The 72,089-nt window shown below is 39.2% G+C and overlaps 1 protein-coding gene, 1 long non-coding RNA gene and 1 pseudogene across 2 annotated transcripts; 2 read left to right on the forward strand and 1 right to left on the reverse strand.

Moving 5' to 3' along the window:
- Nucleotides 1-16,074: 16,074 nt before the first annotated feature.
- On the forward strand, nucleotides 16,075-17,696 carry LOC121768505. The gene is made up of 3 exons (XR_006043380.1): nucleotides 16,075-16,231; nucleotides 17,100-17,164; nucleotides 17,664-17,696. It is a non-coding gene; the product is annotated as an uncharacterized LOC121768505 (long non-coding RNA).
- Nucleotides 17,697-45,337: 27,641 nt separating this feature from the next.
- LOC121768489 lies at nucleotides 45,338-51,970 on the forward strand (annotated as a pseudogene).
- Nucleotides 51,971-54,187: 2,217 nt separating this feature from the next.
- LOC121768484 ((+)-pulegone reductase-like) lies at nucleotides 54,188-56,589 on the reverse strand. The gene is made up of 5 exons (XM_042165029.1): nucleotides 56,284-56,589; nucleotides 55,706-55,883; nucleotides 55,252-55,418; nucleotides 55,035-55,117; nucleotides 54,188-54,720 (listed from the first exon to the last, which is right to left on the reverse strand). Exons 1-5 carry the CDS (start codon nucleotides 56,506-56,508, stop codon nucleotides 54,339-54,341), a joined length of 1,035 nt encoding a protein of 344 aa, XP_042020963.1. The 5' UTR covers nucleotides 56,509-56,589; the 3' UTR covers nucleotides 54,188-54,338.
- Nucleotides 56,590-72,089: the final 15,500 nt, after the last annotated feature.

A 72,089-nucleotide genomic window follows, 5' to 3' on the forward strand; every position in this document is an offset into this window, starting at 1 on the left:
GCCAGAATGGAGAAGGAAATGGATGAAGTTAGAGAGGAGAATAAGATATTGAAAGCAGAGATGGTCAAGCTAGCGGCAGTGATGGAAAGGATGTTGGAGAGATCTGCAGAGCAGAAGACATTGGCTCAAAAGCAAGATGCTATGGAGACGTTAGTGACTACTTTGGGAGAGGAAAACCATCGATTGATCACAGAGATGGGCCGGATGGCATCCGTGATAGATGTGTTGTTGGAAGAAGTGACCAGCCGGAAGAAAGAACAAGCTACAGGAACAAGCGGCCATGGAGGCCAGGACGATGAAACCCACCCACTAGAGACAATGATAGACGAGCCCGAGGAAGAGAACGCTGAGGTGCCGGCAGCAGCCGAGGAACCAGCGAAGGAGAGTGAGGATCACACTGGAACGGAAGAGGAACCCCTGGAAAAGCAGCCTACACCACCTTCCCCACGGAGGAGCAGGAGACTTCGCTAAGACCACCCCCATCTGACCAGTTAGTTTTTCTTTTTATTTTCTCGTTTTTAGCTTTTCGTTTTTAATTGTGTTTTGTGTGTCTAGGTAGTATAATTTCTGTTTGTGCGCAAACCCCGTTCGTAACACTTAGCCTATTCTATAGTCTAAGTGTGAGAAGTTAAGGGTTTGTCTTTTGGCGCATGTGTTTGTGTTTTCTGTTTTTCGTAAGCATGTTAACTCACACTTAGTCCGTTGCACGGCCTAAGTGTGAGGAGTTTTGTGTATATATGTGTTTTGTTAGTTGCTGTTTAGGTTTTCAAAATCTCACACTTAGCCTATTCCATAGTCTAAGTGTGAGAAGTTTTAGTTTTAATTTGTTGTTTTTGTCTGTTTGTCTATGTGTCCATCATACTGGCCATTACCTTTTCCACTTCACAGCCCTATCTAAGGGCAGACACTTGTGAAGTGGGAGGGGGGACGCAATGACCAGTATGATGAGTATGTGTATATGTGTAGTTTTTGTGTTCGTGCTTGTGTTAGTGTCCTGTTAGGTTTAGTTTTTTTATTTTGTGTGTGTTGATTGGGCTTAAAACTCAACCGTCTTGAGCTGACGGTGAAGGGAACTGAAGGAGATGAGACGTGCTGGAAAACCGAAACCACCCTCCCTAGTACCTCCTGGTCAGGATAGATGATGTGAGTATGAGAGAAAAGCCCATACTTAGAGCCAAACGCGAAAGCCCTCTTAAAATGTGAGTTATAAGCTTTAAGTGGAACCACTTTCCACATATATGGAAAAGGAAGAGAGGCTGCCACAAATTGCCTAGGATGAAGTGACCACGGGTAGCAAAGACTGAAGGCAGTAGGAAACCCCCCATCAAAAAAAAAAAAAACCACTTTTAGAACCTTTTTTCCTAACTCTTTTACCCAGATAAATACCCCTAGCCACTGGGACTGTGTGTGTGCAAAGCGTGAGGCGAATGAAGCCTACTGGCCAGAAAGATGTACAAGAAAGCAGACTCCAGCTGGGCAGGAAGGTTCGGAAGAAAATCGACCAGAGAGTTATCCCGGGTCCCCAAAAAAAAAAAAAAAAAAGAGGGAAAAGAGAAGGAATAAGGGTGGCGAAGCCACGAAAAAAAGAGAGAGAGAAGAATGTGGAGAAAAATGGTCAGAAACTTGACCACAAAAAAGAGAAGGAATAAGGGTGGCAAAGCCACAAGATGATACTGAACAGTTGGAGACCCAAGCCAGAAGCGCCAACTAAGAAGCAACTGATCAGAAGCCTAATGCACACAGTTCCCTCGCACCAATAAAATAGAAATTTTGAAAACTTAGAGCCTTAGGAACATCTACCCCAAAACACTGCAACCCAGTAGCTGCACGTGAGATCCAAGTCCGAAGCAAGCGTGGTTGAGCATATTGAGAGAATGCGGTCCCAACATTCCTGGTGAGGTATGAGAGACCGAGTGAATCTAGTGTTTGGCCGAGAGTTTGGGCGATCTTGAAAAACGGATGTACTGACCAGGAAGGAATGGGGGGGTGGCAGGAGTTCAAGGCTGTCTAAGGCCGGATTGCACCAGATCCCGAGGTAAGGGATGGTTGAAAATATAGCCCAAATCTTTGTGTTTCGGTTTTAATTGTGTTTGTGTGTTTGTGTGTCTTTTTCTGTGTTTGACCAAGTGTTTTTTCTTTGCGTCGTTGTAGTATAGAGTCTAGTTTAGCTAGAGTCGGTCAGGGGAGTAACCAGGCTAGAATTCGACTTATTCGTTTTTGTTTGTTCTTCACGCTTGAGGACAAGCATGTGGTAAGTGTGAGCAGTTTGATAAGTCGTATTCTAGGCCTAGGTTACTGGTCAGTATGATGTGCGTAATTGAATTATATCTGCAAAAACTAGTTGCTTAAGCGTGCAGGGTAAGCATTCTAGCCAGTAGGCAGAGTTTCAGACACTTCAAGTGAAAAGGGCGTCAGGACGATTACGTACTGACCAGTATACATGCAAATATGGCTCGAGATGGAGAAGGAGGATAGCTGGGACTGCTCAATCACAATTAAGGGCAAAGAAGTCATCTCACCGCAAGGTCTTACCCTAAAAATCAAGGGTAAGCCTCCCTATAAAAGGAAGCCACTTGGAGAGAAGAAAATATTTATCAACGAGAATCACCAATCGGAATTCATCATCATCACTCTTAGGTAGAATTCTCTCGGAGTTCAGTCCTTCAGCCCAGTCCAGAATCTCGTTCCTCGCCACTGCCATGGTCACTTGAAGATTTAGAAGTTCCCGGAGTTCCAGATCGTCCGTTCCAGCCAGCAGAACCGTAGTTAGAGATATCATCACCCGGAGTGGCAAATCACTTTTATTCGCTTTCGTAGTTTAATTTACTTGCTTTCCTTACGTTGGATCTTTGTTTGCTTTCGGATATTTTCTATTTTGAAGTACTTGTGGAAGATCCGAACGTGTTTAAGATATGAAGTTGATTTCCGTTTCCGTTATGGTGTTGATTTCTTTTCCTTTCTTTTCCGCCTAGTTAGCTTAGATCTAAGGTTCTTTGGTGTTTTAAGTGATGAATCTTTTCTTTCTTTGTTTCCGTCAAAATTCCTTTAGTTAAACGTGGAACTGTTTGATCGTGAGTGAATCGCTGCATGTGAAGTCTAGTTTGAGTTCGTTTCGTTTTCCTGTTGACCAGTATGCGGAGTTGAATTTTCTATGTTTTGATTTCAGATTTGGTGTTCTTATTTGTGGATCTGTGTTCGCGAATTGATAAACTGTGTTTCCGTGTTGAATCTGGAATTATTTTCTGATTTTAGTTTGTGTTGTTGAAGAAGATGATGTCCCTGTCTAATGTTGGGGACCACTTTGCTTTTTAGATGCTTTTTGCTTTTGTCCTTTACTTTTAGTTAAAACCTGCAGATCTGTCAGCCTAGTCACCATGTCTACCACTACCCTCTGAATATTCTGTCTAGCCCAAAATAGAATCCCGTACCTTCCAAATATTATCTGTTACAAAAATGTCCCCCTATTTCCACGTACACAGCTGCATCCCTACACTTCTTTCCCCATTCTAGTCAGTAGGAAATTACCTTTAAATTCTTGCCTAGGTAGAAACTCAACCCGAGCGTGGTAGCTAACCAAACCATCCAGAATATCACCACAATAGTTTTAACGCACCATCTCTGTGGGATTCGACCCTTACCACCACTATACTGATCAGTAGAAGTGGGTTGAGGAATTTTTGAAACCAGGGTCTAGGCTTAGTTAGGATCGCTATCCTGACCAGTAGGATATATCCTTGCTTGAACGACACCTAAGCACCCTGACATAACAAACACCGTTTCAAATATCCAATAACGGAACAAATTCAAGTTCAAGCCCAATTGCTAATAAGTAAAAGACATATCGCAGCGGAAAACGACCAAGAGAAAGAGTGAAGTCATGTGTGAAGACACGACGACACTCGGAGTTTCAAGACAATATTATCATTTCGTTTAATTTGCTCAACACCGCCAACCGCTCGTCGCCGCTCAACCTGCACATAAGGAAAACATATGCAGGGTTGAGTACTTATAAAATACTCAGTGGACTTATGCCGAAAACATTTTTAATAAAGATATAGTTTATCATGCCATACGTAAGTAACCATCGGGGTTTAGCTTTAGAAAGGCCCGAGGCACTCAAATCACTTCCCATTGTAAAATTCGACTGATCAGTCATTTTCCCATAGACAATAGCCATATCTGCCAATACATGACAAGGAATGCGGCCGCAAACCAGGTCACTAGACCGGTCAGCCCGTACGCTAGCACACGATCTACCATAGGTGTACACTAATCCAAGTAGAGTTTGCGGCTCTACGAGGACCCGAATTCGATTTATATAACAGTGGCAACAGCCACATCAGATAGGCACGTTAAAACAAATCACGGCATGATAAATACTTTACACCACCCTTATAGCTCCACAATCATACGTAAAAGAGTTTAGTAAAAGAAAGCCCACACATAGTGTAGGGTAGAAAAGAAGCCCACCTCGACCGTTTAGATTTCAAGTATCGCTTTTCCTTTGATATCAAGTTTAGCGCATGAATTATCACCTTTAGATAAGGTATTCTCAATTAGTCACCAACATGGACTTAATATTACGCATGTCCTTAATTTTTCCCTTTTCCCAACAACAAATGGAAATCACATCATAGCATAACATCTTTGCATATCACATCCTCTCGTCACATATATAATTCATGTATGCCATTCAAAACATAAAGATATAGTTATTTTGCAAAGGTAGAAATCTGGCAGCACTGCGCAACCATTTTATAAAAATCATTTAAAATTCATCCGACTTCCGTTGGGGCTAAAACATTACAAAAAAGAAGTAGACTCATAAAATAACTTCCAGTTTTAAATTCATGTCAAAATACCCCTTTTTAGTCGGGTCAAATCAAAGACGTAACCCACTGGTCGAGAAAACATGGTTCTGGCAGAATTGCGCAGTCAACTTTAAAATTCACCATAAATTCATATTTCGTCCAAATGAGTTGAAATTCGCACACAAAACAGAAGACATCATGAGGTTTACTCAGGAAAAGAATCGATCAAAGCGGAGTTCATTTGGTCGGTCAAATACATGGTCGGAACATACTGTCCGAACTTACAGCTTTTCATGCCTTTAAAAATTCGAATTAGGGTTTATCCTATTTATTCAAAATCAACCTTTTCATGGTTTTTAACACACACACATGCTCGAGAGAGTCCTTATACTCATGTTTTCGTAACATCATATATCATTCATCATAGATTCATTAAATCATCAAACAATTCATTCAAAACGCAAATCACACATCCAAACACAAATTCCCACCGATTAAATCCCTTAGATTTGAAATCCCTACACTCACTATATGCATGAGGGTTCAAGAATACCGATTAATCGGTTAGATGAGAAAAGATAGATCAAAATACCTCTTCTTGATAGAAACGATTGGTAGAAACAAAACATGATCTTGATTCTTCAACAACTCTAGAGGCTTCAACTTAATTCTTTTCAAAGGAAGAAGAATTCATGGAGAAAAATTGGAGAAGATTGGGAGAGAGTGGGAGAGAAAAGTGGCGTGAGTTTCAAGGGGGGGGGGTGGAGCGTGATTTTTGATCTCTAGGTGTAGGGTTTCTCATATTTTATAGAGTTAGGAAAGAATCTCCAATTAATTTCATGAGATATGGAGGATTAATTAAAAGATATTTGAAGAAGATTTGGGGGATGATTGGCGTGGAAGATGAGGGAGAATAAGGGAGAATATTTCGAAAATCATGGCTATTTATTTAGCCATTGATTTAATTTAGTATTTTCACGGAGCATAATAAAATAATACGGAGCAAGAAAATCAATAAAAATCCTCCCACAATAAATGGAAATAGGCGTGTGAAATATTCCTTCCACAAGGAATAATTTCCAAATCTTGAATAAATTAAGGTAAGGTAAGATTTGTTAGGATATTCCAATTAAATCATAGAAAGAAATAACAAGGGATCAATTATATAATGAATAATTCCACCTCTCCATAATTAGGAGATTTTCAAAATCTCCATGAATAAACCATAGGGGTCGAAATTTCCATGGAGGTAATAATTGGCTTTGGATTTAATTGGATAATTATCCCAAGCAAATAATTAAATCCAAGAAAATAGAATTCCTCTCCATAAATTCATAGTGGTCGAAAATTCCAATAAAATGGGTAAGGTAGTTATTGATGATCCTATTAAAATCTCACTCCCCAAATAAAAATATAAATTGCGGCTATATTTCATTCCGCATCGATTAATTAAGGCCACGTCATCAATTCGACAAGATTGACTATTCCACCTCTCACTCCAAAACAAAATTAGGTCGCATAGAAATCAAGCAATTAATTCACTCGTCAATTAATCCACATACTTCACGGCATTAAAACATTTAATGCAAAATTTTAGGGTTCGAAAATTAGGGTTCGAAAAGTGGGGCGTTACATCCTACCACTCTTAAAAGAAATTTCGTCCTGAAATTTGGTACTCTCAAGGGAAGAGTTCTGGGTACAGTTCCATCACCTTGTCCTCAAGCTCCCACGTGGCTTCCTCGTGTCCGTGGTTTCTCCCAAGTACTTTCACGTAAGCAACCGGTTTATTTTGTCACATTCTGGACCTTTCGGTCTAAAGTCATTTGGGGTCTCTCCTCGTAGCTCAAGTCCGGGTTCAACGCGACTTCTTCGTAGTGAATCACATGCTTTAGGCCAAAAACGTGTTTTCGCAATTGTGATACGTGAAAGACGTTGTGCACGTTTCCAAGGCTTGGGGGTAGCGCCAAACGGTACACAACGGGTCCTACTCCTTCTAGAATTTCATAAGACCCGATAAATCGTGGCTTCAACTTTCCCTGGACACCAAAACGCGTTATCCCTCTTGACGAGGATACTTTGAGGAAAGCTTTGTTGCCGGTTTGAAAATGCAAGTCGGTTCGTTGGACATCCGCGTACGACTTTTGTCTGTCCTGAGCTTCTTTGATCTTTTCACGAACTTGTCGAACAATTTTAATCATTTCTTTAACTGCATCAGGTCCAAGTACTCCTCGTTCGCCAACTTCGTCCAAGAGAGCGGCGATCTACACTTTCTTCTATACAAGGCTTCGTACGGCGCCATGTTTACTGTTGTTTGGAAACTGTTGTTGTAAGCTAATTCGATCAGCGGTAGCATTGATTCCCAACTTCCTCCGTGGTCGAGCACCACGGTTCTCAACATGACCTCGAGAGTTTGGATTGCCCTCTCGGATTGTCCATCGGTCGGCGGGTGAAAAGTCGTGCTAAAATTCAATCAAGTTCCAGCTCGCGTTGCAGACTCATCCAAAATCTTGATGTGAGTTTCGAGTCACGGTCAGACGTGATCGTCACTGGGACTCCATGCAGTCGCACTATTTCCTATATGTAGATCTGAGCTAGCTTGCTCACACCATCTCAGAACATTGGGGTAGAATGGTAGTGCGTCGCTAGTGAAAAATCCTTCCATAACGGACCCATTTTACCTATTGCTTAATCATTGTGGGGCGACCTTCGGCTGCTCAAAGGGCTGTGTATTGCAGATCATCCCACAAGCGCAACACGACCGTTGAGTCTCATGTGTTTAGCACCTTCGAGCATCTTCCCTCCCACGTTGTCAATAGTAGATGTCCGATTGCCATCGGGAATTACCTATTAACAACAACACAAATTGATGAGAATTATCAATAACGAAATTGCCGAAAAAACTATAAAATTTGGTCAAATTCTTTCAAAAAACTAACCAAAAAAATTATAGATGTGGATTTGTTATCCACAGTCGTGGGATGATTGTGAACTGATCCATACTTGGTGGTTTTCTCAGCTGATTTACCAAACTTCGCAGTTTTTTGCTAGTTTTTATGAAATTTGTGTTGAGTACAAACGGATTCTTTTGTTATATAAGAACATAAATATGTGTATTGTGTGTTAAATTACTAACTATTCTTCAATGTTAAATAAGTATAGTCCATGTTGGTGACTAATTGAGAATACCTTATCTAAAGGTGATAATTCATGCGCTAAACGTGATATCAAAGGAAAAGCGATACTTGAAATCTAAACGGTCGAGGTGGGCTTCTTTTCTACCCTACACTATGTGTGGGCTTTCTTTTACTAAACTCTTTTACGTATGATTGTGGAGCTATAAGGGTGGTTTAAAGTATTTATCATGCCGTGATTTGTTTTAATGTGCCTATCTGATGTGGCTGTTGCCACTATTATATAAATCGAATTCGGGTCCTCGTAGAGCCGCAAACTCTACTTGGATTAGTGTACACCTATGGTAGATCGTGTGCTAGCGTACGGGCCGGCCGGTCTAGTGACCTGGTTTGCGGCCGCATTCCTTGTCATGTATTGGCAGATATGGCTATTGTCTATGGGAAAATGACTGATCAGTCGAATTTTACAATGGGAAATGATTTGAGTGCCTCGGGCCTTTCTAAAGCTAAACCCCGATGGTTACTTACGTATGGCATGATAAACTATATCTTTATTAAAAATGTTTTCGGCATAAGTCCACTGAGTATTTTATAAGTACTCAGCCCTGCATATGTTTTCCTTATGTGCAGGTTGAGCGGCGACGAGCGGTTGGCGGTGTTGAGCAAATTAAACGAAATGATAATATTGTCTTGAAACTCCGAGTGTCGTCGTGTCTTCACACATGACTTCACTCTTTCTCTTGGTCGTTTTCCGCTGCGATATTTCTTTTACTTATTAGCAATTGGGCTTGAACTTGAATTTGTTCCGTTATTGGATATTTTAAAGTCTTGCTGGATAATGTCAAACTCTTAATCTTTTTCATTAATATTAATGTCTGGCCCAACTCATTATTTAAACCCGAGCCCTCATCTTGTTTTATACTTAATTGCTCGTTTAATATGTTGGTCAAGCCTTATTGATGAAACCCTAGCCTTTTTTCCTTGTTATATTTAAGTCTGTTTAAGTCGCGATCGCCCGCATTTATTATACCCTAGAAGGGCGGTCGTGACAGTTTGGTATCAGAGCCTCAGTTCTTTCCGCTCTGGACCCAAGAGTCTTGTTGAGTCAAAGTCTATTAATGTGTAATTTGACTAAATGATAATCGTCGAAGGCTCAACACCACGACTCGTCTCCGCCCAACCACGAAGAATGAGGTAACAATTATCTCAATTTATATTGATCCGAACCTGTGAAATGTTGGAAATTTCAATGGGAATCGAAGATAATATGACGTCTTGGAAAATGTTGTTTGAAGTGTGGGATGATGAAAATACATGGATATGAAATTGCTTGATACGACTATGCCAAAAAAAATTGTTTGAATATTTTTGTGCACACCCCGATAAGGGAAATTGGCGAATATGTGATTGGACTTCTATGAGTTTGGATAGATGAAATTCTAAATGATTGAAAATTTCATGAATTGTGAAACGTGAAGTATGCGTGTGATTACTTGATTATACTATGAAACAACACCTATGGAAAATAAGTAAATACTATGGCTTTTGGAAAATGTTGTGAAGATATGAACCGTGAGACACTATGAGATTATACAATTGCTTTTGTTTAACAGTGAGGCATGATGGCTTTGAATGTGTTGGATATTGAAGTGTGATTGTGAACTTGTATTAATTGACGATGAGATTTGCTATTACGTCCACGAAACTGCAAATTTTTTACTTGAAGAAAATGCATGTTACTTCCATGAACGACAAAACTTTTATGCCTAGGCGGTTAAAATTTCATGACTATGAAACTGTGGAATGCAAAGCATGATACGCGCGTAGTTGCGAATTGTGATTGTGATACAGATGAGCATGAACTGCATGATTTATGAAATGCGATTCCATGGATGATTGATTGACTAAGTGTTGCTATTCACACATATTAATGTACGATGTTTGTTATGCTATGGAATACCAAATGATTTATACGAATAAATGTGTTGATTGTGCAATATATGCATGACGTTTATGTGGTGAAAATTCATGACCGGTGAAGTACGAGGTATCGTATAGAACCACTATTAAAGTGGAATGTGGAACTTTTGAACTTAGCTGCAAACGTAGGAGCCAGATGAAGCTTAAGTTAGGTAATGATCAGATAGACGTTGAAGTACGAGGCTTCAAGCTATGCTTGAAATTATAACTGTAAGTTGACAACTGCAATATCACTTTCCTGAGTGATAAAACCAACGAAAATATATATTTCAAACTTTGGTGTATCCTCATAATGGCGAGATCATACCTAAGATATAATAAAACTATGCAGTCTTGCATACCATGCCAAAATGGCGATGCGACACAAATACGATGACGTTTACCACACCTTAAGACCACGTGTGCAATGGCAATGCATTTCAAAAACTACGTGGCATGGCAAGAAGACTTTGGAGATGCGACCATCAAAAAAAATGTGTTATTAATTTCGACGATACGATGAATCTCAACTTGGAATCCACGGTTTCATAGAACGATGTTACCACGTTCAGGCTCGCGAAAAATGTGCGAGGGAGTGCAACCCTCTTAGCTAGAATGAACGATATTTAAATCAACAGTACTTACTTGGATTCTAAATTCCTTTCGGGACGTTTTGAATAAACGTGAGCCCTTGTCTATTTAAACTCCTTGGTTGACTCCCAATTTGCAAGTAATGCCCATTATACTTTCTTCATCGAGTTATGACTCGCTTTCAGTTCTTGAAAATTTGTACTTGCCTTCGTAACCTTGGACATCTTGATTAATCGTCTTCTTTGATTCATCTTTCGTAAGGACAATATTTTGACCTTGTGAACTTCCGTCATTGAACTTCATTCCTAAGGTCGTTTGCAGTTATGACCTTCAGTATGATCACACCTCCAGACCTGTTTTCTTCAAATAATGGAATATTCTTATTGGAACTATTGGTTCACCTCTTTATTTTGTAACCATGTATGTGGCAAGTTCTTTCTTGCAGAAGTGAAATTCTTTTTAGCTCGGTTTCACTACATATATTGCTTCATACTCAATGATTTTTCTTTCTGCAATAGCAAGTTAAGACTATCTTGTTCTCTCCTTCCTTAATGGTTGATCTTGTTAAATTTCTGAAAAATTCCATTCACTTTGAGTTGTCTTTAACAAACCCGCGAACCCATTGATGTGAGTTCATCTTTTTCCAATACCATGATGTTGTTGAACCATTATTTGTACTACTTCATGACATTTGTCTATGTTTCTAAATCCTGCCGCGACTTTGAACGATATCATTCATTGCTGTCCGAAATTTTTGCAAATTGTGATCTAGCAGTCGGCTATGGAATTTGAGAATTTTTGCAGTTTCATCATGTTTCCATGACCTATCTCATGTTCTTTTGAGCTCTCATCAGAAGTAAATTCTCAAATCTCTATGGGTTTTATTTGATACCTCTAAACCATTTGATTCTCAGAATGGACGGGTTGAGTCCAATGGAACTCAATCATTACATTGTTGTTCTTGTTTCCTTGATTAATTTTGGAGCCTTCCCGACTAAAAACATCTACAGCAATGTTGCAACAATTTGAAATCTGTTCATATCCAAGTAAGACTGTTGGGTCAAATTTCGAATCCTTGTTACTAGACAGTAGGGAAATGCAGTAGTCGACTCGGATATATGCAAGGAATAAGTTTCTATAGTCAGACAGGCTAAAAAATGACACACCCACCAGAAGCATCGACATAACCAACGAGATACATATATGAGTGAACGATCGATCGAACGATAAGCGAATAAAGAATATGAGAAGATGTGTTTACGGTCACCATCGTGCGAGGAATTTGTAGAGGAAGTACAAGCCCCTTCATAGAGTTTATCACACAAAATAAATATCGTTAACAAGAAAGAACCTATGAAAGGTGACGAGAAAGAGCCACGGGACGGCGACACGATCGAGAAAAGAGATGTGTGATAATACCATGAATGTTAGAAAAATCGTGTGGAAGTTGGAAGACAAATGAGAAGAGTTAATAGAAAATTTTCATGGGAGAACTTAAGTTAGTCACTCACGATTTGCAAGTTATGGCGATGAGAGATATCGACGTAATTCTAGGAATGGTTTGATTAACCATGAATTTTTGCGACGATTCGTTGTAAGGAGAGACAGATATCTCTACAAGCCCCGGGCAAGGAACCCATCGTATACTATGGAATCTCGATGAACCGGCGAACCTCTATCATCTCCGCGCTCCAAGCTAGTACGATGGTAAGAAAGGGGCGTCCTGCCTATCTTTCCTAACTACAAGGAGAAGAGGTAGGAGAAAGTAAAGTGGAAGATGTTGTCGTTGTATGAGAATTTCCCGACGTTTTCCCCAAAACTTTACCTGGACCACCGCCAGACCTACTACTGGAGTTCACAATCGACCTAGAGCCAGGGTCGGCACCTGTGTCCAAGGCACCATACAGAATGGCGCTTAAGGAGTTAGAGGAACTCAAGATACAGCTCCAAGAGCTTATGGACCTGGGTCTTATTAGACCCAGTGTTTCACCGTGGGGCGCACCGGTGCTTTTTGTGAAAAAGAAGGATGGACCGATGAGAATGTGTATCGATTATAGGGAACAAGATGACCCTCAAGAACAAATATCCACTGTCGAGGATAGATGACCTATTCAATCAACTTCGAGGAGCCGGTGTATTCTCTAAGATGGACTTGAGGTCCGGGTACCATCAGTTGAGAGTCCGAAGAGAGGATATACCAAAGACGGCTTTTCGTACGAGATATGGTCACTATGAGTTTGTCGTAATGCCGTTTGGATTGACAAATGCACCCGCAGTATTCCACCCGCAGTATACTTAGATAATTTCGTCTTGATCTTCATAGATGACGTGCTTGTCTACTCGAAGAATGAGGAGGAGCACGATGGGCATCTACGAATCACCTTGGAGATGTTGAGGACCGAGAAGCTATACGCTAAATTCGGCAAGTACGAGTTTTGGCTTAAGGAAGTAAATTTCCTTGGTCACATCGTGTCGGCAGAAGGAATCCGAGTGGATCCCGCCAAAGTTGAGGCTGTACAATAATGGAAGTCACCATCGACACCAAACGAGATTCGGAATTTCCTAGGATTGGCAGGATACTACCGAAGGTTCATAGAAGGATTCTCCAAGATAGCGAGACCAATGACCCAACAACTCAAGAAGGGAGTGAAAGTCAATTGGACTCCCGAGTGCGAGGCTAGTTTCCAACTCTTGAAGGAAAAGCTAACTAGTGCACCAATCTTAGTTGTACCAGAACCTGGAGTGAACTACGTGGTATACACGGACGCTTCAAAGGTGGGACTTGGATGTGTATTGATGCAAAGCAACAAGGTGATTGCTTACGCATCCCGGCAATTGAGACCGCACAAGTTGAGCTACCCAACCCAAGACTTGGGTCTAGGTGCAGTAGTACATGCCCTAAAGATTTGGAGGCATCATTTCTACAGAGTTCGATGTGAAATCTTTACGGACCACAAGAGCCTGATATATTTCTTCGAGCAAAAGAGATTTAAACATGCGACAATGAAGATGGCTTGAATTGGTGAAGGACTACGATTATGGCATCAACTACCACCCTGGCAAGGCAAATGTAGTGGCAGATGCCTTGAGACGGAAGGGTCATTCCCAACTAGCCACCTTTCTCACCATAGAAGAAATCCTGGTTGGCGAGTTTAGTAAGATGCGCTTGGAAGTGGTGAGAGCACCGGAAACAGTCGAAGCACGAATCGCCACTTTAATGGTTGAACCTAATCTAAGAACAAGAATCGTTGCAGCACAACGAATGGATACGAAAGTTGGAAAATTTCGAACTAAAGTGAGAACTGGAAAATCTGGAAGTTTTAGTGAGGAATCCGACAACGCCCTCATTTTTGAAGAGAGACTGTGCGTACCAAACAACGTGGAACTCAAGAACGAGATCATGAGTGAAGCTCATGAGACTCCATACACCGCTCACCTGGGAAGCACGAAGATGTATCAAGACTTGAAAGAGTCCTTTTGGTGGAATTGTATGGAGAGTGACATAGCGACATTTATGGAATGCTGCTTAGCCTGCCAGCAAGTGAAGGCTCTACATCAACGACCGTACGAAAAGTTGCAACCACTAGAAATTCTCGAGTGGAAATGGGAGCACATTGTCATGGACTTTATGACATCTTTGCCAAAGACGCAAAAAGGGAATACTGCCATATGGGTAAGTATAGACCGACTCACCTACCGATTCCCGTAACGCCTGGATCAAGCAAGCTAGCTCAGATCTACATATAGGAAATAGTGCGACGGCATGGAGTCCCAGTGACGATCACGTCTGACCGTGACTCGAAACTCACATCAAGATTTTGGATGAGTCTGCAACGCGAGCTTGGAACTTGATTGAATTTTAGCACGACTTTTCACCCGCCGACCGATGGACAATCCGAGAGGGCAATCCAAACTCTCGAGGTCATGTTGACAACCGTGGTGCTCGACCGCGGAGGAAGTTGGGAATCAATGCTACCGCTGATCGAATTAGCTTACAACAACAGTTTCCAAACAACAGTAAACATGGCGCCGTACGAAGCCTTGTATAGAAGAAAGTGTAGATCGCCGCTCTCTTGGGACGAAGTTGGCGAACGAGGAGTACTTGGACCTGATGCAGTTAATGAAATGATTAAAATTGTTCGACAAGTTCGTGAAAAGATCAAAGAAGCTCAGGACAGACAAAAGTCGTACGCGGATGTCCAACGAACCGACTTGCATTTTCAAACCGGCAACAAAGCTTTCCTCAAAGTATCCTCGTCAAGAGGGATAACGCGTTTTGGTGTCCAGGGAAAGTTGAAGCCACGATTTATCGGGTCTTATGAAATTCTAGAAGGAGTAGGACCCGTTGTGTACCGTTTGGCGCTACCCCCAAGCCTTGGAAACGTGCACAACGTCTTTCACGTATCACAATTGCGAAAACACGTTTTTGGCCTAAAGCATGTGATTCACTACGAAGAAGTCGCGTTGAACCCGGACTTGAGCTACGAGGAGAGACCCCAAATGACTTTAGACCGAAAGGTCCAGAATGTGACAAAATAAACCGGTTGCTTACGTGAAAGTACTTGGGAGAAACCACGGACACGAGGAAGCCACGTGGGAGCTTGAGGACAAGGTGATGGAACTGTACCCAGAACTCTTCCCTTGAGAGTACCAAATTTCAGGACGAAATTTCTTTTAAGAGTGGTAGGATGTAACGCCCCACTTTTCGAACCCTAATTTTCGAACCCTAAAATTTTGCATTAAATGTTTTAATGCCGTGAAGTATGTGGATTAATTGACGAGTGAATTAATTGCTTGATTTCTATGCGACCTAATTTTGTTTTGGAGTTGAGAGGTGGAATAGTCAATCTTGTCGAATTGATGACGTGGCCTTAATTAATCGATGCGGAATGAAATATAGCCGCAATTTATATTTTTATTTTGGGGAGTGAGATTTTAATAGGATCATCAATAACTACCTTACCCATTTTATTGGAATTTTCGACCACTATGAATTTATGGAGAGGAATTCTATTTTCTTGGATTTAATTATTTGCTTGGGATAATTATCCAATTAAATCCAAAGCCAATTATTACCTCCATGGAAATTTCGACCCCTATGGTTTATTCATGGAGATTTTCGAAAATCTCCTAATTATGGAGAGGTGGAATTATTCATTATATTAATTGATCCCTTATTTATTTCTTTCTATGATTTAATTGGAATATCCTAGCAAATCTTACCTTACCTTAATTTATTCAAGATTTGGAAATTATTCCTTGTGGAAGGAATATTTCACACGCCTATTTCCATTTATTGTGGGAGGATTTTTATTGATTTTCTTGCTCCGTATTATTTTATTATGCTCCGTGAAAATACTAAATTAAATCAATGGCTAAATAAATAGCCATGATTTTCGAAATATTCTCCCTTATTCTCCCTCATCTTCCACGCCAATCATCCCCCAAATCTTCTTCAAATATCTTTTAATTAATCCTCCATATCTCATGAAATTAATTGGAGATTCTTTCCTAACTCTATAAAATATGAGAAACCCTACACCTAGAGATCAAAAATCACGCTCCCACCCCCCCCCCCTTGAAACTCACGCCACTTTTCTCTCCCACTCTCTCCCAATCTTCTCCAATTTTTCTCCATGAATTCTTCTTCCTTTGAAAAGAATTTAAGTTGAAGCCTCTAGAGTTGTTGAAGAATCGAGATCATGTTTTGTTTCTACCAATCGTTTCTATCAAGAAGAGGTATTTTGATCTATCTTTTCTCATCTAACCGATTAATCGGTATTCTTGAACCCTCATGCATATAGTGAGTGTAGGGATTTCAAATCTAAGGGATTTAATCGGTGGGAATTTGTGTTTGGATGTGTGATTTGCGTTTTGAATTAATTGTTTGATGATTTAATGAATCTATGATGAATGATATATGATGTTACGAAAACATGAGTATAAGGACTCTCTCGAGCATGTGTGTGTGTTAAAACCATGAAAAAGTTGATTTTGAATAAATAGGGATAAACCCTAATTCGAATTTTTAAAGGCATGAAAAGCTGTAAGTTCGGACAGTATGTTCCGACATGTATTTGACCGACCAAATGAACTCCGCTTTGATCGATTCTTTTTCCTGGGTAAACCTCATGATGTCTTCTGTATTGTGTGCGAATTTCAACTCATTTAGACGAAATATGAATTTATGGTGAATTTTTAAAGTTGACTGCGCAATTCTGCCAGAAACATGTTTTCTCGACCAGTGGGTTACGTCTTTGATTTGACCGACTAAAAAGGGGTATTTTGACATGAAATTTAAACTGGAAGTTATTTTATGAGTCTACTGCTTTTTTGTAAAGTTTTAGCCCCAACGGAAGTCGGATGAATTTTAAATGATTTTTATAAAATGGTTGCGCAGTGCTGCCAGATTTCTACCTTTGCAAAATAACTATATCTTTATGTTTTGAATGGCATACATGAATTATATATGTGACGAGAGGATGTGATATGCAAAGATGTTATGCTATGATGTGATTTCCATTTGTTGTTGGGAAAAGGGAAAAATTAAGGACATGCATAATATTAAGTCCATGTTGGTGACTAATTGAGAATACCTTATCTAAAGGTGATAATTCATGCGCTAAACGTGATATCAAAGGAAAAGCGATACTTGAAATCTAAACGGTCGAGGTGGGCTTCTTTTCTACCCTACACTATGTGTGGGCTTTCTTTTACTAAACTCTTTTACGTATGATTGTGGAGCTATAAGGGTGGTTTAAAGTATTTATCATGCCGTGATTTGTTTTAACGTGCCTATCTGATGTGGCTGTTGCCACTGTTATATAAATCGAATTCGGGTCCTCGTAGAGCCGCAAACTCTACTTGGATTAGTGTACACCTATGGTAGATCGTGTGCTAGCGTACGGGCTGGCCGGTCTAGTGACCTGGTTTGCGGCCGCATTCCTTGTCATGTATTGGCAGATATGGCTATTGTCTATGGGAAAATGACTGATCAGTCGAATTTTACAATGGGAAATGATTTGAGTGCCTCGGGCCTTTCTAAAGCTAAACCCCGATGGTTACTTACGTATGGCATGATAAACTATATCTTTATTAAAAATGTTTTCGGCATAAGTCCACTGAGTATTTTATAAGTACTCAGCCCTGCATATGTTTTCCTAATGTGCAGGTTGAGCGGAGACGAGCGGTTGGCGGTGTTGAGCAAATTAAACGAAATGATAATATTGTCTTGAAACTCCGAGTGTCGTCGTGTCTTCACACATGACTTCACTCTTTCTCTTGGTCGTTTTCCGCTGCGATATTTCTTTTACTTATTAGCAATTGGGCTTGAACTTGAATTTGTTCCGTTATTGGATATTTGAAACGGTGTTTGTTATGTCAGGGTGCTTAGGTGTCGTTCAAGCAAGGATATATCCTACTGGTCAGGATAGCGATCCTAACTAAGCCTAGACCCTGGTTTCAAAAATTCCTCAACCCACTTCTACTGATCAGTATAGTGGTGGTAAGGGTCGAATCCCACAGAGATGGTGCGTTAAAACTATTGTGGTGATATTCTGGATGGTTTGGTTAGCTACCACGCTCGGGTTGAGTTTCTACCTAGGCAAGAATTTAAAGGTAATTTCCTACTGACTAGAATGGGGAAAGAAGTGTAGGGATGCAGCTGTGTACGTGGAAATAGGGGGACATTTTTGTAACAGAAAATATTTGGAAGGTACGGGATTCTATTTTGGGCTAGACAGAATATTCAGAGGGTAGTGGTAGACATGGTGACTAGGCTGACAGATCTGCAGGTTTTAACTAAAAGTAAAGGACAAAAGCAAAAAGCATCTAAAAAGCAAAGTGGTCCCCAACATTAGACAGGGACATCATCTTCTTCAACAACACAAACTAAAATCAGAAAATAATTCCAGATTCAACACGGAAACACAGTTTATCAATTCGCGAACACAGATCCACAAATAAGAACACCAAATCTGAAATCAAAACATAGAAAATTCAACTCCGCATACTGGTCAACAGGAAAACGAAACGAACTCAAACTAGACTTCACATGCAGCGATTCACTCACGATCAAACAGTTCCACGTTTAACTAAAGGAATTTTGACGGAAACAAAGAAAGAAAAGATTCATCACTTAAAACACCAAAGAACCTTAGATCTAAGCTAACTAGGCGGAAAAGAAAGGAAAAGAAATCAACACCATAACGGAAACGGAAATCAACTTCATATCTTAAACACGTTCGGATCTTCCACAAGTACTTCAAAAATAGAAAATATCCGAAAGCAAACAAAGATCCAACGTAAGGAAAGCAAGTAAATTAAACTACGAAAGCGAATAAAAGTGTTTTGCCACTCCGGGTGATGATATCTCTAACTACGGTTCTGCTGGCTGGAACGGACGATCTGGAACTCCGGGAACTTCTAAATCTTCAAGTGACCATGGCAGTGGCGAGGAACGAGATTCTGGACTGGGCTGAAGGACTGAACTCCGAGAGAATTCTACCTAAGAGTGATGATGATGAATTCCGATTGGTGATTCTCGTTGATAAATATTTTCTTCTCTCCAAGTGGCTTCCTTTTATAGGGAGGCTTACCCTTGATTTTTAGGGTAAGACCTTGCGGTGAGATGACTTCTTTGCCCTTAATTGTGATTGAGCAGTCCCAGCTATCCTCCTTCTCCATCTCGAGCCATATTTGCATGTATACTGGTCAGTACGTAATCGTCCTGACGCCCTTTTCACTTGAAGTGTCTGAAACTCTGCCTACTGGCTAGAATGCTTACCCTGCACGCTTAAGCAACTAGTTTTTGCAGATATAATTCAATTACGCACATCATACTGACCAGTAACCTAGGCCTAGAATACGACTTATCAAACTGCTCACACTTACCACATGCTTGTCCTCAAGCGTGAAGAACAAACAAAAACGAATAAGTCGAATTCTAGCCTGGTTACTCCCCTGACCGACTCTACCTAAACTAGACTCTATACTACAACGACGCAAAGAAAAAACACTTGGTCAAACACAGAAAAAGACACACAAACACACAAACACAATTAAAACCGAAACACAAAGATTTGGGCTATATTTTCAACCATCCCTTACCTCGGGATCTGGTGCAATCCGGCCTTAGACAGCCTTGAACTCCTGCCACCCCCCCATTCCTTCCTGGTCAGTACATCCGTTTGTCAAGATCGCCCAAACTCTCGGCCAAACACTAGATTCACTCGGTCTCTCATACCTCACCAGGAATGTTGGGACCGCATTATCTCAATATGCTCAACCACGCTTGCTTCGGACTTGGATCTCACGTGCAGCTACTGGGTTGCAGTGTTTTGGGGTAGATGTTCCTAAGGCTCTAAGTTTTCAAAATTTCTATTTTATTGGTGCGAGGGAACTGTGTGCATTAGGCTTCTGATCAGTTGCTTCTTAGTTGGCGCTTCTGGCTTGGGTCTCCAACTGTTCAGTATCATCTTGTGGCTTTGCCACCCTTATTCCTTCTCTTTTTTGTGGTCAAGTTTCTGACCATTTTTCTCCACATTCTTCTCTCTCTCTTTTTTTCGTGGCTTCGCCACCCTTATTCCTTCTCTTTTCCCTCTTTTTTTTTTTTTTTTTGGGGACCCGGGATAACTCCCTGGTCGATTTTCTTCCGAACCTTCCTGCCCAGCTGAAGTATGCTTTCTTGTACATCTTTCTGGCCATTAGGCTTCATTCGCCTCACGCTTTGCACACACACAGTCCCAGTGGCTAGGGGTATTTATCTGGGTAAAAGAGTTAGGAAAAAAGGTTCTAAGGGTGGTTTTTTTTTTTTTTTTTTTTTTTTGATGGGGGGTTTCCTACTGCCTTCAGTCTTTGCTACCCGTGGTCACTTCATCCTAGGCAATTTGTGGCAGCCTCTCTTCCTTTTCCATATATGTGGAAAGTGGTTCCACTTAAAGCTTATAACTCACATTTTAAGAGGGCTTTCGCGCTTGGCTCTAAGTATGGGCTTTTCTCTCATACTCACATCATCTATCCTGACCAGGAGGTACTAGGGAGGGTGGTTTCGGTTTTCCAGCACGTCTCATCTCCCTCAGTTCCCTTCACCGTCAGCTCAAGACGGTTGAGTTTTAAGCCCAATCAACACACACAAAATAAAAAAACTAAACCTAACAGGACACTAACACAAGCACGAACACAAAAACTACACATATACACATACTCATCATACTGGTCATTGCGTCCCCCCTCCCACTTCACAAGTGTCTGCCCTTAGATAGGGCTGTGAAGTGGAAAAGGTAATGGCCAGTATGATGGACACATAGACAAACAGACAAAAACAACAAATTAAAACTAAAACTTCTCACACTTAGACTATGGAATAGGCTAAGTGTGAGATTTTGAAAACCTAAACAGCAACTAACAAAACACATATATACACAAAACTCCTCACACTTAGGCCGTGCAACGGACTAAGTGTGAGTTAACATGCTTACGAAAAACAGAAAACACAAACACATGCGCCAAAAGACAAACCCTTAACTTCTCACACTTAGACTATAGAATAGGCTAAGTGTTACGAACGGGGTTTGCGCACAAACAGAAATTATACTACCTAGACACACAAAACACAATTAAAAACGAAAAGCTAAAAACGAGAAAATAAAAAGAAAAACTAACTGGTCAGATGGGGGTGGTCTTAGCGAAGTCTCCTGCTCCTCCGTGGGGCAGGTGGTGTAGGCTGCTTTTCCAGGGGTTCCTCTTCCGTTCCAGTGTGATCCTCACTCTCCTTCGCCGGTTCCTCGGCTGCTGCCGGCACCTCGGCGTTCTCTTCCTCGGGCTCGTCTATCATTGTCTCTGGTGGGTGGGTCTCATCGTCCTGGCCTCCATGGCCGCTTGTTCCTGTAGCTTGTTCTTTCTTCCGGCTGGTCACTTCTTCCAACAACACATCTATCACGGATGCCATCCGGCCCATCTCTGTGATCAATCGATGGTTTTCCTCTCCCAAAGTAGTCACTAACGTCTCCATAGCATCTTGCTTTTGAGCCAATGTCTTCTGCTCTGCAGATCTCTCCAACATCCTTTCCATCACTGCCGCTAGCTTGACCATCTCTGCTTTCAATATCTTATTCTCCTCTCTAACTTCATCCATTTCCTTCTCCATTCTGGCTTGACGCTGTTCCTGGTCCGATGCTAATCTGATCATTTCTACCCTTATCTGTCTGCTTCCCTCCGCTATCTTCTCCACAGCTTCTTCCATCCCCTCTTGTCTCTGGTCGTGTGCCGGTGCTTCATGAGCTGCTGCCAACCGAGCAGTGGGTGTAGCTTCCTCTCCCATCGCGTAGAAGTGTGGCACGCCTTGCCTCATGTATACCGCATTCGTCCGGACGAATAGGGGGGTGTCAAACAATCCTGGGGCGTCCACCATCGTCAAGGGGGTTAAGTCTTTGTCCTCTGAAACGGTGACGTTGTTTCTCACAAAGATTCCCAATATATGGCAGAGGGAAATATTCCGTGCTGGGTGGGTAGCGATGAGGTGACATGTGTATGCAGTCCAGAACCCTAAGTGCAACTTCTTGCCTCTCTTGGCACACCACATAAGATACAATTCCGTCATCGATGTCCGGACTGCCGAATTCGACTGTCCTAAAAGGTTGTAACCCAAGAAGAGTTGAACCAGGCGTAGATTAGGATCGTTGAGATGGATAGATCGGGAGATAGTGGACTGAAACTGTCCTGCCCCGGGGTGAGTAAGCTCTTCCCAAGCTACCTGGGGCTCAAAGTCCACATGCCTGCGGGGAATCCCCCGCTCCCTATCTCTCCACTCGGGCCCTATGGCCTCCTCCAAACTGCATATCCCTAGCCGAACAGTCCATTCAATCAAATTCATCCTAATCTCTCCTCCAAATCCGTTGTGACCTTGAATCGAAAGGTCGCAAAAAATTCTTTGGCCAAATCGACCGGAACATTCAAATTCTCATTCCTTAACAGCCATTCAAAACCCAATTCGTGGAAAAGGGCGAGAAACGATTCCCGAACCTTCAATTCATCTAACGAGGGGAGATGAATTACCTTTCCACACTTAACCTTCTTGCCTTTTGCGTTCTTGGTGCGATAGATGGATTGGAGCTCCTTGGAGTCAAAAAATTGCATCCCCTCCACCGCGTCATCTGTGAGCTCCACCGTCCAATGCTTATATCGGAGTGGTTCTGCAGGTGGATGCAATAGCTCCCGATGATCGTTAGGGAGTTGCTGCTCCTTGTACTCCTCATCTTCCATGGTCGTATCGCTATCGGATTCAGATTCTTCACTGATCTCATACTCACTATCACTCTGCTCTCGTTGGCTGGATGGGGTCCTCTAAGCAGCCTCGGTGATCACTATGCCAGTGTTCACGACACGTGGTTTCTTGGTGCTAGGCTTCTTCTTCATAGGGGCTTTTCCTTTCCTTTTTCTTTCTATCTGGTACCTGGCTTCCTCCTCAGCTTTGTCGGTCTCTACTTCGGTCTCCCTGTGGCCTACTGACCTGGATGCGAGGTCCAGACCCTCAGCCATCCCGTCAGCCTCCTCACCTTGGCCACTCAGTGTTGGAGAGACCGCTTCGGTTTCCTTTGCAGTATCCTCTAGGTCAGTAACAGGTAAAGACTCCTCCTCAGGTTTTGTGGGAGTGGTCCTCTCCTCTTCACTCAAGATTTCCACGGGATCTGCCTCTGTGTTCGGCTTCGCCCTACTAGCTGCCCACTTTCCCAAGCATCTCTGCGAAATTCTCCGCGGTTTGGGCGAGTCTGCCTTGGGGTCTGCTTTCACCACCAGTTTCCGCTTTATGGGCTTGGGCTTCACTACCGGAGGTGCCACCGGTTCTGGTTCGTTGGTTTCTGCAGCTGTTTCCTCCTCTCCTACCTGCATTCTACCATCCCCTACTTCTGCTCGGGGATCTACTGGCTCTTTTTCTTTACTCGGTGCTTCTCCTTTCCCTCCTATCAACTGGAAAGGTCGGCCTTCCGGTATGTTTCCTGATGTGGCTTTCTCTCTGTTTCCTGACCCTCAGCCATTAGTGCAGTGTCCTCTTCTCTCTGGTTGACCCTGTTCAGAATCGAGTCAAATTCTTCGTCCGTCATTAGGCCTTGTTTTCTGGCCGATTCATTCAAATCTATTTCCGGCCTTCTCACTTCTTGAACTACCGGCTCCGCTTCGGGCGCTTTCTCTGTTCCTTCGCTCCCCTCCGGAGTTGTCTTGCCTTGACTCGACTTTTTCGTACGCTCCTCAGAGTCGGAGTCGTAATGTGTGGTGATAGCGTCGAGCTCTGCCGAATTCGGCACTGAATCTGCTGAATGACTGTCCGGCGCAGGCGGGAGTTCACTGGGTGTGGTTCCTACACCCCCCATTTGATCAAAACCAGTCAATGCCGCCGTCCAGTCCCGAGTAGGGTCCTGTTGACGAAGAAATGCCATCATGGCATCCATGGAAATCATAGGTGGTGGCTGAGCGGTCGGTGCTGGTGGCGGTGGATTTTGCTGTGGTTGTGCCTCCTGGGTTTCTTGGCGGCGCGTTTGATTTTCCGGGCGAAAGCTTTCTTCCCCATGAGTGGAAATCTGCGATTTAGTGGTGAAAAGGTAGGGTTGAGGGTTGAGAATGATGTTTCCGCGAGAGAGATGGACAAGGATTTCTTGAGAGCGAATTTGAAAATGAGGGTTTGTGAGGGGAAAGGGTTGAGACGGTAAGTTTAATTCGGGTGAGAGAGAGCAGTTGCAGGTGGTTGTAACCGGTTATTAGCGGTAGCCGGTCGCGACGTTTCAGACGGGAAGGGCGGTTGAGGTTGCTGGCCTCTGATTGGTCCGCGCGTCTTTTCCCTCTGCTCATGCGTCATTTCTCTTGCTGTCACCCTGCAAAAGCTGCACAAGCTTTAATTCAAATTTTCGTCCTATCCATAATTCCTCCTCTAATTGCCTAAAAAGGAGACTAATTTAAATGGGCACTTAAATAACATTTTGAAATAGCACCAAATAAGCAATCCTTTGGTCAATGCGCACTTCAAATTAAAATTAAGGCCCGAAAATTTTTTTTTTTGGATTTTTAGGAATTATCTAGCGTGCAAAAATTAATTACGTATTTACAATATTTACAACTTTCTTAGGTAATTTGGAATTCAACTTGACCAGTATATGCATACTATTCTCAAAGGGAAACTGGCCGCGTGGAATTCTAAATTCCTATCTTACTGATCAGTATGAAACCGATGTAAGTGGCTGTAGTGGAATTTCATCCACTACACCCACCTCGCTATTATCCCTGAATATTTTCAACCTATGCCCATTTACTATGAAAGGTTCAGAGTTAGAAAAACTCCCTGAAATTTCTACTGCCCCGTTGGACCGGAGTGCAGTTATGATGTAAGGTCCTGTCCATTTGGACTTGAGTTTCCCTGGCATAAGCTTCAATCTTGACTGGAAGAGTAGTACTTTCTGGCCAACATGGAGCTCCTTAGTCCTCAGATTTCGATCATGCCATAATTTAGTTCGTTCTTTGTACCACATGGCGGAATCGAATGACTCCAATCTAAGTTCCTCAAGCTCCTGCAGTTGCAGCTTCCTTTCCTCTTCACAGGCTGTAGCATCCATATTCACTTTCTGTACTGCCCAGTATGCTCGATGCTCGATTCCAACTGGTAAATGGCACATCTTTCCAAAGACAATCCGGTAAGGGGACATGCCTATGGGAGTCTTGTAGGCTGTTCGATACGCCCAGAGAGCATCCTCTAACCTTACACTCCAATCCTTCCTAGAAGTGTTCACCGTCTTCTCCAAAATTTTCTTTATTTCGCGGTTAGAGATTTCTGCTTGACCATTTGCTTGCGGATGGCAAGGGCTGGATAGTCTATGGTGCACACCGTATTTCTTCATTAAAGCTTCAATTGTGCGATTACAGAAGTGTGTGCCTTGATCGGATATGATCGCCCTGGGCACACCGAATCGGCTGAAGATATGACTCTTTAAGAATTTGGCCACTTCCTTGGCTTCACACGTGCCTGTGGCCTTGGCTTCCACCCATTTGGAGACGTAGTCTACAGCAACTAGGACATACAGATTCCCATAGGATGAAGGGAAAGGCCCCATGAAATCCATTCCCCATATGTCGAATAACTCGCAAACTATTACGGGTACCTGTGGCATTTCATCCCGGGCAGATATTCCACCGGTCAGTTGGCAACGCTCACAACTTCTGCAAAACTCGTACGCATCTTTGTTGAGGGTTGGCCAATAAAAGCCGCTATCCAAAATCTTCCTAGCCGTCTTCTTGGACCCGAAATGTCCTCCGCATGCTAACGAATGGCAGTGGGTCAAAACATCCCGCTGATCCCAGTCAGGAATGCACCTCCTTATCACTTGATCGGACCCTACCCTCCACAAACAGGGGTCGTCCCAAAAGTAGTATTTCGCTTCACTCTTGATCTTCATTCTTTGGGCTTTGGTAACACTTGGCACTTCTGGAAGCTCTCCAGTTACCAGGTAGTTGGCCAGGTCCGCGTACCAAGGCTCTTGCCCTACCTTCTCTTTTCCTTTTGCTGTATCATTCTGACCAGTAAGCTTGAACACTTCTTCCCAATCAATTTTTCTGGGCACAAAAATCACCTCACACAAATGTTCCTCTGGAAATTTATCATGCACTTCGTCACTGTTTCCATCTTGCACTATTCTGCTCAAATGGTCCGCCACTTTGTTCTCGACTCCTCGCTTATCTTCTACCTCCCAGTCAAATTCTTGCAGCAAGAGTACCCATCGGATCAAGCGTGGTTTGGATTCCTTCTTGGCAATCAGATACTTAATCGCCGCATGGTCAGTATACACTATGACCTTAGATCCCAACAAATATGGCCTGAACTTCTCGAAGGAATACACCACCGCCAGCATCTCCTTTTCAGTGGTATCGTAATTCCGCTGGGCTTGATTTAAAGTCTTGGACGCATAAAAATTACGTACCTCTTCCCGTCGATCTTCTGACCCAGCACGGCTCCTACCGCAAAATCGCTGGCGTCGCACATTACTTCGAACGGATGGTTCCAGTCAGGAGCCCTTATGATAGGTGCGGATATCAACTTTTCCTTGAGAAGGTTGAAAGCAGCCTTGCATTGCTCATCAAAGATGAATTCCACTTCATTCTGAAGCAATCTAGTAAGGGGCTGGGCGATCTTGGAGAAATCCTTGATAAATCTTAGATAAAATCCGGCGTGCCCCAGAAAACCCCTTATTCCCTTCTGATCAGTAGGGAATGGTAATTTGGATATAACATCTACCTTGGCATCGATCCACTTGGATACCTCTCTCTGAGACCACGTGTCCTAAAACTATCCCTTCGGCGACCATAAAATGGCACTTTTCGAAGTTCAAAACCAAACTCTTTGCTTGACATCTCTCCAAAACTATATCTAAATGGTGAAGGCAAGAGTCGAACGAATCTCCGTAAACCGTAAAATCGTCCATGAATATCTCTATGCAATCCTCAATCAAATCAGAAAATATGCTCATCATACATCGTTGAAATGTACCTGGAGCGTTGCACAGGCCGAAGGGCATGCGACGGTATGCATAGGTTCCAAACGGGCAAGTGAAAGTAGTCTTGTCCTGGTCCTCAGGATCTACGTAAATTTAGAAATACCCGCTGTACCCATCTAGAAAGCAGAAATACTTCTTCCCAGCTAATCTCTCCAACATTTGGTCGATGAACGGCAGGGGAAAATGGTCCTTCCTGGTCGCATTGTTCAGCTTACGGTAATCGATGCACATTCGCCAACCCGTGACTAGCCTCGTTGGGATCAGTTCATTCCTCTCATTCTGAACTACTTGGATGCCCGACTTCTTTGGGACCATGTGGATCGGGCTGACCCACTCACTATCCGGTACTGAATAGATAATCCCTAGCGACAACAACTTCAAGATCTCCTTCAATATCTCTTCTCACATGTTAGGGTTTACCTTCCTTTGAGCATCTCGATGTGCCTTCGCTCCTTCCTCCAACCTAATGTGGTGCATGCAGACGTCGGGGCTAATCCCCACTAAATCTGTAAGACTCCATCCAATTGCCTTCTTGTTCTTGCTCAGCACGGTCAGTAGCCTAGTCTCTTGTTCTTTCGTGAGGCTGCTACTGATGATCACAGGATAAGAGTTCTCCTCTCCAAGGAAAGCATACTTCAAATTTGGTGGCAACTTCTTCAGCTCAACTTGAGGTGGAAGTGTGTCTTCGGGTAGAGGGTTTTTCTCAATCTCTCCTTCTTTTTCTAAACCTCCCTTCGATGGTTCTTCTATACTGGCTGGTAGCTGAACCCCTGCGGCTCCAGTGAACTCCGATTTCTGACAGAATTCCTTGATTACTACTTCTATTTCTTCATCAGTCAACCCTTGGCTACTGATCATTTCACACCATGCAGCGGCTTCGACGTCAGCCTGCTCATAAGCATCTAATGCTTGGAGTTTCTCCTGCAATAGTTCGGTCTCAAGAAAATCTTGGACAAGGGGGTCAATCACATCAACATAAGACAAATTTTCAGAATCAATCGATTTCTTCATGGCTTCATTGATATCAAAAGTAAATTTCTCTCCATGGAAATCAATGCAAATTGTCCCCTCGGCCATGTCTACTATTGTCTTAGCCGTTCTCAAAAATGGCCTTCCTAACAACACTCCACTAGATTCCCTAGCTTCATGCTCACTCATTTTGATCACATAAAAATCAGCAGGATAGGTAAAATCATGCACTCTTACTAACACGTTTTCTAAAACTCCCTCAGGACTTATGCACGACCTATCAGCCAGTTGGATCAACACCCTAGTATTAGACAATCTAACTCCCTTCAATCGGTTATAGATAGACAATGGCATAACATTTATGGACGCCCCCAAATCACACATTGCATGTTTGACCTTCACATCTCCTATAACTATAGGCAAAGTGAACATACCTGGATCGGCTCTCTTGGGTGGTAACTTCTCTTGCACTATTGCTGACGCTATTCCTTCCACCATAATCTTGCCATCCTTCTGGGCTCTCCCGGCTATGAAGTCCTTAATGAATTTCCCGAGAGGGGGTAGCTTCACGGCTTGGAGGAATGGTATGGTGACATCCAACTTCCCAAAAATCGACAAGTAGTCAACCAGGTCTTCTTTCTTCCTCTTTGTAACAAATCGGAATGGGAACGGTTTCTCCCCTTTTTTTTCCTCTACTGGTTCTTCAGCAACCTTCTTGGAGTTTTTCTTGGGTAGTTCCTGGGTCTGGGCCTCCATTCTGGGTTCTACCTCTTGAGGGGGTGTCTTCCTGGTCAGTAGGGTGTCGGGTTCACCTCGTAAACTTAGTGTATCATCCAAGAAGAATGGATCCTTCATCCGAGGCATAGTTCTCCCTAATTCATCCACTGAAATGGTATCACCTCCTATCTTCGTTCCATTAGATCCTCCACCAGGTTGTTTCGGTTGAGGCGCGTCATAAGTGGTTCCCGACCTCAACGTAACCTTACTCACATTTGCCTTTTCGGGCATTTGGACTGTAGATGGGAGTTTCCCTGCATTTCCCTTTAAATCACCCACCGAACTGGCCAGTTGAGCTAACTGCCTATTCATCATATCCATGTTCGCCTTATGTTCCTTCTGGGCGTTTTGCATCCCCTGCACGACCTCATTATGGGATTGCAATTCTCCTTTGATACTCTGTTGTGATGCTAGCATTTCACCCATCATGTCTTCAACGGATCTCCTTGACCTGTTCGAGTTTTGGAAATGACTTGGCCCTTGGTGTTGATAGTTCTGGGAGTTTTGCTGGCCTTGATTAGGCGGGTATTGGTTATACTGGGCAGGAGGGGTGTACTGATCTTGAGGATATTGATTCTGGTGCTGGCCTTGGAATTGATTTTGGTTCTGATGGTTTTGGGGTCCTGGGTTTGGCTGATTTTGGAAGTTTTGGAAGTTTCTCTGGTGGGGTGGCACATAGACAGGGTTCGGGTTCTGTGGGTTTTGGTTTTGGGAATGTTGGTTTCTTCCTGACCAGTTGGGCTGGTAGTCTGGGTTCGCTGGTCCACGGTTAGGGTTTTGGTTCGGATGAGGGTTATACTGGTTCTGACCTTGGTTCTGATTTTGGCTCCCATCACCCCATCGGAAGTTTGGATGATCCCTCCATGGTGCATCCCGTTGCCTACCTTGAATCCAATGCCCACTAGAGTTGAAGTACCATATTCCCGAAGTCATTAGGCTGATCATAGTTCGGTCCTTGATTTCCCTGATCTGCACCCTTGTAATTCCCAGTTGGGGGAGGTGGTGGAGTACTCTTCTCGATCGCACTCAGAAGTGACTTCTTCAGCTCATCCATTTTCAAATCCATTTTCTGTTACAGTGTATTTTCCTGATCAGTAACCGAGGCAACAACAGCCCGCTCTCGGTTATATCCTTCCCTTGGATGGTCATACTCTTTCTTTGCATTCAGTAACTTCCTTAGGACTCTCTTTGCTTCGCTAACCTGCAATTGCGTGAAGCTTCCTCCCGACGATGAATTTGCCAGGTCCTTGGTTACCGCGTTCATGCCTTCGTAGAAAGTATGATGTACTTCAATGTCCGCCATGCGATGGTTGGGACACGATTCCAAAAGACCCATGTATCTTACCCAATAATCACTCAAGGGCTCATCATACCCTTGCTTCACATTAGTTATTTCCCTCTTCAGCGCGCTTGTCTTGGATGACGGAAAAAACTCGCCCAGAAATGCTGACTTGAAATCGGCCCAAGTCTCGATGGAGTTGGGGGGCAGGCGCATGAACCAGGTGTTAGCTTCCCCTTTTAGCACAAATGGCAAAGCCTTCGGCCTATAATCATCCTCCGTCGCTCCTGTCGGTCTCCTCTGCGCCCTACAAACTTTGCAAAACTCATGAAGAAACTCATACGGCCCTTCATAGCTCTTCCCACAGTATGTAGGCAGGATTGCGATCACATGAGGCTTCACATCGCAGGCGGTTTGGCCTGGGGTAACGACTATGGCTTGCGGGGGCTCTCCTTCAGTATGCGCGTTCAGCGTCCCGATCTCCGGGTCCTCATCTCCCTGGTTGGCCATTTCCCTTGGGTTGCCTTCCAACAGTGGTATCTCTCCTGGTATCGGTCCCTCTATGGTGCCCTTCTCCTCGTCACTACTCGTCCCTAGGTCAGACAAGGTGGTCGACAAGCCAGAACGAGTGGTTACGAGTATAGACCCTCGCTGAAGTATCTTCGGTCTCCTCTGGTCAGGAGCCGAACTGCTTCTCATGAACTGAAATGGAAAGAAAAGGAAAAGAAGATTATGCACAATATATACGCCAAAGTATCACACACAAAAGTAACTAGTAACGCCATCCATCCCCTGCAACGGCGCCATTTGAAACGGTGTTTGTTATGTCAGGGTGCCTAGGTGTCGTTCAAGCAAGGATATATCCTACTGGTCAGGATAGCGATCCTAACTAAGCCTAGACCCTGGTTTCAAAAATTCCTCAACCCACTTCTACTGATCAGTATAGTGGTGGTAAGGGTCGAATCCCACAGAGATGGTGCGTTAAAACTATTGTGGTGATATTCTGGATGGTTTGGTTAGCTACCACGCTCGGGTTGAGTTTCTACCTAGGCAAGAATTTAAAGGTAATTTCCTACTGACTAGAATGGGGAAAGAAGTGTAGGGATGCAGCTGTGTACGTGGAAATAGGGGGACATTTTTGTAACAGAAAATATTTGGAAGGTACGGGATTCTATTTTGGGCTAGACAGAATATTCAGAGGGTAGTGGTAGACATGGTGACTAGGCTGACAGATCTGCAGGTTTTAACTAAAAGTAAAGGACAAAAGCAAAAAGCATCTAAAAGCAAAGTGGTCCCCAACATTAGACAGGGACATCATCTTCTTCAACAACACAAACTAAAATCAGAAAATAATTCCAGATTCAACACGGAAACACAGTTTATCAATTCGCGAACACAGATCCACAAATAAGAACACCAAATCTGAAATCAAAACATAGAAAATTCAACTCCGCATATTGGTCAACAGGAAAACAAAACGAACTCAAACTAGACTTCACATGCAGCGATTCACTCACGATCAAACAGTTCCACGTTTAACTAAAGGAATTTTGATGGAAACAAAGAAAGAAAAGATTCAGCACTTAAAACACCAAAGAACCTTAGATCTAAGCTAACTAGGCGGAAAAGAAAGGAAAAGAAATCAACACTATAACGGAAACGGAAATCAACTTCATATCTTAAACACGTTCGGATCTTCCACAAGTACTTCAAAAACAGAAAATATCCGAAAGCAAACAAAGATCCAACGTAAGGCAAGCAAGTAAATTAAACTACGAAAGCGAATAAAAGTGTTTTGCCACTCCGGGCGATGATATCTCTAACTACGGTTCTGCTGGCTGGAACGGACGATCTGGAACTCCGGGAACTTCTAAATCTTCAAGTGACCATGGCAGTGGCGAGGAACGAGATTCTGGACTGGGCTGAAGGACTGAACTCCGAGAGAATTCTACCTAAGAGTGATGATGATGAATTCCGATTGGTGATTCTCGTTGATAAATATTTTCTTCTCTCCAAGTGGCTTCCTTTTATAGGGAGGCTTACCCTTGATTTTTAGGGTAAGCCTCCCTATAATTGTGATTGAGCAGTCCCAGCTATCCTCCTTCTCCATCTCGAGCCATATTTGCATGTATACTGGTCAGTACGTAATCGTCCTGACGCCCTTTTCACTTGAAGTGTCTGAAACTCTGCCTACTGGCTAGAAGGCTTACCCTGCACGCTTAAGCAACTAGTTTTTGCAGATATAATTCAATTACGCACATCATACTGACCAGTAACCTAGGCCTAGAATACGACTTATCAATATTTTAAAGTCTTGCTGGATAATGTCAAACTCTTAATCTTTTTCATTAATATTAATGTCTGGCCCAACTCATTATTTAAACCCGAGCCCTCATCTTGTTTTATACTTAAGTGCTCGTTTAATATGTTGGTCAAGCCTTATTGATGAAACCCTAGCCTTTTTTCCTTGTTATATTTAAGTCTGTTTAAGTCGCGATCGCCCGCATTTATTATACCCTAAAAGGGCGGTCGTGACAGCTAGGGTCCTTACAGCAACTTAGTGTAAAACACAACACAAATCACAACCCTTGGATCATTAGATTGGATGATTGTGATTAGTTACATTATCATACTAAAAATCTACATTATTAGCGAGGTACATTAGACTAGAAATTTACATTATTAGACTAAAACTGTACATTTTTAAACAAAATGCTACATTATTAGCCGAGGTACATTATTAGGCTAAAAATCTACATTATTAGATGACACGTGGCATTAATCTAACCGTTAGATCACAAAACCAATGGATTGCATGTGTTTTGTGTTTCACTTATACTTAGCATTTGGATATGAATACATCCATATAATATATATATCTCTATATAGGGTTTTGATCTATGCAAAACCATATTTAAATACAGAAACGCAGAATAATATCATGCGTAGGGCATTTTTAGGTCATGGTTAGTGTATTTTTAGGTCATACTAACCAAGTATTTTGATCATCTCTATATATATATATATATATATATGAACACATACATACTTATTTTGGGCTGCATTTCTGGATTTTGATATGAATACATACATACTAACCAAGTATTTTGATCATCTCTCTCTCTATATATATATATACACACACATACATACTTATACTTAGCATTTGGATATGAATACATCCATATAATATCATGCGTAGTGGATTTGGGCTGCGTTTCTGGATTTAAACACATACTTATTTTGATCATCTCTCTCTCTATATATATATATATATATGTGAATGTAAATACAAAATATGGGGTGTTACAACAATTGATCTATGTCAGTAGGTGAAATAATTCTGCGACACGTTCTACCATCACACTAATAAAAATGTGAAACATCTATGTCAATAATAATTCCGTTGGTGGATAACTTCGACCTGAACTCGATTAGGATGGTTCTGTCAGGGGCGGTGCTGCTGGGGAACGAGCTGGAAGTCACAGACGGTTTTGGACAGGTGAAAAGTGAAAAATAACTTATATTCCTTACTTCATTTTTCATGTCCTTTAAATGATCATTTAATACCGGAAACACTAAATTCAATTTAATTAGTCCCTATATTTGTGTAGAGATTATAAGAATTATACTACTAACTGATTAACTTTATTTTACTCTAAATTCAGTGTTAGGAAAATTGGTTGGGTAGGTGGAGGAATGTGAAGTTAAGTCGGATTAACTTGTCATTACTCCCTATTGATGTATTGCATATATAACTAATCGATTTGAATCCTTATTATGGTACCACTTGCATCTAATACTTTGTCAATTTTGATTTATAATATAACTAAATGCACGGTTCCTAGAGAGAGATATTGCACCGAATTTTCAACAAATTCAACATTTATTTATTGAACAATAGAATGGCATACTTAATTTGATTTCATTTTATTTAACCTTTTTTTTATAGTGATGCTCCCGTCTTTGTCGGGTAATTTCAATAAATTGTTTAATTAATTATAGAATGACTGCCAATCTCTGCAGTTGCTTCCACGTAACATGCTTGTTAAAAATTTGTACACGAAGTTATGTACTTAACCATGTATGATAATAATAATATTATCATAATTTATATCCTTTTTTATTCTAGGTGGGTTAGATAAACCACTAGGAATTCAAAGATATTAGACAAAAATAATAAATTCATGGGCCGAAATACCTTTTAATGTTATTAGAGTTTCGAAAGTTGTGCAATTCATCACTCCTTTCATTCTAGGGTGTGAGCCCTTTTTAACTCTATCAAACATTACATTTAGTTCCATTTATGAATATTCCACTTTTAAAAGTAGAAAAATACAAGTCTGAATATTCTTTATGTCACGGCCTGCCCTTACTAAGGATAGCAAGGACGGGGAAATCGCGACTAAGGGAGGGACTAAGAAGCGGGGAAGAAATGGGGGACGCAAAAAAAAAATGGACGTTTAAGGCAAAAGTCAATTAATTTCCAAAAGAATAAATGTTTAGACCACAAAACGTTTTAGTTTTTAAAGTAAGCAGCGGAATTCAAAATATCTAAGTGTTTTACACAGGCAAAAACATACGACGTAAAGTAAATTCTTATGACATCAGTTTCAATAAATAGCAGCGGAAAAGAGTTATCAAAAGAGAGTCATAGGATGACGCCTATGTATGAAGACACAACGCATTTAATTTTACTATGCCGACTCAACATCCATTGCCACATCCCGTTCAACCTGCACATAAGGAAAACATATGCAGGGCTGAGTATTTGATATACTCAGTGAACACGTGCCAAAGTATTTTATATAAGATATGTCATCCATACCATAGTGAACTTGAGTTTTACGTTTATTTAAAAGAAAATATCACGAGTATCACCAAAACATTTTCATAGACTGGCCAGTCAAACAATCTCCCCACTTTCTCATCACAAACCAACAATCACATCATCATCCACAGTGCGACGAAAGTGTGGCCACACTATTTGCCCACGAGACCGGTCGACTAGCTAAGACGGCTCCCGATCCGACCAGTGTACACAGCCTGATAGGGTTTGCGGCCCTACTCAGACCCGAATTCATTTCACACAAAGCCATATAGCCTAACGGAGTAAACTCAGACGAACTAGGCATCAGGCACACAATCTCAACATCAAAACTGTCCATGGCATGACATAACACTTTAAACCACCCTTATAGCTCCACAATCATACTTTAGAAAAACAAAAGAGTTTTCAGTTAAAGAAAGCCCACCTCGCTTGCTTAGATATCACAAAACACAATTCAATGTAACTCTCGCTCCTTGTGCTCACGTACGCACGACAACCCTTATCAACAACACAATAAAATCAGCCCTTCATCACAACCATTATCATGCATGCGCTAACGTTCCTTTCATCGTATCTTTAATTTTTACCCATCCCAAACGTTTATCAATACAAGGAAACACACCATAGCATACATCAACAAACAACACATCACTTCATCATAGAATGAGTTCCTTAACACATATGCATCATGTATATCCTTCAAGACTTAACAACAAAGATTATTTTCGTAAGATAGAAATCTGGCAGAACAGCGCAATCATTTTGTAAAAATTATTAAAAATTAATCCGACCTCCGTTGGGGCTGAAATTTTACCAAAATAAAGTAGACACATCAAATATCATACAGTTAAAAGTTCACATCAAACTCACATCTTTAGCTCGGTCAAATCAAAAACGAAACTTACTAGACGAGAATACAAATTCTGGCAGAACTGCGCAGTCAACTTCAAAAATTCATTAAAAATTTATTTTTCGTCCAAAACGGCTGAAATTTTCACACAACACAGAAAACATCTTGAAATGTACTCAGTTAAAATTTGCACCAAAATACGAACGTTTGTTCGGTCAAACACACGTCGGAACCTACTGCCCGAACACCACAGTTTTCATGCTTCACAATTTCGAATTAGGGTTTCACAAATATTCATCTAAACACATATATTCATGCTTCTAACACATAATCATGATTCAAAAAGATTTCATAATCATATTCTCATATATTCACATAGCATTTACCACAAATCATCCGCAAATTCATTCATATACAACCATAAATGCATACACACATCTTTTCTCGTGCAATCAAACAATTCCCCCCGATTAAAACTTAGATCTACGATCTCTACACTCAGTATATGCATGAATGAATCAAAATCAAGGTTCCAATGGAAGGGATGAGGAAAAGTGAATCAAATATACCTTTCTTGATCAAAACGAAAGGTAGAAACAAAGATTGATGCGATTCTTCGGTGAAACTTGAAGTTTCAACTCCAATTGATGCAAGAACAAGGATGAATGGAGGATTTTTGGAGAGAATGAAGAGAGGGAGGAGAGAGGCATGTGAGGAGAGAATGAGAGAGAGGGAGGCGTGTGAAAATAGTGGCTAGGGTTAGGGTTTAGTCTATTTTATGTACTAGGTTTAATTCACACCCAATTAAAATAATTAAATTGTGGAAGGAATAAAATAAAATCCCACAATATGGAGGAAATAAAAATAGGCGTGTGAATGTGGGAGGATTTCGAAATTTGCTGATTTAATTATCAAGGAAAAATAGCAATACTTACTTGGAGAGAAATATATTCACAACTTAGGAAATAAAATAGTGGGTATTTCACAATTAAGGGAACAAAATAATTTAAATCTCCAAGTAGGAAAAATAAGGGAGGGGGCGTGTATTTTGAAGGCATGGAAGGAATAATATTTAAATCCTCAATAAAATGTGAATATGATTTAAATTTGGTAATTTTTTTTATAGGAAAAGACTCCCATAAAATAGGTAACAAATAAATAAATTTCCACAAGGAAAATAGAAGCATATGGGGCATGTGGGATGGAGACAAAATAGAAGGAAAATATTCACATCCCCAATTTATTAGGCATATGTATTAATTTGGCATTTATTTGAATAAAAAAAATAAAAGGATTCCACAACAATAGGAAACAAATACAATTTCTCCACAAATAGGGAAGGGGCGAAAATTTGGCTTTAATTGCCACAATGAAATATTTCAAATATCAATTTAATTAGGGTGTGGAAATAAAATTTGTTATGATTTAATTGGATTTAAAATAAAAGAAGGGAATCAATAAGACACCAATTAAATCAAAAGAAATAATTCATCCTCCTATTGAATAGGGGATTTTTCGAAAACTCCCGAAAGAAGCAGGCTAGGGTTCGAATTTCATGTAACACAATTTAGGGATAATTTGGTTTGGATTTAATTTGGATAAATATCCCAAAACAATTAACTAAATCCAAGAAGAGAATATTAATTCCAATAATTGAAGGGGCCGAAAATATCCCATTAAATTGGCTAGAATAAAAATGCATGATCTCACTTAATTAATTCCCCACATTGAAAAATATAAAAATATACAACACTTCATTCCACATCACTCGTGGCAACTATTTCACATAATCAACTCAATCACATAGAAACCAATAAATTTCATAAAAGAAGTTTTCACTTGACAACCGCATTAAAAAAAATAAAAGTCACAAAATTTTTGGGATGCTACATCCTACCCCTCTTAACAGAAATTTCGTCCCGAAATTTGATCGTCTCACATAAACAACTCGGGGTACTTTTCTTTCATTCTATCTTCTAGTTCCCACGTGGCTTCCTCGGAGCCATGGTGTTTCCACAACACTTTCACGGATGCTATCGACTAGTTTCGCAACTCTTGTACCTTTCGATCTAGGATTGCTTCGGGTCTCTCTTCGTAGCTCATGTCGGGGGTCAGGATCACTTCCTCTTGATGAATCACGTGCTTGGGGTCGAATACGTACTTGCGTAGCTGCGACACATGGAACACGTTGTGCACATTCCCAAAACTGGGAGGTAACGCTAAACGGTATGCTAGGGGACCTACTTCATCGATAATCTCGTACGGCCCTATAAAACGCGGTTTCAACTTGCCCTTCACTCCAAATCTCACAACTCCTCTCGTCGGGGATACTTTCAAAAATACTTTGTCACCAACATTGAATTTGATTTCTGTTCGACGCACGTCAGCATACGACTTCTGCCTATCTTGCGCTTCCTTGATTCTCGCACAGATTTGATGCATGATTTCAGTCATTTTTTTGATGGCGTCGGGTCTTAACATCTTCCTTTCGCCAACTTCATCCCATTAGAGCGGGGATCAACACTTCCTGCCATACAAGGCTTCATACGGCGCCATATCGATCGTCGCTTGATAGCTATTGTCGAATTCGACCAACAGTAGAACAGTTTCCCAACTTTCTCCTCGATCTAGGACAACGGCTCGCAGCATGTCCTCAAGCGTTTGGATCGTCGGTCGTCCTCTCCGATTGTCCGTCGGATTGCCGGTGATAAGTCGTGCTAAAGTTTAACTTCGTGCCTAGTTCCCGTTGCAAACTCATCCAAAATTTCGACGTGAACTTCGTATCGCGATCAGATACAATGGTCTTTGGCACTCCATGCAGACGTACAATCTCACTCACGTAGATCTTAGCTAACTTGTCCGATCCATAGGTAATCCTAATCGGTAAGAAGTGCGCGCTTTTAGTAAGTCGGTCGATGATCACCCAAATATCGCAGTGTTGCCCTTTTGTGACTTTGGCAAACCCGTCACGAAGTCCATGGCTATGTGTTCCCACTTCCATTCGGGAATCTCGAGCGGTTGTAGTTTCCCATACGGCCTTTGGTGTAAGGCTTTCACTTGTTGACAAGCTAGGCATCGCTCCACAAACGATGCTACGTCTCCTTTCATTCCGTTCCACCAAAAACGTTGCTTCAAGTCTTGATACATCTTTGTGCTTCCAGGGTGAGCTGTATAAGGTGTGTCGTGTGCTTCACTCAAATCTCCTCCTTTAGTGCCTCGTCGTTCGGCACACACAAACGTCCATCGAACGTCAAAGCATTGTCCGCCTCTTCACGAAAATGGTCATGTTTCTCGGTTCTCACTTTCACACGTGTCTCTTCCAATTTCTCATCATGTCGCTGCGCTTCTATGATCTTGGTTCGTAAGTCTGGCTCGATCACTAGCGTCGCTATTCTTCCTCCTACTGTCACGGGAGCTTTTACTACTTCCAAGTGCATCCTCTCGAACTCACGTATCAACATTTCTTCTTGAGTTAGTAACAAAGCCAATTGAGGCTGGTTCTTCCTACTCAAAGCATCTGCCACTACGTTCGCTTTGCCCGGATGATAGTGAATACCACAATCATAGTCTTTTACAATCTCTAACCAACGTCGCTGTCGCATGTTTAGCTCCTTCTGCTCAAAGAAGTACTTGAGACTCTTATGATCCGTATAAATCTCACATCTCACTCCATAGAGATGGTGTCTCCAAATCTTTAGCGCGTGCACTACATCTGCTAACTCCAGATCATGAGTCGGAAATTTCAGTTCGTTCGGTCTCAACTATCGGGAAGCATATGCTATCACTTTCCCATCCTGCATCAACACGCATCCTAGTCCTACTTTCGACGCGTCAGTATAGACGGCGAAGTCCTTGTCGGGTTCTGGTACCGCTAGGACAGGTGTTGTAGTCAATTTCTCTTTTAACAGTTGGAAACTCACCTCGCATTCCGGCGTCCATACCACCTTGATTCCTTTCTTTAACAGTTGTGTCATCGGTCTCGCAATCTTAGAGAATCGCTCTATGAAACGTCGGTAGTATCCCGCCAATCCCAAGAAACTACGGATTTCACTCGGCGTTTTCGGCGACTTCAAATTCTGTACAGCCTCGACCTTTGCGGGGTCTACTTGAATCCCATTAGCCGTCACGATGTGGCCAAGAAAGTTCACTCGAGTCAACCAAAACTCACACTTACTGAACTTGGCATAAAGCTTCTCTTTTCGTAACGTCTCCACAAGGTTTGCAGGTGCCATCCATGCTCTTCCTCGTTCTTCGAGTATACCAACACATCATCAATGAAGACTAAAACAAACTTGTCGAGATACTCGTGGAAAACTCGGTTCATCAAGTCCATAAAGACAGTCCGGGCGTTAGTAAGTCCAAATGGCATCACGACGAACTCATAATGGCCATAACGAGTGCGAAAACAGTCTTAGTCACATCCTCTCGTCGGACCTTTAGTTGATGATACCCCGACCTCAAACCCATTTTTGAAAATACGCCCGCTCCTCGAAGTTGGTCAAATAAGTCGTCGATTCTTGGCAGTAGGTACTTATTCTTCAATGTCAACTTGTTGAGTTCGCGATATTCAATGCACATCCTCATCGTTCTATCCTTCTTCTTTACGAACAGAACAAGCGCTCCCCACGGTGATACACTAGGCCGAATAAATACCAAGTCTAGCAGTTCTTGCAACTGAATCTTCAATTCAGCCAACTCTTTAGGGGCCATTCGGTATGGTGCCTTCGATACTGGCGCATATCCGGATTCCAAGTCAATCGTAAACTCCACTTGTCTGTCTGGCGGCGGTCCAAGTAAGTTTTCAGGGAACACATCGGGAAAGTCTCGCACTACTGCCTCGTCTTCCACTTTCAATTCCTTCTTTTCTTCTCCGTTTAAGTACACAAGATACGCCGAACGCCCTTTTCTTATCATCGTGGTTGCTTGTAAAGCAGAGAATATGGAGGTTCGCCGGTTCAAGGAAATCCCATGCAAGATGGTCGGCTCGTCGCCAGGAACTCGAAAAGAAATCTGCCTCTCCTTACAGTGAATCGTTACGTGGTTCTCGGTCAGCCAATCCATTCCCAAAATTATGTCTACGTTCTCCAAAGGAATAACCTGCAAAAGTCGAGCTACTACTCCTAATTCTCCTAACACAAACTCTACGTTCGAGCAAGTTCGTGCAATGTCAATCAGACCTCCAACAGGTGAAGACACGTTCAAAATCGGTTCAAGCTTAACAGTAGGAAGTTCTAGGGCATTCACACATGACATTGATATAAAAGAGTGCGAAGCACCCGTATCAAACAGCACAATAATAGGGAGTTGTTGGATCTTTCCCATACCTGCCAAGTTATCTTTGCCCTTATTGGCCTGTTGCTCCTGCATTGGATTCCCTTTCAGTGCATATGCCCTTGCTGGTTGTGGGGCGACTTGCCGGATCGGTTGTGGTTGCTGCGGTGGTCTCTGTCCCTGCCCGTTCCTCGTTCCACCCTTGTTGTTGTTCGGGCACTCTCGGGACATGTGGTCATTCCCACCACAAGCAAAGCATCGGGTACCTCCGACTCTACACTCCCCAACGTGGAACTTGGAGCACCGATTGCAGTAAGGTGTCCTTGGCTGATTTCCTCTTTGTTGTGGCACAACCTGTCGGCCAAAATTCTGAGGCTGGCGGAAAGTAGGATGGTGTCTATTGTTGTCATACTGGGCTCGGTTTCCTTCCCACTTCCTCTTGTCCCGATAATTTTGTTGTTGTGTGGGTGGTGTAGGATTTGTCACTCTCTCATTCTTAGGAAGTGCCTCTTCTACGTCCAAGGCGCAACTCAAAAGCTCGGCGTAAGGAACTCCTTGTCAGCTAGCCACGGCCACTCTTATCTCAGTCCTAAGGCCAGAGCAAACTTCGCGGCCATCTTCTCATCCGTGTCCACCAACTCAGGTGCATAACGAGTCATCTCGCAAAGTGCGCGGTCATATTCCGACACTGTCATATTTCCCTGCTTCAAAGTGAAGAATAAAAGGATCGATGGATAAGTAGAGATTCTTCACCAAAACGGTGCCATCACAACCGCTGGGAATTTTGATCTGAATTTTGGAAGTTCTCAGCGACATATCGGATTCTTTCATAGATGTTTTGACATAGTTGCTGAGTATCACTTGCTTGTTGCTAATTTCCTCATCCATTTTACCGTTAATTCTGGTGGAATTCTGGTGTTCAGCTTCATTGTTTTATATCTGAAAATCCCTAGAAAAGCTCTTGGCTAATGGAGTAGAAGTTTTGGGTTGTGTGTAGTAGCGGCGCCTCTGCTAGGTGAGAATCATAGGGAGCTCTAATATTCTCTGGAGGGACATCTTTTTTTTATATTATTTTAGATCCGTGAACTTTAAAATATAATATGAGGTCTGTCAACTGTGAGTTAATATCACTTTTTTACTATTTTCAAGTTTTTTGGATGAAAATACCCTCAATCATATTTTTAATTAACCTATCACATACTCATATGGTTTTTGTAAATGATGATAAATAGCTAAAGTGGACATATGATAAAGTAAGAGAGAGAATAACGTAGAAGAGAGTCTTATCTACATTATTCTCTATCTTACTTTACCCTTTCTTCATTAATTATTTATTACTCCCTCCGTCCGTGAAATGTTTTCCAGTTTTTCCATTTTGGCCCGTCCGTGATGTTGTCCACTTTGCTATTATTTTACTTTTTTGGTAAATGGTTCTCATATTCCACTAACTCATTACACTCACATTCTATTATAAATTCAATATATAAATATGGGACCTACATGCCACTAACTTCTTTCACTCACTTTTCTTTACATTTCTCAAAACAAGTGCCGAGTCAAACATGGACAACATTTTGCGGACGGATGAAGTATCATTTGTTCAAAACGAGTGCAGAAAATGAAATGTGACAAAATTTCAGGGACGGAGGGAGTAGTAAAAATATGTATAAAAAATATGGGTATGTGATAAGTTTATTAAAAATATGTACCCGGTATTGAGGGTATTTTCATCCAAAAAACTTGAAAATAGTAAAAAAAATATTTCGATTGATATTAACTCATACTTGACAGACTTCAAATGATATTTTTAAAGTTCACGGATCAAAAATGATACATTGACAAAGTTCGTGGACTAAAAAAATATTTCTTCTTCTCAATAATAGGCGGGGGTATTTTCTTCAGCAACCATTTAATTAAAAAACAAATATTAACACCTAAAGCCCCTAACCAGCCGCAATTCTCCAACACTGAACACTTGAAAAAAGATCCAATTACGTGAGCCCACCAGGCCATATAAGGGAAACTGAACGAGTCTCAGTTTGTATTTTCTTTTATGACTTTAGATTATGGCTGGCAAAATTTATTGTATTTATAGGTCATTAGGTATTAAGTTCACTACATTTGACTAATTCACGCACAACATTTGTAAAGTTGTTTTCAATACTTTCAATTTTTGTAAAAATGCGACACAATATTAGACTTATTATTTATTTAGTTTGACTAAAGTTTAAATTTTGTCTCGCATATTTATTTAAAAAGATATTTTGATCCACAGTTTAAAGATTTTGTCCATTAGGTAGAGTACTTGTATTTTAAAGTCTAAAATTAGGCTTGTATATTAAAAAAACATATTTTGTCCTATACATTAATAAATTTTGTCAATTAGATAGAGTACTTGTATTTTAAAGTCTAAAATTAGGCTCCTATATTAAAAAAACATTTTTATCCTATACATTAATAATTAGTAGAGTACTTGTATTTTAAAGTCCAAAATTAGGCTCGTATATTAAAAAAACATATTTTGTCCTCTACATTAATAGATTTTGTCAATTAGGTAGAGTACTTTTATTTTAAAGTCTAAAATTAGGCTCGTATATTAAAAAACATATTTTATCCTATACATTAATAATTAGTAGAGTACTTGTATTTTCAAGTCCAAAATTAGGCTCGTATATTAAAAAAAACATATTTTGTCCTATAGAATAATAATCAATTAAGTGTCTTCGCTTCTGGTCCTAACCTATATATTTCAATTCATATTTAACATGTTAATCAAGTCAATCCATATTTAACTCATTCATCAAGTCAAAATGAGATTAATTAACCATTAATTATTAACAAAATTAGTATTTTAATATGGCCAAGACATATAACCAGATCTAGGAATGAAAGGCGATTGGGGTCGAGGGGGGCCGACCGACCCCACCGCCGGCCCATGAATACGGCCAGAATCAAGCTTCTGTCGTTGTGCTTCAAGTCTTCGACCCAACGATGTTGAAAGAATAGCAGATATGCAACGGCTAATGAAAAGGAGAGTGTTAATCAAGGATCAATTGAGAATTTATACTATATTTATTGGAGGCTATGAAGAAACTACACGTTATGGCTTAATAAAGTGTTAATTTAGGCGCTATAAAGTTATTTATGAAGGTATTAAGACACTAAATGTTCTAGTGTATTTTTTTTCATAGTCATAACATAATTACATCACTTTATCTGTGTTCATGGATTAATGTGAAAACCACATTTTACGTGAGAATCGAGAATAATATTTTGAATGTATAAACTTGGATAATTCACGGTAAAAATTAACCGTATGAAAATAATATATTTATTCGTGATTAGTGGGGTTTTAATGCATATCTTTCACTTAATTTAATATATAAAAACGTCAAACTATAAACAAAGTTCAAGAAACAAAAGAAAAATATAAGTAGGGTTGAATTTAATATACATCACATTTATTATAAATCCCTTCTATGGATGTAACACCCACTTTTTTTTTCTAACTTGTGGAAAATTGACTCTTTAGTGTTGTTATTCGTATCTAATCTCTTTTACCTCGCGTTGTGATTGAGTGATATGTTTAAAGTAAGTATCATGTCGGCAGCTGAATGAAGTTCTTTTAGCATTGAAGAACTAATAGCTAGTTGAGAGGTTCTTTCTACAAATAAAAGTCCAAAAGCGTTTTTACAACGAGTTCGATGCTAGAATAAAATAAGAACACGATTTCGGACATCACAAGAGTCGTACCGGGACGGACTCGCGCCGGGCAGCCCCGGGACAGCCGTCTTCCGTCCTCCGGGTCTTGCTCGATCACCACATTTTTTTTTACTCCCGATACCTACACGAAAGGATAGACCACGTGTCAAATCCACTTTCGACATCAAATTATGATGAAAAGTTTGACAAGAACCGCATCACATCAAGCACGTTTTCCAAACGACAGTTCGCCTTTTACGAACGACGGTTCAACTCCAAACGAAATTTCACATTTTCCAAACGACGGTTCGCGTTCTACGAACACGGTTCAACTCCAAACGAAATTTCACGTTTTCCAAACGATGGCCGCATTTATTAGTTGTCGTTTCGAAATGACAAGATGGGAGTTTTTGTCTTTTGTGAAAAATGTAATTTTCATTCCATGCTTTTGTTTCTCTTTTGTCTCTATATATATAACTTCCATCCACTCCAAATTCTTTTACTTCACCAACAAAGAGCTACCATCAAGATTTTCGCCCCCTCTTCATCCTCTCCAAAATTTCTTCCAATCCTTGTTCTTGCATCCATTGGAGTTTGATTTTCAAGAGTTCCCGATGAATCGCATCAATCTTTGCTTCTACCGCTTGGTTTTCGATTCAAGAAGGTATAATTGAATCTTTTCCTCATCTTCAACATTGAAACCTTGTTCTTGATTCCTTCATGCATATAGTGAGTGTAGGAATCTTAGATCGCATAATTAATCGGTGGAAATTTGTGTTTGTATGAGAACAATTGTGAATATGCGATTTTGAATGAATATGTGTGAAGTTTGAATGAATCATTGGTGAATGATGTGTGAATATATGAGAACATGATTGTGAGAACCTTTTGAAGCATGATTGTGTGTTGGAAGCATGAAAATTTGTGTTTGGATGAATGAGGAAGAAACCCTGATCTCGAAATTTTGAAGCCTGAAAACTGTGGTGTTCGGACAGTGGATTCCGACATGTGTTTCACCAATCAAAAGATCGAATTTTGACACGAAATTTTAACTGAGTAAACTTGAAGGTGTTATCTGTGTTTTGTGTGAATTTCAGGCCTTTTTGACCAAAGATGAATTTTTAACAAATTTTTGAAGTTGACTGCGTAATTCTGCCATAAACTTGTATTCTCGCCCAGAAAGTTTCGTTTTCTATTTGACTGACCAAATGGCCTTATCTTGACGTGAATTTTTGAGTGTATGTAATCTTGACGTGAATTTTTCACAAATTTTTGTGAAAATTTTGGCCTCATTGAACATTGGATGAAGTTTTGGTAAATTTTTCAATCGAACCGCGCAGTACTGCCAGAATTTTTATGTTCCGACCAGAGGGTTGCATTGTTGTTTTGACTGAACAAATGATATGATTTCGGTGTGAAATTTTAACTGGATGAACTTGAATGTATCTACTGTGTTGTGACCAAATTTTAGCTTCATATGAAGTCGGATGGCTGTTTGGAGATTTTACAAACCAACTGCGCAGTTCTGCCAGATTCGTGGTTATGTGGAAATATCACTTGTTGCCAAGTTGAGTGAATTATATGATGCATGTATTTTTCAGGAATATATCCTATGACGTGATTATATGTGGCACGTTGAGAAATATTATGGCATGTTTTCCTTATGTTGATGAATGTTGGGATGGGTAATTTAAGAGAATGATAAAAGGAACAATAGGACATGTATGATAATGTGAATTGATGGAAGGCTGATTTGTATTGTGGTTTGGCAAGGGTTATTGTGTGTACGTGAGCACAAGGAACGAGGGTTTTCCTTAAGTGGATATTGAATTGTTTAAGCAAACGAGGTGGGCTTTCGAACTGAGTATTTTTAAGACTTTCTCTTTAAAGTATGTTTACAGTTTTTATGAAAAGTATTTATATGTGCTTTCTAATTAAGATATGATGTTAAGTGCGAGCTTGCTATTTAATGTGAAGTATTATGATAAGTGTTATTTGTTTGGTGTGTCGTTAGGTGTTGCTTTACGAGTGCTTATGAAGTGTAGCTTTTGTTGAGTTTGAAAGTTATGTGTTCGGCTTTTGATGACAGAAAAATGATTTACATTTCAAAAATGTGTTATGAAAAAAAAATAAAGTTGAAAAGGTTATGTCAAGCCATATTTTGTTTTGGAACTATGCCTACTGACTGCAACGATGAATGGAATGGATTGATGGGAGACTGTGGGAGGTAACCATTTCCTCGGCACTTAAATGGAATGGATTGATGGGTGACCGTGGGAGGTAACCACTTCCCCGGCACTTGAATGGAATGGATTGATGGGTGACCGTGGGAGGTAACCACTTCCCCGGCACTTGAATGGAATGGATTGATGGGTGACCGTGGGAGGTAACCACTTCCCCGGCACTTGAATGGAATGGATTGATGGGTGACCATGGGAGGTAACCACTTCCCCGGCACTTGAATGGAATTGATTGATGGGTGACCGTGGGAGGTAACCACTTCCCCGGCACTTGATTGTTAAGATATGATGAATGATGAAAGGAACGATGAATGATGAATGGATTGATGAATGAACAAGAGATAGTGAAATCGGTTTTGTCAGATACGGCATATGTTCCAGGAAAATAGATCGAAAAATCACTTTTGAAAAAGGAAAAAAAAATGTTTAGTGTTCTCGGACTTTTCCTAAAACCCCGAGTTCACTCAAAGAGTGGCTTGACAAAATCAGTTGTTATGAAAATATATTTCGGCATGTGTCCACTGAGTACACCAAGTACTCAGCCCTGCATACGTTTTAAAAATGTGCAGGTTGAGCAGTGATGACGGCGGGCGATGTTGAGCATAGACGATGAAGATCCTTCGATAGAATAGTACTCGGATGCGACGTGTCTCCATACACGACGTTATCTGCTCTTGACTCTTCCACTGCAGTGCAAAAGTCGAGTTTGCACTCTTTGTATCGTGCACTCTGATATATACTATGTGAGTTATTTCGGTTCAAGCTTCAGTTGTGCCACAGTTTCCCCTTTCTTTCCCGCTTCTTTCATCCTCCCCTAGTCGCGATCAACCGTATTTTCTATCCTTAGAAAATGCAGTCGTGACAATGGATGTGCCTCTCTCCTATTACACTGGAATTCTTGGTAAATTTGTTTCTCAAATTAGCCGCCGTATGTATCGTATCAGTGCATATTATTGTAGGATAATTTGCCTATAAATTTATAAATTTTCATCAAAATATAGTTTTTCATACAAACTTTACAATTCATATGTAAATTATCAAACTATTAATTTGTTCTATTTTGCAACCAAACTATTAAATTCACATGTACTATTAATTTGTTCTGATTTTGCAACCAAACTACTGATTCGATTTGATTTTGCATTTTAACTATTAAATGTGACATCAACCAAAATAATGTTAAATTTTATAGTTAAATAATTCATTGGTTGAATTATGGTTATAGAATTATATCAAACCATTTTAAACTCTAAATCTTAATCGGAAGCAAAATCAGAATAAATCAATTGTGAAATACTTGTTTTAAAATGTTAACAATAATAACACATAACCACATCATACACACATCGCTAACAAAAGTATTAGACTTAAGTAATAATCTTTAAATGAAATTTTCTACGTCTATCACTGCATTTTTTGACGATAATTTTGTGAAGGTATGGCCGGTATCACTGCATATGTTGGATTTTACGAGATTTGCTCTCCAAAAAAGGGTGAACTCGTCTTTATATCGGCTGCATTAGGAGTTGTAGGTTAGCTTGTTGGCCAATTTGCTAAGCTATTTAGGCGTTATGTCGTTGGAAGCGCAGGATCACAACATAATGTCTTTTAATTACTCTTTTAAATTAATTTATAAAAATCCATTCACCAACTTCTTTTTTCAATTTGAATTTGCATAATTTGTTGGTGATTAAATGAATATGGAACATAATAGTAATAATTAACATAAATAACCATACAGTCAAAAGTCAACTCTAATTCAAGTTTTAAAATATTCAATAAGCATTATCTTTAATAAAAAATATTAATAAAAATAACCTCAGCAATTATCTTAATACTGAAGCAGCAATTTTCTTTTTGGGGCTGTAATTGCTTTATATTTTTTAGAGTTAATTTATTTATATATATTACTTTGTTCAAGGTTGACCTTTTGAAGAACATATTGGGGTTTGATGATGCATTCAACTACAATGAAGGATCGTACCTGAATGAAGCCATAAAGAGGTATATATATAAAGTGACAAAATTAATTAATTTCTTTTACATATATAATTAACTGATCTAACCATATAGATTATGGGCCAACAAGATATTGGGTCGGGTCGGGCCGGTCCAATCCAAAGATATATATACATGTAGCCCATATGGCCCTGGCTAGTCACATAAATAAACAAAAAACATATATTTATGATCAAAATTTCCCATTCGGTCTAATGAGCACAACCCCGACCCGTACTTTGTTATCTCTAATAAGTGTATGAAATTAATCACAACTATTTAGGTACTTCCCCGAATGGATCGACATATATTTCGAAAATGTAGGAGGCAAAATGCTCGATTCGGTGCTCCCGAACATTAGACCTGTAACACCCCGAAAAAAAAAGAGAGAAAAAAAATATCAAATTAAATCAAATCAAATTAAATATTTTCCTAGTTGACTTAGTCACCAAGATCTGCCTTAATCCAATTTTTTAAATAAAGATTCTGTAGAGATTTTCCTCCTCCGTGATAAGCAAATAAATATCAAACAAATTCAAATTTATCAAAAATACATATAAAAAAATAAAAGAATTCGAATTCTCCTTCCCCTCAACCACGATTAAAACCGTTTCCCTCTCACCCCTAAAATCTCTCCAACAAATCAAATCTCCACCGAACTTATATATATCTCATCCCACAATCTTAGCCAATTTTCAACGCCATTCCAGTGCAGTTTTCTTCCCTTCCAACAAAATTGAGAGGAAAAATCGAGCAGCCTGTGAAATAACCATCCTTCGCAATCTCAAATTGTTCTCTTCATTACAAAGGTATACTCCTTAATTTTGGAAATCCCCTGCAGACTAACATTCAAACATTCATAGTAGTTCACGAACGGTTTTTTTTAAAAATTTGTGAATGATTTGTGCTTAATAAAGTTTTGTGCTTGATAAAGTCTCGATCTTTAAGGCCATTAGAAACTATCCTCTCGTTTCTTTAATCTCTAGATCTTGGAAATCCTTTTCTACACATTAATATTTGAAGTCAGACAATTAAAAACTTAATAAAAGTAGATTTGGGGAAAGGGGATAGCGAGAGCTTACCGGTTGTGAGAAACGGCACTGCCGACGGAGGAGCTGGGTAGCGACTGGATTGCAGTGTGATGGCGACGATGGTGCTGAGACAGAGACAGCGGCAGCACAGTATCGACGGCGGCGACGGAGGGGGACGAGAGGGATGAGTTGGGATCGTTTTTGTAATGGTGAATTGTAGAAGAGGAGAGAGAGAGAGTGATATTTAGAGGGAGACAGAGAGTAAAAAGAAAGAATTTGAGAAGTAGGGAGAGTACGGTACGTGTAGATGGAGAAAGAGAATAGTTGTTTCCTTGTTTTATTATTTTTATTACTTTAATATTTGGTCTTTGGGTTAATGTGAAATGTGGTGGAAGGGTGGATACAGTACACATAAAATTTTGGAATGGGAGTATTTTATATATGTATCTTATTTCTTTAAAAGAAAATTTGGGTATTTGATTAAGAATGGAAGTGAGGCTGTACGTTTATTCTACTGGTATATTTGGTCAGTATCTTGATTTTAATATGGTTAGGAGTGTTTATATTGTTGGACTAATTTAGTAACTATTTTTGGGTCAATTTTATTTAAGTTGGACTATTTTAAAATAATTACTTGATGTTGGAATGAAGTTAATTAAATCCTTGTGGGTCGAGTTATCTCTTTGCTTTTGTTGGAGCAGGAGCGGCCGAAATTAATCGAATTTCCTAAGCTTATAATTGGGAGGAATTTGTAATCGTGATCGAGAAAATGATCGAAGTCTTAGGATGCATGCATCTTATTTTTGGCTTGATTGGTTTTGTTGATTTATGTGTTATTTAAATGCTAAAGGTGATTCCTTGCAAGCGAGACGTGGTATCAAGGGAAAGGAAATAATTTCGGATTAAGAACATGAGGTGGGCTTTCTTTTTAAATAAGGGCAATGCCCTAAGTGTATTTTTATGTGAAAATAATATTAATATTTGTCATGCCGTGTTTTGTTTTATTCTATGGAACCTATCTGATGTGGCTTTTGCCATCAATGGATAATCGAATTCGGGTCTGTCTAGGGAGTGAGTCCCTATTCAGGCTAGTGTACACCTATGGAGATCGTGAGCCGTCTTTTGGGTCGGCCGGTCTAGTGACTTGGAATGTGGCCACATTCCTTGTCATCAATGGATCAGATACGGGAGATAGCTATGGGGAAATGGTTGATCAACCGAATTTTACAATGGAAAAGATTTTAGTGTCTTGGGCGATTTCTAAAGTTAAAACCCCAAGGTCACTCAATGGTGGCATGATAAATACTTTTTATAAAATGTTTTCGGCATGAGTCCACTGAGTGCATCAAGTACTCAGCCCTGCTTTTCTTTTTAAAAATTGCAGGTTGAGCGTGACGGGTGCGGTGGGTGTTGAGCAAGACCGTTGAAGAAATTTAAGTGTGTAGAATGTGTCATGTCTTCACACGTGGCATATTCCTTCTCTCAAATGCTTCCGCTAAGTAGTTGTCTTTCTTTTGAGTTCTTGTATCGTTGAGATAGTGTTCATTTTTGAGTTGTTGATTGTTGAGATACTCTGATTTTATTCGAGCTATTCCCATTTGTTTCGAGCTATGGTCGAGTTGTGTTGTTTTTCCCCTTTCTTCCCCGCTTTTTTAATCCTCCCCTAGTCGCGATCAACCGTGTTTTCTATCCTTAGAAAATGCGGGCGTGACAAGACCCCACGGTCGCATCACCGCCTGCGGGATGATCTCGCAGTATGACTAGGAGGAGCCAGACGCGACACACAACTTGATGTATGTGATCGTAAAGAAAATCCGAATGCAAGGATTCGTCGTCTTCGACTACTTCATTGTTGAAGGAATTGAGGCTGCGCCAGCCGCTTTGGTTGGACACTTTTCTGGTCGCAAAGTGGGAAAGCAAGTTGTTCTTGTGGCTCGTGATTGATCAATTTGGTCCTATCGATCTTGATTTAATGGACGGTGAGGATTGATTTGTGTATTAATTTATATCTAAAATAATTTGTGTTAGCTTCAATAAAGAATTACCATTTTTATACATGTTAGAAACTAGAAACTAAGAGATGAAACTTCTTTTTTCTTCTTTGAAGAATAAATCGAAGGCAACAATGAAATTTTCTTTGCTTAAAATTGTTTAATTCATTAAAAAAAATTCTCGATGACCTATTCAAGAGAAATTGACGCTTGAATACACTAGTCAAAGGGATAGAACTTTTGAATTTGAGTGAAAGTAATGCCAATGAATAGTTCAAATTTCGATCTCATACTTTGCATTCAGTCACAGCAGGAGATGTTGTTAGATACACAATAATTTATTATTCTTGAATTATAATATTTTAATATTAATATTTCCATGTTGAAATTTTGTATAATAGTATAGTTTTATCATCTTTCAACCACCATTATATGGGCTTAAATTAAACTAAAATATCGCAGTCTTCTAAACGTTATATGCTGCATTCTTATCGAGGAACATGTGTCAAAAAGACTTCAACGACGTCCCTTAATGATGTATTATGTATTTTTAAACTAACATTATGATTATGAATTAAAATTTTATCTCTCATTAAAGTACTCTAAGATAAGTTGAGAACACAAATTTCCTATCCAAATTATATTTTGAATCCGCCGCCAATGGTTGATCAATTATTGATATTTATTGTACTAGTATTATAATAGTATTACTCCTACGCAGTCATTTTGTTATTCAAGGTCTGCTGCTATAAATCCAACATTTATTTTTCACAAGCATGGTCAATTTTATAGTACTCCTCGGACCATCCCCACACATCTAAAAATAAACGTATTTCATGCTTGGTTAAAGAAAATTATTCCTTTCAATTTATTGCACTTCCAAATTTTCAACACATAACATGAAGCAATATTTTTCCAACACATATTGTTTTATAAAGGGATATCGGTCTCTAAAATCATCAAAATTAGGCCAAGATTTAGTATTTCCCAATAACTTAAAAAATGGTCTAAAATATAACAAACTTTACACTTAATTTGTTTGTTAGTACTACTATTTCCCATAGCAGGTCAATCACCATATCCAACCAACTTCCGAGCAGTTTTTATCTTACTTGGCACTTACTAAATCATTGTGTTTTTCAACGTAGCTTTTCAACGTAAATCTAAAATATTATAAACACTTCACGGTTGCCCACGTATAATAAGATTTTTTCTAAAAATATCATATTTGTGCTGAGTTGTGAAATAACAATAAAATGTAAAGTTTGTGATACTTTAGACTATTTTTAATGTTCTTGGGAAAAACTAATACTTGGAAAGTTTCATGATATTATATGTCAAGATCACTTCAATTTAGAATATAAACAAAACAAAACACATAATGAAAAATGGAGGGAAACACGCAGATTGTATCGAAAGACTACGTGAAGGGTTTGATAAAGGAATCAAATTTGATTCTGAAAACCTCATAAATCAAACGGAATATTCCCAACGGTGCCTTTTTGGTGAAGGAAAAGGGAAAACACGGACCTCACCGGGGGGCAAAAGAGTCAATATAACTTCGCTTCACCGGGGGTAAAATTAGGGTTGGCCCGATTTGTTTGACACCTAATTCAACACTTCATTGATTATTTTTTAATATAGATAACTAAAAAAAATAACTTTCAATTTTATATTAAATATATAAATTATATACTAAATTTTATTAATATAATAATAGATAAAATAAATTGGAAACTTCAAATTCACTAAGAAAAACATTTAAAATTCTAAAATATGCTTTGAAATTTCTTGATGTTTATGTTTTATTTTGCATAAATCTCAGTAGTATTTAATCGTGTTTATGTTTGAATTTAAGCATATATCTCAAATTCAATATTATTAAATGTTTTACATTTTATAAATAAAACTAATTTTCAACATTATTTGATTGATCACATGTTAAATTTATCGATAGCAAACCGATTAACCCGTTGGGCTATCCCGAAACCCGAGTTTTTAGGGTTAGGGTTTAACTTCTATAACCTGAAAAAAACCACTACTTGATTAGCCCGCACCTGAGTGACCCATAACTCGGGCAAGGTTGGCCTGAAACCCGCTGGGCCGACCCGATTGACATCCCTACCAGAGACGTCTATGGAAGTTAAAATTCAGAAATCTCGTATTTTGACTAAGTTTTATAATAAATATATAAAATAGAAAATGAAATAATGAGAGCCATGAATAGTGAAGGGAAGAGATAAATAAGAAATGGAGGATTGGAGGTGCTACCTGTTTAAATTAATAACAATACATCAAATTCATGATCATATATTTATAATTCATGATTATAACCTTATTTAAGTCCTTCCTTGTTTCCGATGGTAAAAACAGAATTACTCACGAGCAACCACCACCAACAGCTTCCCTACGTTGCGACCGGAGTATAAGCCAAAGAGAGCCCCAGGCGCGCTTTCAATGCCTTCGGCTATGTCTTCGACGTATGTGATCTTCTCTTCCTTGATTAGAGGCACAACCATCTCCAGGAACTTGGGGTAGAGATGGTAGTGGTCGCTAGTGAAAAATCCTTCCATACGGACCCGTTTTACTAATGCGTTAATCAAGTTGTGGATGCCTTCGGGCTGCTCAAGGCTGTTGTATTGGGAGATCATCCCACAAAGCACAACACGGCCGTTGAGTCTCATGTTGTTTAGCACCGCTTCGAGCATCTTCCCTCCCACGTTGTCAAAGTAGATGTCGATGCCATCGGGGAAGTACCTAATTAACAACAACACAAATTTGTGAGTATTATCTACATAACGATAAATTGCCGGAAAAACTATAAAATTTGGTCAAATTCTTTCAAAAAACTAACCCAAAAAATTATATATTTGGATTTGCTATCCACAGTCGTGGGATGATTGTGAACTGATCCATACTTGGTGGTTTTTTGCTAGTTTTTATGAAATTTGTGTTGAATACAAAAGGATTCTTTTGTTATATAAGAACATAAATATGTGTATTGTGTGTTAAATTACTAACTATTCTTCAATGTTAAATAAGTATACACATTTTTATAGCAATGATAGAACCTCTTCAACGCTGCATTATAGTCTTGCTCTTCTTTGTAGTTGAATGCTTCGTCAAACCTGAATTTGTTCTTCAAGAGATCGACCTTCATCAATGCAAAACCCCACTTGTTCATCAAATGTGAAACATAAACTTGCCACAGAAGAAAAATATCACATAAATCGACAACCAATCTAGCCAACAATCTAATAAGTTTTCGATAAGCCATTAGATTCTGACCTTTTCTTTGCTCCCCGCACTCCCAACAACGTAACACCCTGCGATCTTTGCAAACTGACCAACGAGCTGACCAACAGCTCCGGATGCAGCAGAGACATACACAGTTTCCCCCTTTTTGGGAGAGCAAAACTTGAAAAAACCAACATAAGCTGTCATGCCAGGCATGCCTAAAATGATAACGCGAAACACGTTGATTTTCAGTCTCAAGTTAGTACATCTCCTACTGTTGTTTTTCAGAAACTATCAAGATAAACGCTACAAATCCAGCATTTCCCAATCTATTAATTCAAGCATATATAGTTCATCAACAACTCGTTTTCGTTAACAGTTTAACTGCATACATAATTCTGCAGAATCACAAACAACAAGTTCTAGATCAGACAAATAGCACTAGGAAGCAGGAATCAAGCGTGAAATTTGAAGTCGATAATCACAAGGGGCTCAAGAAACTCACCAAGAATCCCTATATAATAAGAGAGGGGCAAATCTTTATCTTGAACCTTAAACAATTGGTCTGGATCTTTAATAAGGCTATACTCCTCCCAGCCAGTAAACCCCCAAACTAGCTCGCCCGTCTTGAAATTTGGATGAGACGAATCCAGTACTTTCGACACTCCAAATCCATAAATAGGCTGTCACCAGAAAAAGGTCAACAAACACAAAAAAGATGCAACCAACATTGCATCAATGGAAAGATAACATTTTTTATTTCTTTCCCCAAAATCTCAAACTATTCATCAAACAAGACCTCTGCAGAAACATCAAAAAGACATAACAAACATTTTATCAATAGAAAGATACAGTTTATATTTTTCTCCCCGAAATCTCAAACTATTCATCAAACGAAAAAAATACTACTGTTATATTCCAATGAGATCATCTACACAATATTGTATTATAAGTCTATTTTTTTAATAAAATAAAAAATTAAGGGCCCCAATTTAAATCAAGACATGTATAACAAATTCTATTCCAACCAGAAGAAAAATTAATTTCAACAAGAAAAATTTCACTTAAAAAAACTATACTTACAGAATCCAGCGTGAAAGAAGGTAATTCGAGCTCCTGATTCTTCATGAGGGCAAGAATAAAAGGATCGATGGATAAGTAGAGATTCTTCACCAAAACGGCGCCGTCGCAACCGCTGGGAATTTTGAGCTGAATTTTGGAAGTTCTCAGCGACATATCGGATTCTTTCAAAGATGTTTTGACATAGTTGCTGAGTATCACTTGCTTGTTGCTAATTTCCTCACCCATTTTGCCGTTGATTCTGGTGGAATTCTGGTGTTCAGCTTCATTGTTTTATATCTGAAAATCCCTAGAAAAGCTCTTGGCTAATGGAGTAGAAGTTTTGGGTTGTGTGTAGTAGCGGGGCCTCTGCTAGGTGAGAATCATAGGGAGCTCTAATTTTCTATGGAGGGACTTCTTTTTTTTTATATTATTTTAGATCCGTGAACTTTAAAAATATAACTTGAGGTCCGTCAATCGTGAGTTAATATCAATCGAAGTACTTTTTTACTATTTTCAAGTTTTTTGGATGAAAATACCCTCAATCATATTTTTAATTAACTTATCACATACTCATATGGTTTTTGTAAATGATAATAAATAGCTAAAGTGGACATATGATAAAGTAAGAGAGAGAATAACGTAGAAGAGAGTCTTATCTACATTATTCTCTATCTTATTTATTCATTAATTATTTATTACTCCCTCCGTCCATGAAACGTTTTCCAGTTTTTCCATTTTGGTCCGTCCGTGAAATGTTGTCCACTTTGCTATTATTTTACTTTTTTGGTAAATGGTTCTCATATTCCACTAACTCATTACACTCACATTCTTTTATAATTTCAATATATAAATATGGGACCTACATTCCACTAACTTATTTCACTCACTTTTCTTTACATTTCTCAAAACACGTGCCGAATCAAACATGGACAACATTTTGCGGAAGGAGGAAGTATCATTTGTTCAAAATGAGTGCAGAAAATGAAATGTGACAAAATTTCAGGGACGGAGGGAGTAGTAAAAATATGTATAAAAAAATATGGGTATGTGATAAGTTTATTAAAAATATGTACCCGGTATTGAGGGTATTTTCATTAAAAAAACTTGAAAATAGTAAAAAAATATTTCGATTGATATTAACTCATAGTTGACAGACTTCAAATGATATTTTTAAAGTTCACGGATCTAAAATGATACATTGACAAATTTCGTGGACTAAAAAAAAAATTCCTTCTACTCTATAATAGGCGGGGGTATTTTCTTCAGCAACCATTTAATTAAAAAACAAATATTAACACCTAAAGCCCCTAACTAGCCGCAATTCTCCAACACTGAACACTTGAAAAAAGATCCAATTACGTGGGCCCACCAGGCCATATAAGGGAAACTGAACGAGTCTCAGTTTGTATTTTATTTTATGACTTTAGGTTATGACTGGCAAAATTTATTGTATTTATAGGTCATTAGGTATTAAGTTCACTACATTTGACTAATTCACGCACAACATTTGTAAAGTAGTTTTCAATACTTTCAATTTTTCGTAAAAATGCGACACAATATTAGACTTATTATTTATTTAGTTTGACTAAAGTTTAAATTTTGTCTCGCATATTTATTTAAAAAGATATTTTGATCCAGTGTTTAAAGATTTTGTCAATTAGGTAGAGTACTTGTATTTTAAAGTCTAAAATTAGGCTTGTATATTAAAAAAACATATTTTGTCCTATACATTAATAAATTTTGTCAATTAGATAGAGTACTTGTATTTTAAAGTCTAAAATTAGGCTCCAATATTAAAAAAACATTTTTATCCTATTCATTAATAATTAGTAGGCTCGTATATTAAAAAAACATATTTTGTCCTATACATTAATAGATTTTGTCAATTAGGTAGAGTAATTTTATTTTAAAGTCTAAAATTAGGCTCTTATATTAAAAAAATATTTTTATCCTATACATTAATAATTAGTAGAGTACTTGTAGTTTAAAGTCCAAAATTAGGCTCGTATATTAAAAAAACATATTTTGTCCTATATATTAATAGATTTTGTCAATTAGGTAGAGTACTTTTTAAAGTCTAAAATTAGGCTCGTATATTAAAAAACATATTTTATCTTATACATTAATAATTAGTAGAGTACTTGTATTTTAAAGTCCAAAATTAGGCTCGTATATTAAAAAAACATATTTTGTCCTATACAATAATAATCAATTAAGTGTCCTCGCTTCTGGTCCTAACCTATATAGTTCAATTCATATTTAACATGTTAATCAAGTCAATCCATATTTAACTCATTCATAAAGTCAAAATGAGATTAATTAACCATTAATTATTAACAAAATTAGTATTTTAATATGGCCAAGACATATAACCAGATCTAGGAATGAACGGCGATTGGGGTCGAGGGATTATTAACATAAATTATTAACAAAATTAGTGTTAGGAAAATTAGTTGGGTAGGTGGAGGAATGTGAAGTTAGGTCGGATTAGTTTGGTTGTGCTTCAACTATGAGAATTGACATTTATTTGATTTCATCCCATATTCATGACCTATCTTATATTCTTTCATGCTCCGTGGGGATGATCATAACCAATTGTTACAATTCGAAATCGGTTCATATCCAAGTTAAGATTGTTTGATTAAAGTTTGCATTCTTGATACATATTCTGAGTTCTTGATGCAACATTGCAAGGAGAGGAAAATTTCTTTTTGAGCCCTGGCGACAAGCCGACTATCTTGTAGGAGATTTCTTTGAACCGACGAACCTACATAATCTCCGCATTGCAAGCAACTACGATGATAAGAAAAGGGCGTCCGGTGTATCTTGTGTACCTGGACGGAGAGGAGAATGAGGATTTGAGAGTGGAAGATGTGGCGTCGTACGAGATTTTCCCGATGTGTTTCCCGAAGCTTTGCTTGGACCGCCACCCGACAGACAATTAGAATTCACCATTGTTTTGGAACCAGGGTTTGCACCAGTATCGAAGGCGCCATACCGAATGGCCCCTAAAGAGTTGGCAGAATTTAAGATTCAGTTGCAAGAACTGTTAGACTTGGGTTTCATTCGACCTAGTGTGACACCGTGGGGAGCGTCAGTGTTGTTCGTTAAGAAAAATGATGGAACGATGAGGATGTGCATCGACTATCGTGAGCTCAACAAGATGACATTGAAGAATAAGTACCCACTGTCGAGGATTGATGATTTGTTTGACCAACTTCGAGGAGCGGACGTATTTTTCAAAAATGGACTTGAGGTCGGGATATCATCAACTAAAGGTCCGACGAGAGGATGTGCCTAAGACTACTTTTCGCACTCGTTATGGCCATTATGAATTCGTCGGAATGCCATTTGGGATGACTAACGCCCCAGCCGTCTTCATGGACTTGGTGAACCGAGTTTTCCACGAGTATCTCGACAAGTTTGTGTTAGTTTTCATCGACGATTTTTTAGTATACTCGAAGAACTAGGAGGAACATGGACGGCATCTGCAAACTGTGTTGGAAACATTACGAAAGGAGAAACTTTATGCCAAGTTTAGTAAGTGTGAGTTTTGGTTGACTCGAGTGAACTTTCTTGGTCATATTGTGACAGCAAATGGGATTCAAGTAGACCCCGCAAAGGTTGAGGTCGTGCAGAATTGGAAATCACCGAAAACACCGAGTGAAATCCACAGTTTCTTGGGATTGGTGGGATATTATCGACGTTTCATCGAGGGATTCTCTAAGATTGCGAGACCGATGACGCAACTGCTAAAGAAAGGAATCAAAGTGGTTTGGACGCCAGAGTGCGAGGCGAGTTTCCAACTGTTGAAAGAGAAATTGACTACAACACCAGTCCTAGCGGTACCAGAGCCCGACAAGGACTTCGCCATCTATACGGATGCGTCGAAGGTAGGACTAGGATGCGTGTTAATGCAAGATGGGAAAGTAATAGCATATGCTTCCCGACAGTTGAGACCGAATGAATTGAATTTTCCGATTCATGATTTGGAGTGAGCAGCAATGGTGCATGCACTGAAAATTTGGAGACATCATCTCTATGGAGTGAGATGCGAAAGATATACGGATCACAAGAGACTCAAGTATTTCTTCGAACAAAAGGAGCCAAACATGCGACAGTGACATTGGTTAGAGATCGTGAAAGATTATGACTGTGGTATTCACTATCATCCGGGCAAGGCTAACGTAGTAGCTGATGCTTTGAGTAGGAAGAACCAACCGCAATTGGCTTATTTCCTAACGCAAGAGGAAGCATTGATTCGCGAATTCGACAGAAAGAGTTTGGAGATAGTGAAAGCGCCCGAGATAGTAGGAGGAAGAATAGCGACGCTAGTGATTGATCCAAATTTGAGAACCAAGCTCATAGAAGCCCAACGACATGATGAAAAGTTGGAAGAATTACGTGTGAAGGTGAGAGCCGAGAAGCTTGACCATTACCGTGAGGAGGCGGATAATGCTTCGACGTACGATGGATGATTGTGTGTGCCGAGCGATGAGGCGCTAAAATATGAGATTTTGAGTGAAGCGCACGACACGCCTTACAGTGCTCACCCCGGAAGCATGAAGATGTATCGAGACTTGAAGCATCGATTTTGGTGGAATGGAATGAAAGGGGACATAGCGTCGTATGTGGAACGATGTCTAGCATGCCAACAAGTGAAGTCCTTACACCAACGGCCATATGGGAAGTTACAACCGCTTGAAATTCCCGAATGGAAGTGGGAGCATCTAGCTATGGATTTCGTGACGGGTTTGCCAAAGTCACAGAAGGGCAACACTGCGATTTGGGTGATCATCGATCGACTTACTAAAATCGCACACTTCTTACCGATTAAGGTTACTTATGGCGCGGACAAGTTAGCTAAGCTCTACGGGAACGAGATTGTGCGATTGCATGGAGTGCCAAAGACCATTGAGTCCGACCGCGATACGAAGTTCACATCAAAGTTTTGGATGAGTTTGCAATGAGAATTGGGCACACAACTGAACTTAAGCACTGCTTATCACCCGCAATCGGATGGGCAGTCAGAGAGGACGATTCAAATGCTTGAGGATATGCTACCGTTGTCTTAGATCGAAGGGAAAGTTGGGAAACCATTCTACCGTTGGTTGAATTCGCCTACAACAATAGCTACCAAGCGACGATCGATATGGCTCCGTATGAAGCCTTGTATGGCAGGAAGTGTCAATCCCCACTCTTTTGGGATGAAGTTGGCAAGAGAAAGATGTTAGGACCCGACACTATAAGGGAAATGACCGAAATTGTGCACCAAATTCGCTCAAGGATCAAGGAAGCTCAAGATAGACAGAAGTCGTATGCTGACGTGCGTCGAACGGAAATCAAATTCGACGTTGGTGACAAAGTGTTCTTAAAAGAATTCCCGACGAAAGGAGTTGTGAGATTTGGAGTGAAGGGAAAGTTGAAACCGCATTTTGTAGGGCCGTACGAGATTGTCGATGAAGTAGGTCCTGTAGCGTACCGTTTGGTGTTACCTCCCAGTTTTGGGAATGTGCACAACGTGTTCCATGTGTCGCAGTTGCGCAAGTACGTGTTCAACCCCAAGCATGTGATTCATCAAGAGGAAGTGATCCTAACCCCCGACATGAACTACGAGGAAAGGCCCGAGGCAATCCTAGATCGGAAGGTGCAAGAGTTTCGAAACAAGTCGATAGCATCCGTGAAAGTATTGTGGAAACACCATGGTCCCGAGGAAGCCACGTGGGAGTTAGAAGATAGAATGAAATAAAAATACCCCGAGTTCTTTATGTGAGACGGTCAAAATTTCGGGGTGAAATTTCTGTTAAGAGGGGAAGGATATAACATCCCAAAATTTTGTGACCTTTATTTAATATTCGTCGTTTGGAAATTTCTTTTATGAAATTTAACTTGTTGCTACGTGATTGAGTTTGAGTATGTGGAATAAATCATCATGGGGAAATTGGAATGAAGTGCTAGTTATATTTTAATGTGGGGAATCAATTTAAATAAAATCAGGCATCTTGTTCTAGCCAAAAAAAGTGGCAATTGTCGGCCCCTCCAATTATTGGGAATTTTATTCTTTCTTGGATTTAATTACTTGTTTTGGGATATTCATCCAAATTAAATCCAATTGAATCTTGCCACATTTTATTCCCTCACCCCAATTGAATTAAGAGTTGAATTATTTCCTTGTGGCTAATTAAGCCAATTTTCGGCCCCCTATTTGTAGAGGAGAATATGTTTGCTTCCTATTTTGTGAAATTCCTTTTATTCTATATTAAATTAATACCTAAGCCAAATTAATTGGGGATGTGAATATTTTCCTTCTATTGTGTCTCCATCCCACAAGTTTTGGCTTAATTTCCTTCTTTATTAAATTAATACCTAAGCCAAATTTAATTGTTGCCTATTTTATGAGAGTCATTTCCTATAAAGAAATTACCAAATTTAAATCCTATTCTATTTAATTGAGGATTTAAATAATTTCCTTGTACACACCATCAAGATTTTCGCCCCTCCCTCATTATTTCCTACTTGGAGATTTAATTTATTTTGTTCCCTTGTTTATGGAATATTCATTGTTTTATTTCCTAAATTGTGAATCTATTTCTCTCCAAGTAAATACCAAATAAATTCCTTATTAAATTTCTAGCCATAATTTTCGAAATACTAGACTTCCTTTTAATTGTGGGATTTTATTTATTGGCCTCTATTTTATTCCTCCACAATTAAATAATTAATTAATTAATGGAATTATACCTAGGACTACATAATCACCTAAACTAAACCCTAGCCCCCATCTCCCTCATAAATTTCGTGCATCTCCTCTCCCTCTCCATATTCTCTCCAAAAATCCTCTATTCATCCTTGTTCTTGCATCCATTGAAGTTTATTTTCAAGAGTCTCCGACGAATCGCCTCCATTCTTGTTTCTACCGTTTGTTTTCGTGATTCGAAAAGGTATAATTAAGTTTTCTCCTCATCTCTTTCATTGAAACTTTATTCTTGAATCGTACATGCATATAGAGGGTGTAGGATTGATAGATCGCAAAATTTATCGGTGGGAAAGTGTGATAGCACAAGAACTTTGATGGTTATGTGTTTTTGATTGAATTCATGTGAAGTTGGATTGGAATATTTGGTGAATGATGTGAGTCTATGTGCAAACATGTTTATGAGAAACTTGTGTTCTCGCCAAGAATGTTTCGTTTTCTGTTTGACCAACCAAATGACCTCTGATTGATGTGATTCTTAAACTATATGAAAATTTGAAGTGTCTTCTGAGTCGTGTAAAAGTTTCAGCCTTTTTGGGCATTGGATAAATTTATGGTGAATTTTTCAAATGAACTGCGCAGTGCTGTCAGAAATTTTATGTTCCGACCAGAGAGTTTAGTATTTGATATGGCTGACTAAATGACGTGATTTCAGTGTGAAAATTTATATGGATGAACTTGAATGTGTCTTCTGTGTTGTGACCAAAATTTAGCTTCATATGAGGTCGGGTGAATTTATAGTGATTTTTACAAACGGTCGCACAGTTCTGCCAGTTTTCTGCCTTGTTAAAATGACTCTTATTTTCAAGTTTAAAAGTATTATATGATGCATGTATGTCCAAGTAACGTGTTTAATGATGTGATCACGTGTGATAAGTTGAAATATATTACGGTGTGTCTTTCCATTTTTGTGACGTATGTTGGGGTTGGGTAATTGAGAAAAACGATGAGAGAGAAATGATAGGACATGCATAGTAATGTGTTTTTGGTGGAAGGCTGACTTGTATTGTCATTTACAAGGGTGATTGTGTATTCGTGAACTCGGGGAACGAGAGTTGCCATAAGTTGGGTTGTGAATTGTTAAGCGAACGAGGTGGGCTTTCTTTTCAAACCTCTTTATTTTCCGAAAATACTATGTGGTGTTATAAGGGTGGTTTAACTGTTATGTCATGCCAAAATGTTTTAGTTTATGAGATTGTTGCCTGAAGCCTAGTTCGTCTGAGCTTGCTCTGTTAGGCTATATGGTTGTGATGTGAAACGAATTCGGGTCTGAGTAGGGCCGCAAACCTTATCAGGCTGTGTACACTGGTGGGATCGTGAGCCGTCCTTGCTAGTCGGCCGATCTCGTGGGCGAATAGTGTGGCCACACTTTCGTCACTGGTATGGATGACATAACTATTATAAAATATTTTCGGCATGAGCCCATTGAGTACAACAAGTACTCAGCCCTGCATATTATTTTTCTTATGTGCAGGTTGAGCGGGATGTTGCGGTGGATGTTGAGCTGGCCTAAGAACTAGGATACATTGTGTCTTCATACATAGACGTTATCCTTGACTCTCTTTTTAAACCTTATTTTCCGCTACTATATTTTGAACTATGTCTCAAGACTATAATCTTTTTCAAATCGTGTTTGAACATGTATGGTTGTGTTAGGTTTTAACCAAGTAACTACGTTGTCTTTTGAAAATGATGTTTTCCGTGAATTAAATTAAATGTTTTACTTTAGAAGTTAATTGGTTTTCTTTAAGTTTATTTTCTCCGCTGCTTCTTTTAAAAATAGTTTTCATAAGTCATTTCTAATCAATAGTTAAATTATAATCTTAAACTTCTTTAAACTAAATTGTTTTTTTTAGTTAATTAAGTTTTCATTTAAAATGTTATCCATGCATGCCGGTCACGATCGCCGCGTTCGTGGTACCCCTAGTATGGGCAGTCGTGACATTATGAAACAAGCTGAACTTGAAAGAGGAACTCCTAGACTTGTCATTAATTATAAACCTCTCAATAAGGTTTTACAATGGATTAGGCATCCTATTCCAAATAAGAGAGATCTTATTAATAGACTTTATGGTGCTAAAATATTTTCTAAGTTTGACCTCAAATCAGGCTTTAGGCAGATTCATATAGCCGAAAAAGATAGGTACAAAACTGCCTTTACTGTCCCCTTTGGACATTACGAATGGAATGTAATGCCCTTTGGACTAAAAAATGCTCCTTCAGAATTTCAAAAGATCATGAATGATATTCTAAATCCTTATAGTCAATTTAGCATTGTCTACATAGATGATGTTTTGATCTTTTCCCAAGATCTTGACCAGCATGAGAAGCATTTGGAAATTTTCTTGAAAACCATTGAGAAAAATGGATTAGTTATCTCTACTCCAAAAATGAAACTCTTCCAAACTAATATTAGGTTCTTAGGTCATGAGATTGACAAGGGAACTTTTAGACCCATCAGTAGGTCTATATCCTTAGGTCTATATCCTTCACAGACAAATTTCCTGATGAAATTAAAGAAAAAAATCAATTACAAAGATTTTTAGGATGCTTGAATTACATCTCAGATTTCTTTCCTAACCTTAGAGAAACCTGTAAGCCTCTCTATCAAAGACTTAGGAAAAATCCTTCAAACTGGACAGAAGATCATACTAATATTGTCAAAACAATAAAACAACAGGTCAAAACCCTACCTTGCCTAGGTATTCCAAATCCAAAAGCTTTCATGATTATTGAAACTGATGCCTCTAACATAGGCTATGGAGTTATATTAAAACAAAAATTGGATTCAAAGGAACAATTAATAAGATACCATTCTGGTATTTGGAATAATGCACAAATGAATTATTCCGTTATTAAAAAGGAAATCTTATCCATTGTCTTATGCATTCAAAAGTTCCAAGATGACCTTTATAATAAAAAATTTTAAATTAGGATTGATTGCAAATCTGCAAAAGAAGTTATTACCAAAGATGTGCAAAACATCATTTCAAAACAGATATTTGCCAGATGGCAAGCTATCTTATCCGTCTTTGATTTTGAAATTGAGTTTATTAAAGGTGAAAACAATTCTCTACCAGATTTTCTAACTAGAGAATTTTTACAAGGTCGTAATGACGGACTCTAGGACCTCCAAGAAACAAAGTGTCAAAGACTATGAAGTCTTCCCTTCAAATGTGAAATCAAAAGCCCTGGTTTCATCCTCAGCTCCTATCACTCCTCAAAAATCCCAAAAACACAATCAAAGACACCTTTCCAATCAAATTTCCCTTAATAGATTCTCTCCACTTCAAAATATCCCAGAAATTCCTTATAACACTGTTCTCACTTCAAATATTCCAAAACCCACTAATATTCAAATCCCAAACACCCCTGATGAATGTAAGTATTTTCCCAAGGACTTGCATGAAGATTGCGGGACAACCCCCTTTTCGGATTTTCCAGTAAAACCCTCTCAAATCGATTTCATAAGAAACCGTTTTCCTGATCCTTCCCAACTCTGGGAATCTGATGATAAATCAAAAGATCTAAAGTATTATGAGTTTATTCTTATTGACTCTGACTCAGTGAAAATAACTCATAATTACAATAGATCTAAGGAGATTGAATTTTCAAAATGTATCATCAAAAGAGTCCATACTACATCTACTTTTGGAGGACTCAATGAATTCAAAACTTTTAACCACCCAGCTCAGGGGTACAATTATATCGATTATAAGAATGCTTCGTTCAGAGCTTTCTTATTCAGATATTATAACCACTCATGGTTTATTTCCTTCCACCACAGTTGTGAAAAACAATTCCCAGTCTGGTTTCCAGATTGGTGGAGAAAATTGGGATCAACAATTCAAATCCTTCCTTCGGAAGTTCAAAAAGGTTTCCATGCCTTTGCAGAATACTCTACCATCAAAAACTTTCAAAAATTCATTATGTTCCATGCGGAATTAAAAGTCCCTTGGATCCTTGCTTGGGATTTCAATTTTGAAAAACTGTATTCAGATCCTACCCCTTACTCTTTGACTAGGGTCTACAAAGTCAAATGGTGGGCTAAGTTCCAAAATCATATCGGAGCTGAACCTGCAGTCAAACAATTCTTTACCACTGGTGAAAAAGTGGTTTTTCAAAGAGAAAAGAAAGAAAAGAACAAGGCAGAAAATTTAAAGAAAGCTAGCAATTCAGGACCAAGATCTGATAGCTTTTTCGACAATCTCCCAGGACATTTCAAAAAAGATTTCTTTGAGCTCATGGCTCAAAAATCTGTTTCTTCAAAATCAAGGTCTGAGGAATCTGTTTCTTCTGATCCTATTGGGGGTCAAGACCCCTTCGACTTTTGATGTCAGGATTCTTTAGGAAAAAGGTGACGAAAGAATATGTCAAGAACCTTACTGAAGAAATCAAAAGAGTCACAGATGAAGCTGACTATTATCTTAATGAGGCAAAAGAAATTCTTAATATTCCGGGAGAGATAGATTATCATTATCTCAGCTGGGTCATTAATAGACTTCACAGTCGAAATCAAAGCCTCAAAAATTTGAAGAGAACTCTCAATATCATTCTCATAATTACTGCAGCTTGAAGATGAAGCCTCTTTGTATGTTAGAATATGCTAAAGAAGCTAGATGGTTACAAGAAGCAGTCAGAAGGGAAAAAGAAAGCCTCCAGATCATGTATGAACTCAGAGGCCAGAGAAGTCGTCACTCTGATTATTATTATGATGATGAGGAATATAGGCACTGCCAATATATCAAAAGATGTGAGAGAAAACTCAGAATTCTCAGCATCGTTCTTGCAGCATGATGTAGCTTTTCAAAAGAATTTTTCAAAGGTCAAGAATGACGGCCACTTTTCTGCTTCCAATAATGTAATAGTGAATAGTGAATACTGACTTTTTGTAATAGTATTTGTACTATGTAAATTACGTCACTGCTTACGTTTATGTAAATTACTGTACACCTTTTGCCAGGGTTGTTGGCTACAAATAAAGGGTTTCAGATTGAGATGAAGACACCGAGTTCTGATCTCAGACTCATTGCTCTTCTCCCTCATTCCCTCTGTAACCTTTCAAAGTTTTAATCCAAAGTGAGTTTTCAAATTAATTTCTTTCTTCAGTTACTTTAATACTGCTCTCTTTCATTATGTTTATTCAAACTGTTTCTGTGCATATTCTTCATATGTTCTTTCTTCATATGTCCTTTAATAACGGAATAATCCATCATAATAATTCACTCATAAATACTATGATTCTAACCAATACGTTATTACACAACACGGCTTTGGCCAATACGTGTTCTAACAACAAGGTTTCAATCATATCAAAATACAACCTGGGTCAAGATTGTATCAGAGCCATTTTGTTGGCGGTAATGGATGTTATAAGATTGATGAATTTGAGTGTCTTAATATTCAAAACTGAGATGATGAGATTATCCTTAGGATTAAACTTAATCAAAGGAACGTTGGAATTCAGGTTTGGTAAGCTTGTACGACAGTTCAACTTCTTAAACAATGAATGATAAAGTATTTATGGTACTTAAACATAAGGCCAAGAAAATACTTAGTAATTGTTCAAACTGATTTTGTCAAACTCAAGTGACTATCGAGATTTTAACAGCTTACTTGTTAAATAGCTTGAAAGTCAGGTAAGTCTGGTTGATGCACAAAATGTTAGAATCTTTTCGTCGTTCAAGGGATTCAGAATACTTATAGAGGTGCGACATAGAGAGACTAGCAAGTCTTAGTGGTTTATACCATAGAAGACGAGCAATGTGTTAAGATCAGTAGTGGGAGTTAAATCCTAGTTGACTACTCCAAGCATTCTTCTAAAGAATGGGATAGCCATATAAGAAGATATCGAAGTCTCTTGAAGACAAGTTCGATAAGTGAACAGTTTTACTCAATAACACCTTATCATTAATGGGATATACGTTAGAAACAACGAGTTATACCTTAAAGAAACTACCATAACATCAGTACCTTCTACAACACACGAGTTGTGGACTGGAGGCAAGTCTAGTCCAGCACATCTCAAGGTGTGGAGTTATTCCAACACATATTTTGGAAAAGGTATCCAAGTAATTGGAGTTGTGTACTGAGGTATGTTTTAAGGTTGTCCCAAATGATAGAAAAGGTACATGTTCTATAATCTTCACGGCAAGATATGTGTTTGTTTACACGAATACTAGATTCTTTAATGAAGATTATGAGGAGAACTACAAGCCTAACAAACATGATAATTCTCAAGATAATGAGAATATCTATTTTCCATCTTAACCAAGAAGTCTTACCATTAGAAACTTATGCACTAAGAAAATCAACGTTTGTACCTAAGATTGTAAGAGTCGTGTCGTAGTGGGAGCGTTCTTTGCAAACATAATAAGTTCATGGGTCTAAAAGAGTTTTAAGACTCAGTCTTAGATCAACTTGAACATAATCCCTGTAACTACAAGGACACAATGACTTATTCAATAATCATTCTTGATAAGATGATAGATTATGAATAACAATCTTAAATAGACCAGAATGTTTGAAAGACTTGCGATACTACCCATAGACTATTTCAGTCAGTGGGAGCTAGTGGACCTGCAAGTGTAAGCATGGATCTCAAAAGGCTAGAATAATGGCAAAGGGTTATACCCAGAGAGAATTATATTCTCGTCTGTCATTTTTGCCTGAGTCGATCTGTATATTGTCTATTGTAACCTACATAAATTAGGATGTATGTACTATGATTGTCAAGATAGTTTTCTTTAAGTAGATGTCTTGAGGAGATCATCTGCATGGAACATCTTAATGGTTATGTAATATAGGGCAAGAAAGTTGAAAGTGCACTATATTTGGTATTTTTGGTACTCTACGACGATGACATCTATAAAAGTTGATAAACAACTAAGAGGGTTATCTAGCGTAGGAAACTGGTCGTCTACCCAGTTTAAGGATGATGGATTTAAGATAATCTAGTTACATTCTAAGCATTTATGTCATCAGATTGCTAGAAAAAGAATGTTATGTTTCTTAAAGAATCCTACATCTACACAATACTTAGACACTTTAGCATTGAAAATTCCAAGAAAAGGTTTTACTTTTCTAGATGGAATTATCTTGTCTCTAGTAAGTGTTTTACGACACTGAATGAGATCAAGAGGAATGAGACAAGTTCCGTAATTGGAAGTCCTAATTATGCTATGATGTGTATTAAGTTAGATATTAGCTTTGCCTTTGGCATAGAAGCTTGATATCATATTAACCATGGCCAAGGACATTGGATTGGTAAAGAATATACTATAGTACTTGAAAAAGACTAAACGGTATGCTCTAGTTTATCAGACATCCATGTTATGTCCTTTAGGTTACATCGACTCGATTTTATAATTGATCGGTGATCGAGTCATCCTCTGACTATGTGTTCACTTTAGGAGATGAATACTGAGACATGAAGGAGTGTTGATCAAATCATAGACTCCATCATGAAAATTACAAGTGTGGTTTCATCGGAAACTACTAAGGTAGTTGTTCATCTCAGTAACTTCCTAATAGCTTTGACCGTGATTCTGAGTATGTGAATGAGTATTATATTTTGTTATAATTACTCTAGTCATATGTCTAACTCGAGGGAAACACGATCTGATAAAGCTAAGCAATCACATAGAGATGAAGTATGAAATTAATTAAGGATTAAGTGCGCAGCAAGACGTTATGGTTTCCAAGATATCATCAGAGAACAACCTGGCAGAAGTTTTCACAAAATGCCTATATGGAAACATGTTTTACACATGAGGTGAAAAGTACGGTAGTTCGATGTATCATGGCCCGAGACCTGCTTAGAGTATAAGTGGGAGAGTTTTGGGAGTGGGTATACTCGAAAGCATGATTTTGAGTATAAGTGGGAGTTTGTTAGGATTGGTATACTGAAAAGCATATTTCGAGCATGTTGCACGGATAGAATTGCTTGTATACAATAAACTCTACAATCCACTTTTAACCCAAGGCGAGAAGAATTAATTTTATCGCATTGGTGTTTGCTTATGTATTTATAAGACGTTTCTCAAACATTTAAATGTATAAGAAGCAAATAAGTCTAATTCTTCTGCATAGTAGACTTGTCGTGAACGACGTTCACAGAAAGTGACGCAGTCGGTCCTTTGTAGAAGAGAAATAGAATTTCACAACCTAGATAGGCTTTGGCTACCTATCGTGAAAGGTTACAGTGTCAGTCCGCACGTTTCCATACCTTTGGAAATAAACGACACTGGTGTGGTATAGCACTGAAGGATCTAACAGTTGAGATAAGTCTTTCTTGCTATTTACTAAAAGACAAGGTCTCGGTTATTGTTATTTCTTAATCATTGTTGACATAACATTGACCATACGATATTGATTATGCACTACTTTGATTTATCAAATGCTGTGGATTTTTCGCAATCCAAGAATCCTGGTATCTTGGGTAGTGGTGATCAATGTCTAGAGGTGCTAGTATTGTTATTGCAATGAATCGTGTGCTGGGTGAGTCCAGTTTGATAATATCCTCAAGAGGTGTTCGAAAAAGGTTTTATTATTCAGAAACCCGGCCGGTTGGAATTTATTCCAGAATAATAAATAAAGATTTTGAACTAGACAACTCTTGGAAAAAGATATTAATTAATTAAAGTCAAATAGCAGGCTTAAATTAATTAATGGATATTTATATCTTAAACATGAGAAATAATAAATTAAAGAGGTAAAGCCGGGATTACTCGTAATTTGGGATTGGACGGGCAGTCAATATTATTATACTATAGTGGATGATAATAATATTCTATTGGACTTGTATTAAATTGGGGCTCAATTTAATTAGTAAAAGTCCAACAGGTTTGGCCCAAGTCCAACCTCCATGGATCCCTAATCTAGCCCATCATAACTCTATATAAAAGCAGATTAGAAAGGAGATTAAATAAGATTTTTATCATTAATTTTCGTGCTCCCATGTGGGAGTGGATGAAAAATCAGTTTTTGAGAAAACTGATATTCTGTCTTCTTTCTAATCAAGCCATTTTCGATTCTGACAAGCTTTGCCCACCCAAAGGTCATTATCTGAGTT

Source organism: Salvia splendens, chromosome 15 (genome assembly GCF_004379255.2).
Source record: "Salvia splendens isolate huo1 chromosome 15, SspV2, whole genome shotgun sequence".
Taxonomy (NCBI): domain Eukaryota; kingdom Viridiplantae; phylum Streptophyta; class Magnoliopsida; order Lamiales; family Lamiaceae; genus Salvia; species Salvia splendens.

Excerpts from the sequence above, each read along its gene's own strand:
- LOC121768484 (XM_042165029.1), bottom strand. The coding sequence starts at position 56,508 with ATGGGTGAGGAAATTAGCAACAAGCAAGTGATACTCAGCAACTATGTC. Across the intron at positions 55,884-56,283 it reads CTTCTTTCACGCTGGATTCT|CCTATTTATGGATTTGGAGT; the intron begins GTAAGTATAGTT and ends TTCTGGTGACAG. Across the intron at positions 55,419-55,705 it reads TTATTATATAGGGATTCTTG|GCATGCCTGGCATGACAGCT; the intron begins GTGAGTTTCTTG and ends TTATCATTTTAG.